Below are 72,089 nucleotides of genomic sequence, written 5' to 3' on the forward strand. Positions count from 1 at the left end.
GTATGTGGTTTGGCATTGTCATGCTGGAAAATGCAAGGTCTTCCCTGAAAGAGACGTCATCTGGATGGGAGCATATGTTGCTCTAGAACCTGGATATACCTTTCAGCATTGATGGTGTCTTTCCAGATGTGTAAGCTGTCCATGCCACATGCACTAATGCAACCCCATACCATCAGAGATGCAGGCTTCTGAACTGAGCGCTGATAACAACTTGGGTCGTCCTTCTCCTCTTTAGTCCGAATGACACGGCGTCCCTGATTTCCATAAAGAACTTCAAATTTTGATTCATCTGACCACAGAACAGTTTTCCACTTTGTCACAGTCCATTTTAAATGAGCCTTGGCCCAGAGAAGATGTCTGCGCTTCTGGATCATGTTTAGATACGGCTTCTTCTTTGAACTATAGAGTTTTAGCTGGCAACGACGGATGGCACGGTGAATTGTGTTCACAGATAATGTTCTCTGGAAATATTCCTGAGCCCATTTTGTGATTTCCAATACAGAAGCATGCCTGTATGTGATGCAGTGCCGTCTAAGGGCCCGAAGATCACAGGCACCCAGTATGGTTTTCCGACCTTGACCCTTACGCACAGAGATTCTTCCAGATTTTCTGAATCTTTTGATGATATTATGCACTGTAGATGATGATATGTTCAAACTCTTTGCAATTTTACACTGTCGAACTCCTTTCTGATATTGCTCCACTATTTGTCGGCGCAGAATTAGGGGGATTGGTGATCCTCTTCCCATCTTTACTTCTGAGAGCTGCTGCCACTCCAAGATGCTCTTTTTATACCCAGTCATGTTAATGACCTATTGCCAATTGACCTAATGAGTTGCAATTTGGTCCTCCAGCTGTTCCTTTTTTGTACCTTTTAACTTTTCCAGCCTCTTATTGCCCCTGTCCCAACTTTTTGGGGATGTGTTGGTGTCATGAAATTTCAAATGAGCCAATATTTGGCATGAAATTTCAAAATGTCTCACTTTCGACATTTGATATGTTGTCTATGTTCTATTGTGAATACAATATCAGTTTTTGAGATTTGTAAATTATTGCATTCCATTTTTATTTACAATTTGTACTTTGTCCCAACTTTTTTGGAATCAGAGTTGTAACACTACAGCATACGAAGACATCTTATACAATTGCTTCCAAATTTGTGGCAATAGTTTGGAGAAGGCCCAGATATGGGTGTGATGATCAAGTGTCCACAGTTTATTTGGTCATATAGAGTACATGTGTACATGCCATGGAATATAAACATATTTGTTTCGAGAGGACTACAGATACTTAATTGATTACCAAGTTGCAGGAAGCAAACTGTCTTTTTTTATTGCAGAATAATCCAGGGGCTTATGTAGAGAGACTTTTTGGTATTTGCAGCAGAATATTAAATATGCAGAAATTGTAACCCTAGGCTGTGATGATCTGGCGACTTGTCCAGGGTGTACCCTGCCTTTCGCCCGTAGTCAGCTGGGATAGGCTCCAGCTTGCCTGCAACCCTGTAGAACAGGATAAAGCGGCTAGAGATAATGAGATGAGATGTAACCCTAGGGGAACAACAACAAAAACACCAACAATAAAACAATCAGTGCAAAACTGGATAGAACACTTGATTAACAAATATAAGGACAGGGCAATACCATGTGAATACACTTAGAGATGCAGAACATAATAGATGGGTACAATACATCCACCAACAGAAGAAAACCTGAAGAGCAAGACAGAATTTCAGGCAAAATAAGAAACCTAGACAGTCAGAGAAAATTGCCAAGTCAAGTTTGTTTGTATAGCGCTTTTAACAATAGAGATTGTCCCAAAGCAGCTTTACAGAATTTGAATGACTTAAGACATGAGCTAATTTTATCCCTAAACTATCCCCAATGAGCAAGCCTGTGGCGACGGTGGCAAGGAAAACTCCCTCAGACGACATGAGGAAGAAACCTCAAGAGGAACCAGACTCAAAAGGGAACCCACCCTCATTTGGGCAACAACAGACAACATGACTATAACATTAACAGTTTTAACATGAAGTCAGTTTTGTTGATGTTATAAACTCTTCATTAATGGAAACTTGAGTGCAAAACTGTTCATGACAACTGCAGTCCTAAAGTTAGCAAGTCAACTGTAGTCCTCAGCCATAAAAGCATTACTGTAAGTGTCCAGAGCGTCTTCCAAGTGTGACTTTCAACTGTCCATATGGGGCCGTCCTTCACAGGAGCGATGTGATGAGACTCCAACCAGACATAGGGCATCAGGATGGATCAGGCAGGTCCGAGGAGCAGAAGAGGTCAGCATCTCAATCTCAGAATTGGCATGTAACTCAGAGGGACAGATCTGGGGGGAGGGGGGAAGAGAGAGAGAAACCACAGGTTGTTAGGTATGCCCAATGTCACCTGAATAAGTAGGAACAGTATACATTTTGCGCTGAGTACAACCAGGGACTCCGGCAACTAACTATGACAGCATAACTAAAAGGGGAGAGCCAGAAGGTAACACAGACATGAGGGAGCCCCAGGACATAAAGCAGCAGCTGCTACACCGTCAACAAACTCGAGTGAGCAAGCGAGTGGGGACTGACAGCATCCATACATCCCAGTTTACCAAAACACGTATGTCTGAGGACCCTCCAGATCTACACCTTTACCTCATAAACACTATTAACAAAAGGCTTGACTAAACAGATATGTTTTCAGCCTAGACTTAAACGCTGAGACTGTGTCTGATTCCCGAACACTACTTGGAAGGCTGTTCCATAACTGTGGGGCTTTGTAAGAAAAGGCTCTGCCCCCTGATGTAGCCTTCACTATACGAGGTACCAGCAGATAGCCTGCACCTTTTGATCTAAGTAGGCGTGGTGGGTCATAAAGGACCAGAAGTTCGTTCAGGTACTGTGGTGTGAGACCATTCAGTGCTTTAAAGGTGAATAATTGTATTTTATAATCAGTATGAAATTTGATTGGGAGCCAATACAGTGTGGATAAGACAGGGGTGATGTGGTCATATTTTCTAGTTCTAGTAATTGTGCATGGATGTGGTAGCAGCGATTGTAGAGATGGCTGTTCACCACTCCTACGCTGGAGATGGAAGAAGAGAAGGCTACTCCCTACCCTAGAGTCTCTATAATGTCTTGCAAAAGTATTCATCCCCCTTGGTGTTTGTCCTGTTTTGTCGCATTACAAGCTGGAATTAAAATGGATTTTTTGGGGGGTGAGCACCATTTGATTTACACAACATGCCTACAGCGTTCAAGGTGCAAATTGTTGTTTTATTGTGACAAACAATAATTAAGATTAAAAAAAACAGAAATCTGGAGTGTGCATAGGTATTCACTCCCCCAAGTCAAAATTTTGTAGAGTCATCTTTTGCTGCAATTACAGCTGCAAGTCTCTTGGGCCAAGTTTACATTAGACCGTATCTGTCTCGTTTTCTTCGCGGATGCACTGTCCGTTTACATTAAAACGCCTGGAAACACCGGGAAACGGGAATCCGCCAGGGTCCACGTATTCAATCCAGATCGTGTCTGGTCCGGTGCTGTGTAAACATTGAGAATACGCGGATACGCTGTGCTGAGTCTAGCTGGTGTCATCATTGGACAACGTCACTGTGACATCCACCTTCCTGATTCGCTGGCGTTGGTCATGTGACGCGACTGCTGAAAAACGGCGCGGACTTCCGCCTTGTATCACCTTTCATTAAAGAGTATAAAAGTATGAAAATACTGCAAATACTGATGCAAATACTGCCCATTGTGTAGTTATGATTGTCTTTAGGCTTGCCATCCTTCCACTTGCAAGTGGTAAGTGACGCGCATGCCCGACATGCACTGAGATCACACACACAGTGGCTCAGTCCCAAATCACTGCTCGTGCACTCCACTCGCGCGCTCTGTGAGCTGCGCAGGGCCGGAGTGCGCACCCTCCAGAGGGCACTCGCTGTTCAGGGCGGAGTGATTTGGAGCGCAGGATGCCTGCGGAGCCGAGCGTATCCGTGTATTGGCGTTGCTGTGTGCACGCAAATCGTGTATTGGCGTTGCTGTGTGCACACTAATCGTTTTAAAAATGTTAATCTGATGATCCGCTGATACGGTCTAATGTAAACCCCACCTTGGAGTATGTCTCTATTAGCTTAGCACATCTAGCCACTGAGATTTTTGCCCATTACTCAAGTCAAAACTGTTCCAACTCCTTCAGGTTAGATGGGTTACATTGATGTACAGCAATCTTCCAGTCTTGCCACACATTCTCAAATGGATTGAGGTCTGGGCTTTGATTAGGCCATTCCAAGACATTTAAATGTTTCCCTTTAAACCACTCCAGTGTAGCTTTAGCAGTATGTTTTAGGGTCATTATTGTCCTGCTAGAACATGAACCTTCGTCCCAGTCTCAAACCTCTGGCTGACTCAAACAGGTTTTCCTCCAGAATTGCCCTGTATTTAGTGCCATCCATCTTTCCTTCAGTCTTGACCAGCTTTCCTGTCCCTGCAGATGAAAAACATCCCCACAGCATGATGCTGCCACCACCATGCTTCACTGTAGGAATGGTGTTCTCAGGGTGTTGGGTTTGTGCCACACATGGCATTTCCCATGAAGGCCAAAAAGATCGATTTTACTTTCATTTGACCAGAGAATCTTCTTCCTTACGGAGTCTGCCACATGCTGTTGGACAAATAACAAACGTGTTTTCTTAAGCAATTACTTTTTGCGGCCACTCTTCCATAAAGCCCCACTCTGTCGAGTGTACGGCTTAAAGTGGTCCTATGGACAGACACTCCCATCTCCGCTGTGGATCTTTGCAGCTCCTTCAGTGTTATCTTTGGTGTCTTTGTTGCATCTCTGATTAATGCTCTCCTTGCCTGGCCTGTAAGTTTTGATGGGTGGCCTTCTCTTGTCAGGTTTGTAGTGGTGCCATATTCTTTCCATGTTGCTATAATGGATTTAATGGTGCTCCCTGGGATATTCAAAGTTTGGGATTTTTTTTAACCCTACCCTGATCCATACTTCTTCACAACTTTTTCTCTGATCTGTTTGGAGTGCTCCTTGGTTTTCATGTTGCTTGCTTAATAGTGTTGCAGAGTCCAGGTCCTTCCAGAACAGGTTGATTTATACAGACATCATGTGACAGATCATGTAACACTTTGATTGCACACAGGTGGATCTTAATCAACTCATTCTGTGACTTATGATATTAACTGGTTGGACCAACTCTTATTTACAGGTTTCATACGAAAGGGAGTGAATACCTATGCACACTGCAGATTTCTGGGTTGTTTGTTTTTTTCATTTTAATTATTGTTTTAGTACAATAAAACAACAATTTGCATCTTTAAAGTTGTAGGCATGTTGTGTAAATCAAATGGCACTAACCCCCAAAGATCCATTTTAATTCCAGCTTGTAATGCGACAAAACAGGACAAACACCAAGGGGGATGAATACTTTTGCAAGATACTGTAGCCTACCCTTCTCCACCCTACTGCATACCACACATTGGATGCAATGGAAGACTAAAGAACTTGTCATTTTTGTCAATTTAATCAAGATTATAGATAGGGATATCTTTGAGGCCAAAAGTGATACCCTTCAAATCATCGTGTGGTGCTGTAGGTTTGATAAAAGCTCAGCAGCAATATCTGACAAAGAACAGCAGAGTCTGTAGCTTTTTCCTGGAAACACTGGTGATGCTCTCACTTTTTCCATGACCATTATACAAGGGGCAGGATCAGCAAAGGCCATAGATGAAATACTAAATGCCCAAGAACATCATCAACAAAGTCAACAGTATAGTGAAGCCTGAGATCAATGGATCAAATAGAGAAAAAAAAAAGAAAAAGAAAGAAAAGAGAGCTAAAAGACAACTCTGAACCATCATTTGCCAGGCACAGTCTGGAAAGGATTGCTATTGAAAACTAAATCCAGTGGAGTTAAAAACAATTACAACCAGAGGGCCTGATGGGGCTATTGCCAAGGCTGCACAGACACCTTAAGAAGGGCACATGCTTAAATTAATGCCACAAGCCATACTAAGCCATTGGCCTTGCTGATCACACTGAGGCTACATCCACACGACAACGGCAACGAGATGTTATTTAAAAATATATCGCGTCCAAATGGGCAACAATCAGTAAAATATCAGGTCCATATGGCAACGCAACGCTTGCTGAAAACGATGCAATACACATGCCACACCTCTAGGGGTGCTGTAAGACGGTCCCTTCGGAGACACCAGAACAACCCATACGAAAAAGAACAGTAAAGAACTTATAAGAGTTTACCACTGTCTTAGTAGTAAATCCTTATAAATATAAGGATAAATCCTTATAAGGATTTATAAATAAATATATATGCCATGTATGATTTACTCCTGAAAGTGGCCCATTTTGCATTTTCCTCATACAATTTTTTTATGAAAATCTAGTATGTATGAAGTGAACATTGTGCATGGTTTTTACAGATAATGTGTATGATGAATTACACCGTCTTTGTATGCTTCACGTAATGTTTGTAGTTTTAAATTATATTTTACAGTTTAAAATGTATATGCCTTTTATATGTAAATCCACATATGTTTGTGTTGTGTTGATAAATCCTTATAAGAATTTATCCTTATATTTATAAGGATTTACTACTAAGACAGTGGTAAACTCTTATAAGTTCTTTACTGTTCTTTTTCGTATGGGAATAGAAGAAGTAAGGACGCATGCGCATAAACTATTATGCGTGAGACTTCATATTAGCCACAAAATCAGGAAAATCTGTTCGTAAAATTACATTATAATGACCAAATACAATGAAAAGTATTTTTCCAGTCTCACCTGTGAAAGGTAATCCCATGTGATCTCGTTTGGACGGTAAACCTGTTGGTACAGTTAAATGCAGCTAATCTTTATTCTCCGCTTTGACCTTTCCAATATGGCGGCGAGGATGACGTATGATTCTACGCGGAAGGCGGCGTCTTTAATGGTCCGGAATAAATTGAATACTACACGTTGATGGATTAATTTGTTGTTTCTCACCTGTGAAAGGTAATCCCATGTGATCTCGTTTGGATGGTAAACCTGTTGGTACAGTTAAACGCAGCTAATCTTTATTCTCCGCTTTGACCTTTCCAATATGGCGGCGAGGATGACGTACGCGGAAGGCGGCATCTTTAATGGTCCGGAATAAATTGAATGATACACGTTGATGGATTAATTTGCTTTTCTACGCCCTTTTTTGAGGAATGTATTGTAGGACTTAAACCATCATCTGAAGAGGTGAGATCGCTCCTTTTTTTCCCTTATTTTTGCTGGTGGGATTGACTCTGCCCTAAGGGCAGAGTCTCTCTCTCTCTCTCTCTCTCTCTCTCTCTCTCACTTTGCACCATTACACAATAAATATTCACAGTGAAAATATTTTGTAAGTGCGTTTCATGAACCAAGTTATAGGATTTGTTGACAACTCGCATCGCATCGCAATGAGATCATTGGCACTACTGGTGTTAAGAATCAGACCATTTCATAAATGAATATTTTGCTGTAGAGCTGCAGTGTTTGTACAATTGCATGTTTTTGCTTCACTATTACTGTCACTATTCTGCTTCTTGCATTACTACTGTGAACTAACACTGAACATAATAATAATAATATCCAAGCTCGTGTTTCACTCTCACTAGTGCTCTGTAAGGCTTTTTCTTGGTGATATTCGTTACACTTCTACCCGGCGTGAAGCACTCACAGTCATGTGGTTGTGACATCATCATAAACAAATCCGTTCTACTCATCCAGACGACTTCACAACGGCAACATTGCCAGATCTTTCCACTCTGGAAGCTGTTCTCAAAAAGATTGCGTTTTGGGCACCCAAAACGCCGGTGCCGTGTGGACGCCAGGCCTAAACGATAAGCAATTGTATCGGAGTCACCTGAATCCGTTGCCGTGTGGACAGGGCCTGAGTACCATGCTAGACTGTGCTAACATTGCAAAGTCTTTCAACTTCAGTCACATGTGATAGTGTAAACATTAGGTTTAAATGTTACTGAATCTTTGTTATAGTTGCCGATGTTTGACACTACATTTTAATTGTGAGCTTTTAATAAAAATGCTTAACCAATATACTCTCGCAATTCATGAAAGGGACAGGTTCAAAGCTGTAGGATGTAGGAATTGGTGGTTAGTATTTTCATGTCATAATATAATTTGTGCCACTCCTTTCTCCTTTATGCAAATTAATCAGATGAGCATACATGAAAAGGCACTAAGAATTCAAGGCTGCATCCCAAACTGCACTCTATAATCAGCTTCACAGTGGACCTGAATTGTTTTATTCCCCTTATACCACAGTAATTTGCCAACACTAACAATTCAATATTGATTATTTTCCTATAACAGCATGCCCCATCATGTTTTATTTCCTACTTATTGCATTCTACCGACTACTACAAGGAATAACATAGTATTTCATGCACATTCACTGGATATGAGCAATCGCGCACTCTGACTGGCTGCCCTACTACTACACTATCAGCTCATACTATGAGTAGAGAAAAGCAAAATGGCAGCGTGTATTGTTGAACCAACCAAGGATGAAATAAAAACTCTACTCAAAAACAAAACTCCAAAAAATACCAAAAAAAGCAACAAAATATGGAATGAAAGTATTTGATGCTAAGAACTTATCCTTTTTAGTTTTCAAGAATTATAGCATTTTTCACAAATTGCTATTGTCATTTCACTGGTTTGTTTACATTCTAAGCAGAAATGATTTTGTCAGATGTTTTGTATAAAGTTTTTATTTATCGAATTTGCAAAAAATAAAAACTGCTCAGTTTCTCAAAATCCAGTGAATGTGGATAAAATAAAACAGATATTCCACTCAATCTCGTCATACATGGCTTATAGCCAACTCGGCACGATGTGCCTCATTGGCTATCAGCTCATGTACGACTTGATTTCGTGGCATAACTATTAATTATGCAATATATACAGGTGCATTTCACAGTCTACAGTTGTCAGGGACCAAACAGTGAGGCAAGAGGACACAGGAGTTTTGGGTTCAAAAGGCAGGGTTTTATTTACCCAAAAATGTTGACAAAGACCAACATTAATCATAACTAGGCCTATAAAAGAGGTCAACAAAATATAACTTGACTTGAGCCACAGACATCTGATATGACATTAAAGAAAACTGACCTCCTTCAATGAGACAAAAGGGAACGTATATCGTGGCTTAGCCAAACCAAATAACACAGAAGGGATAAACAAAAATAAACACTGTCTATGAACAGATACAAAGCAAAACTAACTGAAGTCAAAATCCCACTCAGGCATAAGGTGAGATGTGGTACAGCCTAATGAGCAGGCTCCAAGATTTAGGTCTCCTCAACCCTCAGCCATATCTTTTGTCCAACCAGGAATGGACCGCCCCAATACTCAAGGTAACTCAAAGAAAACTCAAGCAAAAAAAAAAAAAACCCACATGATTAATGATGCGCAAACATAGCTTTCACAATCCTAGTGTTAAAATGTGTGCACTTCATATAAAACAATGTAAGGTTAAAGCAAATAAACTGCAAATCAAAAAAACTGTGTTGTCAATTATTTGAATATGATCGTTCAGATGACTGTAAATAATAAACTGTGAAACAAATTAATAAGGTGCAAAGGTAGAATGTGGGATGATATTACCCTGTGTGGCTGTGGCCATCACAACAGTATACAAGTGCACAGTAATACTATTGTAAAGGCTCAGTAATGCATCCATTACTGGAGTTTTTGTGCAATTGACAATGACTATGATATGCCAAGAGACAGGGTTGGAAGGGAGGACGTTTCTTGGCCCTTCTGTTCCTTGTTGTTTAAGTTGTTGTTTTTGTTTGCTTGGTGGGGCGGCACAGTGGTGTAGTGGTTAGCACTGTCACCTCACAGCAAGAAGGTTTTGGGTTCGAGCCCAGTGGCCAGTGGGGGCCTTTCTATGTGGAGTTTGCATGTTCTCCCCGTGTCTGCGTGGGTTTCCTCCAGGTGCTCCGGTTTCCCACACAGTCCAAAAACATGCAGGTTAGGCTAATTGGTGGCTCTAAATTGACCGTAGGTGTGAGTGTGAATGGCTGTTTGTCTCTATGTGTCAGCCCTGCAATGATCTGGCGACTTGTCCAGGGTGTACCCTGCCTCTCACCCATAGTCAGCTAGGATAGGCTCCAGCTTGCCCATGACCCTGTACAGAATAAGTGGTTACAGATGATGGATGGGTGGATGTTTGCTTGGTTCATTGCTTTTGCTATCAAAGCTTTATTATTAACTGATTTAACATATTGGAGATAGAACAAAATTGCATACCATCTGGCTGACTGAGTGCTGTTAACAGCATAGGTTTGGCATGAATGGCTTTTTAAAGTATAAACACATTTTGTGGAGTAAGTCGAATCTTTCCATCTAGCGCTTGTGAAGTCAAATTAGCTATCCTAGGAGTAATAGCCATGGCAAGGCTTGGTCAAGGGCTAATGTGAGGGAACAAGTAATTAATCTCTCTGTGCTTGTCATGTACTAAAAGTCAGCTCATAGAAACTTCATTTTAAGTGCCTGTAACTTACAGATTATTTAACTGCAAATAATAATTCCTTGTCTCTCAGAGATACTGTATATCAGTCACAGGAGAAGTGTGCCTTATTCTGTGGCCTGATAAAGTAGGACTTGTATTGGAAAAATGGAGACTAGAAGTAACCCTTAATCAAAAACGGGACAAGAGGAGGATGGAGCACTGCAGAGAAATAAATTACATGTAATAATCAAATCAGCTGTGAGGTGTCACAAAATTACACTCCCCATACAGCAGCATTGCCTCTGGCTGCCACTTTAACAATTACATCAAAGGTTGTTCAACTGTGTTAAACTTTGGATCATACAATAAATGCTTGTTGGAGTCTTGTTATGTCAATAATGTAACCATTTTTAAAATGATAACAGGATTGATTTCATCAGTGTGAAGTATGATCAATAGGAACAGAAAGCTGTTATCATGGGAACTGGCTGTGTTGTGCAAATGGAATGAAATACAGCTCGAAGTTATGAATTTTTTTTTATGCATGTTGGAAGCACTTCAATCTTCTTTTGTCTATAATTCATAGCATTTTCTGAGATTTGTCATTGATTATGTCTGCACCATTGTCATTTTTTTTAAAGTTAAAGAAGTCCAGTGGACACACCAGAGTCATGCCCTCCAAACTTTGCAAGTCTTTACTCTGTTCAGCTATTGCACCTTGATTGCTGACTCTTCTTGATGATAGCTAATGATCAAACACACAGGAAACTCATTAGTGTAATATTACCATCGCTAATGACACCTTAACACTAGGGGAATGCACAGAGCACTCATTTATTTAGTTTAAGCAAGTTTGGATACTTTTCTGATCTATTTGTAAGGTCAAATTACTGTAGCTTGATCACATGTGATACACGGATAATGTCAGTCAAGTAAAAAAAATGAATGGGGTGCTTAATAAACCCTGATTACAGCCTAACTACACTTAAATGTGTTATGCCTTTAAATTAAGGGGAAAAAAATTACACACACATACACAAAATAAATAAATAAAACACAGGAGATTAACCAGTCTCTATAGCAGCTCTACAGACAGATACAAGTTCTTTACTCATATCTTTGTACATCATGTTCGTTAGTAATTGTGGCAGCAGGAGTATGATCAAGCATCAGCTGTGGGCGGTGAGGAGTCGGGTAGAACCGGCAGGTAACACATGATGAGTTTCACCTGCGTTGGTTACTATTTTTGTGTGTCACTTGTTATTGCAGTGAGAAGCAAGTGACTAGAGAGAAAGAGCTGAGCAACCCAGTGCCATGTGTGTGTATGCATGTGTCTAAAGTGCAGAGAATGAAAATAGTCACCGAAAAGTAGAATAAAATAAAATGCACCTTGAGCTGTCACGCCTGTCTCCCATTACCGCTTTCCCTGAGCTGCAAGAATGTTACAGTAATATAACACAAAAATATTGTCAACAAGCTGTTTCAGTCCTATAGTGCTGTTAATTTCAGCTCAGTGGACTTCCAGCACAGGTACAACACGATCATGACCCATCTAAATACCTACCATTTGCATAAGTATTTGAATGTCATGCTCAGGTTTCAAATCCAGAGCATTTTTTAACATAGTTACTGGGAGACCAAATGCTCTCCCAGTGGCCAGATTTGGTCTCCTAGTCAATGCCAAACCAGCTTCACTGGGAGACCAAATTTTAAACCAAGTTATGTTAGATTGATGCTGAAAGGTAAAACTGAAATGGGATTATGGGAGATGCTTGAATTGCTGGTCCAAATTCATAAGACTGTTTTCTTTGGATTGGAATGTTTAAGAAATATTGAAGTTGGGTTGTCAAGACTGTTCCAATTTCCAAATTATAGACTAAATATACAGTTATTTGATACTATGAGCATTCACATTCACATTCACATTGAGCAATAAAATTGAAGATTTTCTTATTTTTCACTGTTTCTTAAAATACATATTATGAAAGTTGATAAAACAATAACTTAAACTCATAGTGTAATTTTAGTATTTTACCATACTTATGATGAAGTTATGGTAACTTGGCACTGCATTAACTATGTTGATATTATGCTGGCTGAAACAAGGATTCGTAATGCGGCAATTTGCATCACAGAATATGCCGCAGCGGTGCAGCCGCATGGACTCTGGGGCCTGTGATTGTATTGCCCAGACCAGTTGGTCTCCTAGTGGAAAATCCTTAAAAAATGCTCTGTTCAAATCTGAAAACTCTCTTTGTTTCCCCACAAAATGAAACAAAGGAAATTAATGCAGAAAACCATACTATAAAAATCACAAAACCATTTACTTCTGTAAGCTGCTATGAATAAGGCCATTTTCCAAATGCTGTAAATGTAAATGTATTTCCAGTGAAGAATGAACTAGCCATCAAGCCATACCACGGATTGCACTAACTGATGAATATTTCATGAGAACCTGTTTTAGAAAGCAGCTGCAGGTTAATATGCAATTGCAAAATTTTTGCTGTTTTACATGTTGTTTAATCTAACCAAAATCATTTTTCTCAGGCTTGATCATGATGGAGTATCATTGCCCAAGCTGAAATCTAGTCTCTTCTGGCTGTCTCAGATAAGAGCTACAGCTTTGGACATGTTGATACAAAAGTATAGTATCAGCTGCAGAGTAGTCTGAATATTGGAAGCAAGATTTCCAATGAAATCAAACATTGCTCAAATCAGTTTCTCTCAGTGCCTTATGCAGTTTTTCCATCTGCATTGCGACTACACAGTGTGTGTGCATCCGTGCATGCATATATACTGTGTGTGTGTGTGTGTGTGTGTGTGTGTGTGTGTGTGTGTGTGTGCAGTATATACATGTGCAGTAACTTGGCTCCCTAAACTGCAACCCTTGAGGAAAGCATGCTGGGCCTTGATGGAAGTTTCTTAGAATAGGTTTAATACTGATGGCAAAGCAATGTCCCATGTGACGTACTTTGTCACTATTCATTCCCCTTATGCTGGAAGATTCTGTTGAAACATTATGAAAACAAGTGCATATCAGAAATGAAGGAGGAGTGGGTCTGGCAAGTGTGGTACACTTATATTGTTTTTATGGCATATTCTGTGAATAAAATTCAGGTATAACAGCAGTGGAAAACTTGTTCCTGTTCTCTGGGATGAACAGTTAATTATGAAGCATTTAGAAATGCTATCAATGATTAAAATGAAATTAGGTATAAAATGCAATAGGCCTAATAGGCTCATAACATAGCATATAGTGTACCGTACTTACACTACCGTTCAAAAGTTTGGGGTCACCCAGACAATTTTGTGTTTTCCATGAAAAGTCACACTTTTATTTACCACCATAAGTTGTAAAATGAATAGAAAATATAGTCAAGACATTTTTCTGGCCATTTTGAGCATTTAATCGACCCCACAAATGTGATGCTCCAGAAACTCAATCTGCTCAAAGGAAGGTCAGTTTTATAGCTTCTCTAAAGAGCTAAACTGTTTTCAGCTGTGCTAACATGATTGTACAAGGGTTTTCTAATCATCCATTAGCCTTCTGAGGCAATGAGCAAACACATTGTACCATTAGAACACTGGAGTGATAGTTGCTGGAAATGGGCCTCTATACACCTATGGAGATATTGCACCAAAAACCAGACATTTGCAGCTAGAATAGTCATTTACCACATTAGCAATGGATAGAGTGTATTTCTGATTAGTTTAAAGTGATCTTCATTGAAAAGAACAGTGCTTTTCTTTCAAAAATAAGGACATTTCAAAGTGACCCCAAACTTTTGAACGGTAGTGTAGGTCAATCAATACCAGAACTGAAGACTGTAAACTCAGATTATCTGGAAATGCTGGTTGCGATCAGTGATGGAAAGCATATGAAAGAAACTCACTTGAGTAAAAGTAAACTGAGCCACCAAAAAACATTCCTCAAATAAGAGAAAATAAGGTGAAAAGTCTACAATACCAAATCAGTAAAGGTTGGGATAGTATGGAAAATGGAAATAAAAAAAAAAAAAGAAAGCAGTGATCCCTAAATTTACTTTGACTTGTATTTCACTGCAGACAGTATGAACCCAAGATATTTCATGGTTTATCTGGTCAACTTCATGTCATTTGTTAATATACATCCATTCCAGCATTTCATTCATTGTGTTTTTTTTAAACATGTTGCAATAATCAAAACTGAAATGTTTTTATTTGGGGGGAAAAAAACACAATAAAATTCATGAGGTAAAACATCAAATATTGTGTTGTATTGTTTGAGTAGCCCTGTGATGACCTGGCGACTTGTCCAGGGTGTACCCTGCCTTTCACCCGTAGTCAGCTGGGATAGGCTCCAGCTTGCTTGCGACCCTGTAGAACAGGATAAAGCGGCTAGAGATAATGAGATGAGACAAGATTGTTTTTGAGTGCAATACAGGTCAAAGATTATTTACAAATTGTTTTCAGTTTTAATTTCAACATACTGTTCCAACTTTTTTTTCTGATTTGGAGTTTTACTTGAGCAATTACTTTCCAAATTTAAATTTTTTACATGACTACAGTCAATACAACTATCCTGAACATGTTGTATACGTGAGGAATGCATGAAACAAACCAAATGAGCTATGTGGAAATGAGCTTGCTAGGTTCATTAGCTAGCTAGCTAATGTTAATTCATATATTTTTATGGCTAGATGGCAACCTAGCAAAGATACCACTTACATATTATCCCAAGCATTACCTATAGGCTGTAGCAGCAGTTAGCTATTGTCAACACAACAGACAACAGCTACCAAAAATCAGCCTAAATTGACATTACTTTCAAAGTAAGTTTTCATCCTAAAAATCAAACTGTTGCTTTAAAAAACTGTGATCCATCCCGTGCATCTTGGTGTAAATCTCAAACATACAGTAGATGGAATAAAAAATAGTGATAATGTCACATAAATCAAGGGGTTGGAGTTTTATAAGGGGGTTACTATCATCGACCCACGGGACTAAACATTTCCACAAACCCCATCTAAGTGTCAGTGCACACACAGCCTGAGTATAAGCACGGTTTTGCTGTGGAATATCAGTATCTTCTGCATTATGCAGCAGATTCATTCTGCCTTTTTTGCACCTGAGGTAATCGTTAATCTCCCAAGTGTCCTGGACTTCAGCACATAGGAACATGCTGCTGCTGTTGGGTAAGTACATTCACACAAGTGCTGGGAAGGAGTAGACTTCAATTAGCTCTATTCATTTGCAAAGTGCAGCAGAGAAATTTAGATTTAGAGACCAGAACTTATTCTTACATCTTCTAATTCTTTTTGAGTGATCCTGGTAAGTAAGAGGAATCTAGACTGACAAAGAGAGATTAAATACTGGAGAGAAGCTGTGGAGGGTGTGTGTGTGTGTGAGAGAGAGAGAGGAGGGTGGATTAGAACAAGTCAGAGGGCTATTATGAAAATGCCATGCCTCAGGTGAAAGAGTAAGGTAAAAAAGGAGGTGGAGGAAGGGGGAGGTCCAGAAGTAGTAGAGAAGAAAGGAATTCAGAGTGCACTGAAAGCACTGTGGAGCCAAAGGGTGGCGCAAAGAACAGAGCAAGATTGTAAATCAAAATATGATCCTGCAGGTAGATGTGGTAGAAGAGAGAAACAAAAAAGAACAAGAGGGAAAAGGAGAACAGGGGAGATAAGGAGAAGGTGAAAGGGGTTAAGTTACAGTCGTATGATGTTAAAGTAGTGTCTGCTGAATGTGCTGCACAGAAGAAGGAAGTACAGAACTGTTAGGTGACCGAGGGACTGAGAAGATTAATGTGAGAAACTGGATAAAGTGACAAAGTGAAACAAAGAGAGAAGTGAGTTGAACAGAAAGCTGTATTACACACGGAGGTGTTTGAGATGAAGGTGCAAGCAAAAGCTTACAGATAGAACAGACTACGGAGACACAGCACAGTACAAGACTGGGATAAACAGCAGCAAAAGCTATCATAACGCTACCATGTTGATGAAAGAGTACAGAATATGCATGCCTCTTACTGTGGAGGAGGTAAGAGTGTGTGTCTGTGAATGTGTGTGTGTGAGAGAGAGAGAGAGAGAGAGAGAGAGAGAGTGAGTGAGTGAGTGCTGTGGTTCTCTCTTTGTTTACATGGTAAACTCATGGAAATGTACAAGGTCATGATATTTTTGTGCTCAGGGTGAACTCAGTGCCACTAACTTGACCTGAGTGAATAGTTTTAGCCTTTGACTATATACGTGTAATGTCATGTAAAACTTTAAATCAGGAAAGTTGTATGTGGAAGAAAAGCCTCAGTTTACTTTCTCTGTGTGTGTGTGGGGGGGTGTTGATTGAGCGTTTTTTCCTTTCATTAAACAAGTTAGACAGGTAAAATGTTTAACACAGTAGTCTATAAACAGAAATCAGAATCACACACTTTTTATAGGAACATCTACCCGGATAAACAAGTCTGCCAACTTTGTGTTTACACATAAACGTACCTCTGTAATCTAGAACAGATAGCACATTTCTTTGGTTGGGTTTCCAAGAAGTCAGGGGAATGCTAAGATAATTAACGTCATCAACATAGTTGAAGTTAAATGATGAAGGAAGGATAAGTGTTTAAGAGCAGCATTCAGAACAAAGAGTGACGTCATAAATCAGAGGGTATGTCCTGTTTCTTTTGGATAAATATGAGCTGAAATAGGTTGATATAAAAGTGAACGTATAAAAAAATGTACAACTTACTTCAACTATATCAATAAAGCATTGTGTACAAATGAAAAGAAAAAGAAAAAGTGTCACCACGCCAGGCCGGCTGGTTTTAATGATGTACGCGTAGGTGTATGATAACTAGGAGAGTTAACCCCAGTGATGCAGAAATGTGAGGACATTGCATGTAACCACATCATTTAAGCATAAAAATATCTCAGATTAAAAAAAAAAAAAACCCAGACCATGAAAATGACCAAAGTTGAAATTATTTGTCTGGGAACAAAGGAGTGTATTAATTCTCTCTCTGTCTCTTAATTGAGTTCGGTTCTATTCAAACTGCTTGATTAGCATAACAAATAAAGGCAGATTTATGTGTCAAAGACTTGTGTTATGTCTAAGAAGAAACAGGGAGACAAAAAAAGGGATCTGACACAAAAATGAAACTGTATTTTCTCTCTGTAATTCAGTATAGAATTGGTCAGCTGTATATGATCAATAAGCACAGTCATGAGCAGAGTGAGGGAGGAGATGGTGTGGAGGTCATCCAGAATGAGCCCAACACACACCCTAAATATGGATCTGGTCACGTCACTGAGAAGCGTATTTACCTCAGCAGGTAAAACAACACACTGTCCTCAGTCACACTATCACTATCATCTCTTTCTGTCCTATCATTTTGTTAGTTCCTCCAGTAAAAAGGTGGCATTCACTCTGTGTTGAAGAACAATAAGGCTACATCCACACGACAACGGCAACGAGATGTTATTAAAAAAAATATCGCGTCCACATGGGCAACAGATCAGTAAAATATCAGGTACATATGGCAACGCAACGCTTGCTGAAAACGATGCAATACACATGCCACACCTCTAGGGGCGCTGTAAGACAGTCCCTTCGGAGACACCAGAACAATAGAAGAAGTAAGGACGCATGCGCATAAACTATTATGCGCGAGACTTCATATTAGCCACAAAGTCAGAAAAATCTGTTCGTAAAATTACATTATAATGACCAAATACAATGAAAAGTATTTTTCCAGTCTCACCTGTAAAAGGTAATACCATGTGATCTCGTTTGGATGGCAAACCTGTTGGTACATTTAAACGCAGCACATGAATGAGGCATCTTTATTCTCCGCTTTGACCCATCCAATATGGCGGCGAGGATGACGTATGATTCTACGCGGAAGGCGGCGTCTTTAATGGTCCGGAATAAATTGAATGCTACACGTTGATGGATTAATTTGTTCTTCTATGCCCTTTTTGAGGAATGTATTGTAGGACTTAAACCAACATCTGAAGAGGTGAGATCGCTCCTTTTTTTCCCTATTTTTGCTGGCGGGATTGACTCTGCCCTAAGGGCTATTCTCTCTCTCTGTCTCTCTCTCTCTCACTTTGCACCATTACACAATAAATATTCACAGTGAAAATATTTTGTAAGCGCGTTTCATGAACCAAGTTATAGGATTTGTTGACAACTCGCATCGAGTTTGTTACACTTCTACCCGGCGTGAAGCACATGTGGTTGTGACGTCATCGTAAACAAATCCGTTCTACTCATCTAGACGACTTCGCAATGGCGCCGTCGCCAGATCTTTCCACTCTGGAACCCGTTCTCAAAAGATTTCGTTTTGGGGCACCCAAAACGCCGGTGCCGTGTGGACACCAGGCCGAAACGATAAACAATTTTATCGGATTCACCTGAATCCGTTGTCGTGTGGACAGGGCCTCTGTCTCTAAAGTTTTGAATGAGGAGGTATTGGTCTAACAGCACTCAGGTTAAAGCTAATTCTTCTATCCCTCCATCACTTCAATCAGGTCTGTCAGGTAGCATAAAGGCTGAACATGGCATCTGTTCTTAACATATTCACAACCCTAATTATTCACTTTTAAATCAGGGCTTTGAACCAGAATTTTTTTCCTATTGGTTCGTTCCGAACAGAAATGGAATTTTAACGTTTCCGGTTTGGGGTTCCACTATTAAATAGACGTTCCCGAACCGGTTAGAACAAAAAAATTTCGTTCCCAGAACGGTTAATTACGTTCCCTGTCAGCTGTTTAACAAATGGCTATAAAATTATGTCTCGGTCTCATCCAGCTTAAACCAAATGTAGGCTAATTCTATTACAACCTTCATTAAATAAGACAAGAAATAATTCAAAACAATTATTATTTCAAATGTTGGCGATTTGGATTCTCAGTATGTCCTCCCATCTACACAAACAGAAAAAGTGCCAAAAATGAAAGATAATTCGTTTAGTGTGTTACCAAAGGCTAGTCAGGCCCTATAGAGGGCTACCACATGACGTCACCGCGCCGCGAGATTTTGTTAGGCGCCATATTGGAAGACCAAGTACACATCTATGCAAGTACATACATACATAAAACAAACTACACCTGAAATGTAGCCAGGGCCGGTTCTGCCCTAATCTGGACCCGGGTGCAACATCGCGCAACCCCCCCCCAAAAAAAAAACAGTCTAAATCAGGACAACCATCACATAACTATAACTATAAACATTTTATATCAACTATTTTAACTAAATGGGCTATAATAAATAAGCCTGCAGGCAGCCACGGCGGGCTGCCTCAGAAAAGTAACCATTCAATGACACAACTGAAGGCCTGCAGCCACGGCGGGCTGCCTTAAAAACTAACCATTTGTCCTACCTTAAAACTCGTTTTGCATTTTCTGCCTCCTTTTTTGTATTTTCGACCCTCCGTTTATTTTCTTTCCTTTTCTGAAAACCCGATTTGTGTCCAGACATTTTGTTCTGCTACCAACGAACTAACTCGTCAGGTCTCGTCTCTCGAGTCCGCGATGATTCCCGTGGGAAGGGCAACAATTGATACATTTTTACAAACAGCCAATAGGGAGGCTGCAACGTTCAGGCTCTTCTTTGCTCAGACACTCAGTAATTCACTTATTATCACATGGAGACGTGATAGTAGTCCACCTTCCCGCTCTCTCCATTCAGTCAGCGACTGTCACACAGGAAGTGAACCCCAGCGGGTCATAGAAACTTGCGCAGGAGAAGAATGACTTTTTTATTTGTAGGCTACGGAAACTTTGAGGAACGAAATAAAAACCGGTATTAACCGGTTACCATTATTTTTAATAAGCGTTTCTGTTCCGGAACATAAAAAATAATAAAGTTTCTGGTTTCGTTTCTGTTCCATGTGAAATAGAAAAAGTTCCTGGTTTTCATTTTCGTTCCTTGAACCGGTTCAAAGCCCTGCTTTTAATACATTTAATTGGTATGTGATTTGCAGCTGTCTTAAATACAAACCTCTGCTCACACTTTCATTTTCTCTTATGATTAAAGACGGAGGAAGCTGCAGCAGTAGGGTTTGTACTTCTTGTATTAATATCATTCATCAGTGATGCTTGAGTACAAGTTGAATGAAATTCTGTTTTTAAATACAACTCTAAACTGTGTTCAGTCTCGTAATGAACATCGCTCCAAATTCCGGCAGTTTTTAAAGTTGTACATACTGTATGATGATTTTTTTTTTCCAGGCTTCAAATCTAATTGAATCGGTGTTGCATTCTTGAAGGCATTAGCATTTAGATTATGCATGCTGAATCAGGAGTTAGTGAAGAATGAGTGAATAATTGCAGTGCCACATATTTGTGTAGCAAAGTACTTTAGCTCGAATAGTTTGAGAATTTTTCTACTCTGCTCTTATCTGGACTGCTGAATGTAACAGTAATTCTATGCTGAGTGTAACTTACTACTAATACACATCAACCACACACACTGCATACACACAGTCCGGAGGGGCTGAGAGTATAAAATGTATATCAGTTGTGGTCAGAAGTTTACATACAGTGACATGAATATCATCTTGGAAATTAATGTCATGGCAATATTTGGGCTTTCAGTAATTTCTTTGAACTGATCTTTTTCTGTGGCAAAATGATTGTACAGCATACGTCTTTTATTAAAAACAAAACACTAGATTTGGTGCACAAGTTTTCATTTTCTTTGGGTTTCTGAAATCAACATAGGGTCAAAATTATACATAAAGGGTCAAAAATTTATATACACTCAGATTATTAATTCAGAGGTGCTGAAACTTCCAAAATGTCTCTTATCTTGCCAAGGCCGAGGTCTCTTAACTTCCTGTTAGTGATCATGATTGACTACAGCTGGTAGCTTCTCTGTGCCTTCATAAAAAGGGTTTGTTTACAGCACTCATTGGATTGACCAACGCACAGTAAAATGGGAAAGTCCAAGGAGCTCAGTGCAGATCTGAGAAAGAGGATCGCAGATGTACACAACTCAGGAATGTCTCTTGGAGCCATTTCTAAACAACTGCAAATTCCAAGATCAGTTCAAACAATTGTATCCAAGTTATTGTGAGGTGTAGTCACTTTGCCAAGCCACTTTGCTTCAAGAAAACCCAAACTGTCACCCTCAGCTGAAAGGAAATTGGTTTGGATGGTCAAGAATGACCTGGGAACCACCATGGCACAGCCCTGCCATGAACTGGAAGCTGATGGATCACTGTCTACAGTTCAGGTCACCATGGACTAAGAGGCTGCTATCCAAGAAATAACCCCCTGCTCCAAAACTGACACCTTCAAGCTTAACTAAAGTTTGAAGCTGACCACACAGGCAAAGAAAAAAGCCTTCTGGAGGATAGCTGTATGGTCAGATGAGACAAAGATTGAGTTATTTGGCCACAATAACCACCATGTGCAGAGGGACACTGTACCAGCTGGTGGCGGTGGTAGGATCATCATGCTCTGGGGATGTTTTACTGCCAGTGGAACTTGTTCATTGCACAAAGTGGATAGAATAATGAAGAACAAGGACTACCTCAGAATTCTTCAGCATAAACCATCAGAAACTTGAACACGACTTGGGACTTACAACAGGGCAATGAACCCAAACACGCATCAGAGATGGTTGTGGAGGATAAAGCAGGCTAACATTAAGCTTAAAACAAGTCCTGACTTCAACTCTATTGAAAATATATGGACTGTGCTTATAAGTCGAGTCCATGCCAAGAAAAAAACAACAAATTTAATTGAACTCCACCAATTCTACCATGAAGACTTGTGAAATATCCAACCAGAATTCCACCAGAAGCTTGTTCATAGTAAGCAAAAATGTTTGGTCAAAGTGAATCTTGCGAAGAGACATTTTACCCAAATATTAGGTGTGCTGTATGTATATTTTTGATCATGCATGTATAATTTTGAACCTGTGATGATTTCAGAAAACCCAAAGAAAATTAAAACTTTTGCACCAAATTCTAGTGGTTTTTTTTTTTTAAATTAAAGGTTTATCCTGTATATTTTGCCACATAAAAAGAACAGTCAAAGAAATTATGTACTGGAAGCCCAAATAAAATATATAAACTTTTCTGGCAGAAATAGAGTACATTTTCCAAACCATCAGTGTGTTAGAAGAGACAGAAGCATTATGTTCTTAATGACCGAATAAATGTTCTTATGTTTATTTCAGTTTTAATGCTGAAATAATTATGATACAGGAATGGTTCAGGCTATAGAAAATGATGTGGTGATGTGTTTCTTGAGAATATGAGAGAGAGAGAGAGAGAGAGAACACCACTTTGGACATGGCAGTCCACATGTATAAGGTTTTCCTCAAATCTCTTTTTTGCGCCACTCACCTGTATGTCCCTACATCTATCACTCTGTTCCTGCAGTTACAAATCTGTACTACTATCATTTATTATAGTACAGAGGTCATTATCTCTCTCTCTCTCGGTGGGGTTGTGTCTTTGTGAGAGAGTTCATTTTATAGCCTACAAAGTTTTATTTGTGAGAGGTCTGTCAACAGTTAACAGCCTTAATTTACTTTCATTAACTCCACACCACAATGACAACTTGAACAATACAATAATACTGAAGTGTCCGATAATAATGACATCCAAGTAACCTTTTTACCACTAAACCTTAGTAAATTGCCTTCCTGGATGAAGAAGTTTGTCCCTATGATCTTCTATGTCACAGAAAAGGCCTGGAATTTCTACCCATATACTGTCACAGGTTAGTAACAATTACCCAATACATACAGTACCAGTCAAAAGTTTGTACACCTAATTCAATGGTTTTTCTTTATTTTTATTAATTAAAAGATGCTTAATTTCTTAAAGTAATGATGAATGTCATTTCTCTTTACTCAGTTGAGTGGTTTTTGATATAATATGGATTACTACAGTTGTGGAATAGGGCTATTTACTGTATGTTTATTGTTTGATCTCAAATGCATTAAGAAGGCAAGACACTGCACTAATTAACTTTTGACGAGGCATAGCTGTTAATTGAAAAGCATTCCAGGCGAGTACCTCATGAAGCTGGTTAAGATAATACCAATAGTGCGCAAAGTGTCATCAAGGAAAACGGTGACTAAAGAATCTAAAATGTGAAACATATTTAACACTTTTTTTGTTTACCACATAATTCCATATATGTTCCAGATGTTATTTTATAGTTCTGATGGCTTCACTATTTTTCTCCAATTTAGAAAATTAGTCTAAATGCAGAAAAACCTCATGAATGAGTAGGAGTGTCCAAACTTTTAACTGGTACTATACATATACAGTAAATAGCCCTTTATATACATATATGAGCTAACAGGGTTAAGTTCTCCTTCTCTTTTAAGAAAAAATAAATAATAAGTCTCAGTGTTTGCCATTTACATTATTGTATTTGATATTAACAAATGGTTGTATTAATGTGGATTATTTTAGTACTTTTGTAAAACCACAGCAGCACCAACAGTGGTGAAAGGGGAAAAAAATTACACACTATTAGGAAGTAGATAATCAGCTGCAGCTCATAACTTACTGGCTCAGACTGTAGATTCATGCAGCCTATCACTCAGTGCCGAGTTTCCTCAAAGCATCGTAGCACAAAGATCGTTAAATGGTAGCGCGAGCAGCACAATGAACACTCTCTCTCCTAGTTAAGATGCTCTTAGGCCCTGTCCACACGGCAACGGATTCAGGTGACTCCGATACAATTGCTTATCGTTTAGGCCTGGCGTCCACACGGCGCCGGCGTTTTGGGTGCCCAAAACGCAATCTTTTTGAGAACGGGTTCCAGAGTGGAAAGATCTGGCAACGTTGCCGTTGTGAAGTCGTCTGGATGAGTAAAACGGATTTGTTTACGATGACGTCACAACCACATGACTGTGAATGCTTCACGCCGGGTAGAAGTGTAACGAATATCACCAGGAAAAAGCCTTACAGAGCACTAGTGAGAGTGAAACACGAGCTTGGATATTATTATTATTATTATTATTATGTTCAGTGTTAGTTCACAGTAGTAATGCAAGAAGCAGAATAGTGACAGTAATAGTGAAGCAAAAACATGCAATTGTACAAACACTGCAGCTCTACAGCAAAATATTCATTTATGAAATGGTCTGATTCTTAACACCAGTAGTGCCAATGATCTCACTGCGATGCGATGCGAGTTGTCAAGAAATCCTATAAATTGGTTCATGAAACGCGCTTACAAAATATTTTCACTGTGAATATTTATTGTGTAATGCCTGGTGCAAAGTGAGAGAGAGAGAGAGAATAGCCCTTAGGGCAGAGTCAATCCCGCCAGCAAAAATAAGGGGAAAAAAGGAGCGATCTCACCTCTTCAGATGATGGTTTAAGTCCTACAATACATTCCTCAAAAAAGGGCGTAGAAAAGCAAATTAATCCATCAACGTGTATCATTCAAATTATTCCGGACAATTAAAGACGCCGCCTTCCGCGTACGTCATCCTCGTCGCCATTTTGGAAAGGTCAAAGCGGAGAATAAAGATTAGCTGCGTTTAACTGTACCAACAGGTTTACCGTCCAAAGGAGATCACATGGGATTACCTTTCACAGGTGAGAAACAGCAAATTAATCCATCAACCTGTAGTATTCAATTTATTCCGGACCATTAAAGACGCCGCCTTCCGCGTACGTCATCCTCGCCGCCATATTGGAAAGGTCAAAGCGGAGAATAAAGATTAGCTGCGTTTAACTGTACCAACAGGTTTACCGTCCAAACGAGATCACATGGGATTACCTTTCACAGGTGAGACTGGAAAAATACTTTTCATTGTATTTGGTCATTATAATGTAATTTTACGAACAGATTTTCCTGACTTTGTGGCTAATATGAAGTCTCGCGCATAATAGTTTATGCGCATGCGTCCTTACTTCTATTCCCATACGAAAAAGAACAGTAAAGAACTTATGAGTTTACCACTGTCTTAGTAGTAAATCCTTATAAATATAAGGATAAATCCTTATAAGGATTTATAAATAAATATATATGCCATGTATGATTTACTCCTGAAAGTGGCCCCTTTTGCATTTTCCTCATACTAATTTTTTATGAAAATCTAGTATGTATGAAGTGAACGTTGTGCATGGTTTTTACAGATAATGTGTATGATGAATTACACCGTCTTTGTATGCTTCATGTAATGTTTGTAGTTTTAAATTATATTTTACAGTTTAAAATGTATATGCCTTTTATATGTAAATCCACATATGTTTGTGTTGGATTTACATATAAAAGGCATGTACATTTTAAACTGTAAAATATAATTTAAAACTACAAACATTACATGAAGCATACAAAGACAGTGTAATTCATCATACACATTATCTGTAAAAACCATGCACAACGTTCACTTCATACATACTAGATTTTCATAAAAAATTTGTATGAGGAAAATGCAAAATGGGCCACTTTCAGGAGTAAATCATACATGGCATATATATTTATTTATATTTATAAGGATTTACTACTAAGACAGTGGTAAACTCTTATAAGTTCTTTACTGTTCTTTTTCGTATGGGTTGTTCTGGTGTGTCCGAAGGGACCGTCTTACAGCGCCCCTAGAGGTGTGGCATGTGTATTGCATCGTTTTCAGCAAGCGTTGCGTTGCCATATGGACCTGATTTCTACTGATCGTTGCCCATTTGGAGGCGATATTTTTTTTAAATAACATCACGTTGCCGTTGTCGTGTGGATGTGGCCTTAGTGTTAAGAGCCTTTTGGGAAACCCACCACAGTCCATTTACATGCACACTAATATTCCACTATGATTCCAAATATGACAATATTCAGAATTTGTTACAGGTCATGTAAACAGCGTATTCCATTTGGATATTCAGTTAATGGCCTTATTCCAAATTTAGCATTTTCCAATTAAGACGTGGAATATGCTGATATTTTTCAGGTTTTAGGAGCATTTTTTGCATGTGTATACAGCACATTCGGAATGTGTGTCTTGATTAGGATTTTATGGCAGTTTGTGACATAGTTTCTTACCTGTTTGCAGTCAGATTTATGCATTGTAAACAAACCAACTAGACAATAAGAGTATGCATGGCTGCATGGAAATGGAAATGTTAGTGGAATATCCATCCATCCATCCATTCTCCGTAAACGCTTATCCTGTGCTGGGATAGGCAAGTTGGAGCCTATCCCAGTTGACTATGAGCAAGAGGCGGGGTACACCCTGGACAAATCGTCAGGTTATTGGTGGAATATCCATTTTTATTTGCTATGTAAACAGATTAGTTGGAATCTTTGTCTTTTTCAGAATAAGGCCAAAAACCAGAATATTTTGTGCATGGTAAGCGTAGTGAGTGAGAACCATGTCAAGTGATTACACAGGTTGAAACTTTGTGTTATCTGGGGCTCATTTGTTTAATCCCGCTTCTCCAAATCCATAACACATCATCAGTAAATATTATGTAATCAATATTCAAATTAAATGAAGGACAGAACCAGTTTTTGTGGTTTGAATGAAAGAGCTAGTTAATGGCAAACACAGCCTTTCTGTGTATCATGCTTGCTATTTGGAAGAGACAGAACTTGATTTGAAATATTTGCCAAAAGCAATCATGAATGGTGGTGTGTGTAGCTTCCTATGTGTGTATATGTAATAGTGTTATGTCTGATGAGACTCAGTGCTATTAAGTCTAATGATTTCAGAATCGTCTTTTATATGTATTTTATGTGTTTTTTTTTATTATATTGTATATTAGCTGCAAGAAATGCATGAGTCGGTGAAACAGTGTGTGCAGTGTTTTCATTATCTTGCACCAGAAAAATCCTTGACCATAATGTTGTCTCTTTTTCCCCCCTCATTCGTTCCTCTTCCACCCGTATCTGTTGGTGTTTTTGGTGCAGAGTACACAGTAAGTAGTCTCATACACTGACTTTAACACTGATGCAGTCCAGATGCACTCACTGGCTTATATACACTTATAAGCAGTACCCTCTGTCTCTTCCTCTCTCTCTGCCTATATATCTCTCTGCTTTTCTTATCTCTCTGCCCAGTGCTCCTTCCTTCCCAAGTTGAGCATCAAAATCGAGACACACTTCGAGAACAACAATGGGAGCAATGAGAATGTGAGTACAGCCACACACACACACACACACACACACACACATACACACAAAGTGTGTATTGGTGTGTGCGCATGTGCCACTCATTTTTGTGAAGTACAGCTACCTATTCATCCGCCTGCTGCGCCCTCGCTGTCCTTTTAAGAGCCTTTCTGCTTCTGGCCTTCATCAAGAAGATATTAGAACAAATAGAATTGGAAAATATTGAGTTGTTTCAGTTAGAGAGACATTTCCTGTTAAAAGAGCAAGGTTGTTAAGGCAGTCCATGTGCATGGCAGGTGAGTAAAGCAAGATTTGGTAGTGTTGATGTCTGTTTGGATGCAGTCCATGACTGACAACAAGTTGGCTCAGCCTCAAAGTTCCTTCTCTTATTAAGCCATGCAAATTAGAGCTGTGCAAGTCCCAGCCTGCCGCCATGCCATCACTCCAGATCTTCCCATAAATAGACACACCCAGACATTCCTTCAGCATACTCACAAAAAAACATTCCAGCACACAATCGCACAAGTTCACAAAAGCCTGTGACAGGATAATGGGAAAGAATACCCATGAAGAGTGTCAACACAGCCGACAAGAGCAAACACTGAAAACACACTCCAGAGAGAATGTGTATGTCCAGGCAGAATAAAAATAAATAAAAAGAGGAGGAAACAGGTCAGAGACTCCTCCACAGGGACTGATGCTGTAGTAGTCACTGATGACAGAATCCCACACTGCTTGTTTTTATACTGTCCAGCTCTCTTTGCTTTCAACCTGGCTGCTGTAAAAGGCACCTGCTGCGCTGCAGAGCCAAGACCGCTCTGCCTCTGCCCCCTCTGTGGCTTACTCTCAACTGCGAGGTGAGCGGACTTGGCCAAAGACCCCGTCGCCTGCAGTTGTTTGCATAAATCACTGGCTTTGACTGCAGAAGGCTGTCTTTCATCATCATATGTTTTTCACACAGTGTCATGCCATGGGTGTGTTAAAGAATGCTGCTACAGTTACAATTATCGGCTCAGGTGTTTGGCATTATAGATCATTCGATTTAAAATGATCTTGCTGCAATCGTGCATGTTACATTATTTGTTTCATCAAAACTTGCAATGTGTCCATGTTTGCTTTTCGCATTGCAATTTTGGAACGACTCAGTAAAAACAAATGCTTTCCAGGCTTCACATTTGGCTGGCGGGTTTCACTTCACAGACCCTTTGTGAGGATGTTAAATGACTGTGACTTTCATTCTCACTCCTGCCATGCTGTGTTGCCACTTGGGCCATTTCAAAGATCATGTGACCACTTTCTCCATTTTCTCTGATGTCACCTACACAGGTGTTTGAAGATGAACCCACACCCCAAGACAGTGTCTGCTTCTTGGATATACTGAGTGACCCGATTCCTGACAAGTATTACAAAAATGATGAGGTGCACACACACACACACACACACACACACACACACACACACACACACACACACGCATATCAGACTTACTAACATAATGACTTACTGGCATAATTATTAATGCAGCACACCTAACCTTAACATCAGTAACCAGCAGTGGCGTGCACAGACATTTTGGGGGGCAAGTGCTCTGGGGGGAAAAAGGGCACTTTTTTGCACATGTGGAACACCTTATTATAAAAGTCTGAGATTTAACCCTCCTCTTGTGTTCGGGTCGCCACTGACCCGTTTTAGTTTTTAAAGGTGTAAAACAACCACTTAATGTTAATTTATTACATCAAGGCTTTTTGACTTTGCCAGGAATCTCTAGTTGAACAAAATAGAAAAAGAAATTTTTGTTTTCCTAAATCTGAAAATGGTCTAGCAAAAAATATAATACTTATGTGCAGTTGTTTCTGTATGTGACGGGCTACTTCACGACAAAATAATTACAGCTTGGGCTTAGAGGGCAAAAAATACATTTTCACTCGATTCATGTGTTACCTGGCTGGTGGGGCAGGGGAAGAGCTGACTGACTGCCCGATGTGTTGTCTGTGCTACGACAAGGCCGTGGCTTCCAGGACGCTATGCTGCTGCAACCTCACATTGAATGCACTGCACGCTTGTTCACGTGACCGAGCAAGAGAGACAGAGGTCCGGTGTGTGTGGAGGGGGCACACATTGGGACGTTATTTTCACACACGCTTTTAATGCTGCGGCTTTTCTAAAAGATCACGTCGACATTGGCCTCAGTAAACTGTAAAAAAAAAAAATTCAAAAGGGCACTTTTTTGGACAGAGGGCAGAGGGGCAGGTGCTTGAGCACCACCTCGTGTCTATCTGTGCACGCCACTGGTAACCAGATGGAAACATTTTGGCTTTTTATATTTTTAAATAAAAGCTGCATTTTATTTAAAAAAAAAGCTTTCTTTGTAGGGACCAACCAAAAGTCCCCACATGGTCAAAACGGTCACATACATATTCCTATCCTTGTGGAGACATTAGACTCCAACCTTGATTTAAAATATGCCCCTTCTCTCTCTCTCAACCTGCTGTAATCTGTTCAGCTGTGAAACAGATCTAGAAGCCAGACACGAAAGTCAATATTAGCTAACACATATACACACACACAAATTATTATTTGTGATTTATTTCAATTGAATTTCACAGTAGTGTAGCTAAAAAATCTATGCCTACTCCTAACCCAAACTTGTATAAAAACCCATTTTTCTTCATGCTGATCAGCTGAATGTCTACCCAAGGTCAAATTTGTCGTGTAATCCTATTATTACAGGGACATTCAGTCTCTATAAAGAGATAAATACGTGCTCACCCATGTATACACTAGCACTTAAGAAGAAATTCTTTTCTGGAGTAGTAAATCAATAAACTATGTTGTTTCTACTGGAATTTGTGGTTTATTATTGTTGTGCTTAACTGTCATAAATCTAACGGTCAAAATCATTTGTCAGTTAGAGGTTAGTTAGGACACTGCAACAAACCCCATGCTAGGAGTGCTCATTCTGTTAATTATTACAGGGCGGCAAGACATCATGGGTGGTCTGTGTAATTACAATGAGGCCATACATACTTATTACGACACATAAGATTAGAAAATAACTATCTTACTATCTGAATCTGACAAAGATGCACTAATGGCAGTGTGTGTGTGTGTGTGTGTGTGTGTGTGTATATGAAACATGTCCAGTACCAGTCAAAAGTTTGGACACACCTGTGCAGTCATAGGTTTTTCTGTATCTTGACTATTTTCTACATTGTAGAGCAATACTGAAGACATCAAAACTATGAAATGACATATGGAACAGATATCGAATTATGTGGTGAATTAAAAAAAAAGTTAAACTAAATAAGTTTCATATTTTAGATTCTTCAAAGTAGGGTGGCACGGTGGTGTAGTGGTTAGCGCTGTCGCCTCACAGCAAGAAGGTCCGGATTCAAGCCCCGTGGCCGGCGAGGGCCTTTCTGTGCGGAGTTTGCATGTTCTCCCCATGGGTTTCCTCCGGGTGCTCCGGTTTCCCCCACAGTCCAAAGACATGCAGGTTAGGTTAACTGGTGACTCTAAATTGACCGTAGGTGTGAATGTGAGTGTGAATGGTTGTCTGTGTCTATGTGTCAGCCCTGTGATGACCTGGCGACTTGTCCAGGGTGTACCCCGCCTTTCTCTCGTAGTCAGCTGGGATAGGCTCCAGCTTGCCTGCGACCCTGTAGAACAGCATAAAGTGGCTAGAGATAATGAGATGAGATGAGATTCTTCAAAGTAGCCAGCGTTTACCTTGACACTTTGCACACTATTGGCATTATCTTAACCAGCTTCATGACCTAGTCACCTGGAATGCTTTTCAATTAACAGGTATGACTTGTGAAAAGTTAATTAGTACAATTTTGTGCCTTCTTAATGTGCTTGAGATCAAACAGTAAGTAATAAAAATGCAGTAAATAGCCCTATTCTACAACTGTCATAATCCATATGTCAAGAAGCGCTCAACTAAGTAAAGAGAAACGGCATCCATTACTTTAATATATTAAGTGTCTTTTAATTAATAAAGAAAACAATTGAATTCGAAGGTGTGTCCAAACTTTTGACTGGCACTGTATGTGTATCACATGATTAACCCATGCAGGACCTGAGCAGCTGGGTGTCAAACAGGACAGGGCGTGGCCCCCTGGTGGATGGCTGGAGAAATAACACCAAGCCCATCATGTGCTCCTACAAGAGAGTTAAGTGCAGCTTCGAGGTCTACGGGTTCCAGGGGCGGACAGAAGAGTTCATCCACAGGGTGGGAACCTGAGCTACTCTTCCCAGGAGTCACTTGTGTGGCTAATGACGGTTATATCAGTGATTAGTGTGTAACAATGTCTCCTGGTTCCCCACAGAATATCCGTGACATCCTGCTGGTAGGACACAGACAGGCAGTGGCATGGCTAGATGAGTGGCATGGTGAGTGTAAAGCTTTTTAATGTGCTCTTTTATTAACCCTTATGTTCAAGATATGCCATTCACACAGGTTGTCTCTTTCAATTTCTAAAACATATTACCAAATGGGCGGCACGGTGGTGTAGTGGTTAGCGCTGTCGCCTCACAGCAAGAAGGTCCTGGGTTCGAGCCCCGTGGCCGGCGAGGGCCTTTCTGTGCGGAGTTTGCATGTTCTCCCTGTGTCCGCGTGGGTTTCCTCCGGGTGCTCCGGTTTCCCCCACAGTCCAAAAGACATGCAGGTTAGGTTAACTGGTGACTCTAAATTGACCGTAGGTGTGAATGTGAATGGTTGTCTGTGTCTATGTGTCAGCCCTGTGATGACCTGGCGACTTGTCCAGGGTGTACCCCGCCTTTCACCCGTAGTCAGCTGGGATAGGCTCCAGCTCGCCTGCGACCCTGTAGAACAGGATAAAGCGGCTAGAGATAATGAGATGAGATGAGATATTACCAAATATCTCCTTTCACTTCTCCTTGTTACTCTCAGGTCAAAATAACCCAAGCATTACCTGTATCTCAGTAATATAATTATCATTTATTTAAATTGTTTTTTAATTTTTTTAATGCTTTTAAATGCTTTTACTGTACTTTAAGTTATTTTTTTAACCCTTGGGTTAATCACACTGTTTTTCTTGGCAAGCCCTCTTGAATATGAGCATTCCAAGACATTTCAGTGCAGCTTATTCAGGCATTATACACACGCTACATATAAAGTCCGAGTGTGAACTGGTGTGGGCGTGGCTAACGTGGCTCTGACATGTTTTGTGTTGTGGCAGGGATGAGCCTGGAGGAAGTGAGAGAGTTCGAGAAGCAGCTGCAGCAGGAGACAAACAAGAAGATAAAGGATGACATGAGCAACTCAGGTAGCATCTCAAAGCCAGAGAAGAAGGATCCGGGGGGGAGGGGGGGTGACAGTGATGGAGAAATGAGAGCGCCTGAGGATAAGGGAGAAGATTTGGAGAAAATAGGTGGAGAGAGGAGAATGCGTGCAAGATGAAGGGAAGGGCAGACACAGGAGGATGGAGAGCAAGTGATATCAGAGTGGGGTTTGTGTAGCAGTGATTATCCTAAAGAATGCTATGCTCCTAAACTCACCCTTTCTTTACACAAGCAACATAAATCATCCTCCCATGCAATGCTACGCTAGTGACACAACTGAGATGTGCAGGAGGGGCATTTAGAGCCTCTCACTACCTTCTGTTGGAAAAAGTACAACAGCACGCAATGCTAATGATAATCCTGACAGTCATTACAGTCCAGTGGGTTATATCCCCTGACTTTGAGCTCATGATTAAAAATCACCATGCTCTCATCCAACAGCACACAGCACCTTTAGGCAGTATGTGCCTCTACTGCCTCTTTAGGTAAAGCAGTGCCATTGTGACTTTCTCAAAGCACACTACTGAGAAATCCCCTTCACTCCGCATTCACTCACACATTTTACTGTGTGTAACACACCAGAACCTTTTGCATCTTAAAAAAAAAGCAGACTTGCCAAAGCAGAATGGTTTTAAAAGGTTAAAGAGAATGTTATGCTTTCATTTTGACAGTGAATGTTTAAGTATCTTTATTAAAAAAAATTAAACCTCTGTCAATTTTCCTCCACACCCTTGTTCCTCCTCCTCCACTTCCTTCGCAGCCTCAGTCGCTCCTGTGCGTCCCTCCTTCTCCCGCTCTGTCTCAGTCACGGATGCGTTGTCACTGAAAAAGATGGGGTTGAACACTGTGGATATTACAGACTCTTCATCATCATGTTCCTCCACAGTCAAGAGCCATGGGAGATTTAATTCGTCATCAGACTAACTCCACACTCCTGCCTGTTAAATGAAACAACCAGCCAAATACTGTTACTTTCCAAAGCTGTTGAAGATTCCATCAGGATATTTATGATCAGCAATATCTTTTAGAAATATAAGCTGTGCACAGATGTGGGGTCTTTGTGTGTGTGTGCGCGCACGCATGTGCGTGCTTGGGGGAGATTTTTTTTCTTCTTTAACTGTTGCTAATGCACACCCACTATCTAATATGAATCTGTAATCTAATATAAGCTATCTAATATCTATATACTGTATGATACCCAAACGTCTTCCTCTAAACCACTGCTGCTACATTAAACATAGGGTGCCAAAATGTGCTAGGATGGTGCTTCCTAGCTACATTAGCTATTCAGTATCCATGCCTTGGAGTAGCTGGGGTTCTTCTGATCACAGGTGAGAAAAAAAAAATCACCATCCTTCCTGCCCAGCGTGCAGGACCAATTACACTCTTTAAGGCTCCCAGTTATGAATAGCTATGATAATGTCAAGTCAAAACCTTAGACAAACAAATGTTCTACGCACTAAATCCTGCTAGCCTTCTATCCTATTTACACACCCTAACACCTTCCCATTTGCTTCTCCATTGACCTAGATGGACAGTTTGTGTCACACACTTTATGGCATGCTTCAGTAAAACTGCATGTATGTGCACAAAGCTGACTTATCTTATTGCATTGCAGAGGCTCACCAATATATGCTTTAGATCTGTTTGAAGGTGGGAAGTCAGTCAACTTCCTGCACACTTTGCGATAAGATCAGCTAACCCATGTAAGACTTTTACAAAGATCAACAACACAGAATGTTATTCCCCCCCAAAAAAAAAAAAAAAAAAAAACCTACAATTGGGTGTTGCTCAGTTTTTGACAACACCTCCCTTTTGTACAAATACACAATGTAAGGTGTCTGTTCTACATGAGAAAAAACAAAACACAGCAACACCTAAACCAAACGCTACTTAAAGAACGCACAATAATGTGTCAGATAGGTGAGTCATATTAAGCATTTTGCAGTGTGAACTGCTATCTGTTATGTCCCCCTGAACTGCTGTGTAAGCATATTGCACCATTATTTTATATATTGATGATAGCCCGGTCTTAGATTGAGTGGAATATGCTAAGGTAACCTTGTCTGCACATCAGCATATTGGTTCTTTAAAATACACCCTAGATTTTGACTTATGTATGAGTTTCAATATTACAGTGATAGATTAAATGTATGCAAGTAAGCTCTGGCCAGGTGTCTCTGCCTGGTGGAATTACACTGTTGGGCCCTGTATTCTGGCCCTGAGTTTTGAAACCAAACTGCAAGATATATGAGCTTTGGCCAAAAATCACAGCGCTTCTTGCATTAGACCATCTGCTGTCCTATTAATCTTGGTGAATGACTTACAACTAAAACAAATATTAAAGAACCTGAATACTCTATGTAGATAAGGCAGTCCTATATGTAACTAAATGGAAATTACATGAGAATTGTTTTGTGACCTAAAAAAAAATAAACTCAGGGATAACACTTGTGTTCATCTTTTTCATTTCTCTTCATGTTCAGCTGATTATTTTAAACAGAAGTGAAAAAGTATGAGTGGAAATGAGATTATGTAAGTGAAAATATAGTTAAGGTATTAAAATCTTATTCAAATAAAAGTGGAAGAATCTAGCCAAACTGCCAGGAATGATAATCCCATCCAGGGTAAATTCTCCCACCTTGAATCCAGTGTTACTGACGGTACATGACTATCTCCACGATTGGTGGCTTCCATCTTTGTTCCACTAGCCTTGATTAGGATTTCCTCTTGCAGTTCGGGCCGGGGTGTTCCCAGAAAAGTCAGAATTACTGCCTTGTTTTGTGGAATTCTGAGGATTCTGATTGATGACCCCATCAGAAAAGCCATAACCACCAAAACAATTTCAAATTATTTAGTTCCATTTTCAACTGCTGTGATTATGAGCTCGTTGGTTTTGGGGGTCTTAAAATTATCATTGTTTTTGCTGAAGGTGACTAAAAACAGTCTTTAAACTATAATAGACTTTTAGTTTATACATTTAACTACACATGAATGAAATTTCAGTGAATTTGAATGAAGACCACTTCACTTTTATTGCCCAAAATACTATGGTTCCATGGTCCAAGAATGTAAATAATCATAGAGATTACAAGAAAACATGATTCCTGACTGTTTCACATCAAACCTTCTAAAGAAACTTTCTTTCCTTATATAAAAGACATTTTATTAAGTTAGTCAGTATCTCAAAAAAGAGGACAAAATAAAGTCTTTTTATACTTCAGGTCAGCTTTTGTTTTAATTTCAATGTAAAGCAAAGGACAAAAAAAATTGATAATGCAACTTTCAAATAACAGGTGGGATATTTTTTTTTATTACTCAACCTATAAACTTGACCTTGGTATAATTTTAAAAGGTTTTTCAAGCTCTTTCTATGTGTACTATTTGTTTACACCGCTAATCATATTGGAAATTTTGCTCAAATACCTATTTTTAGGCTAATTAACATAACTCATGGTTAAGTAATTACTTTAGGATGTATTTTAGTTTTTCAAATCAGAATATGTAGATGAATAACTTATCCTAAACATTAAGTAAGTATCTCAAAAATGTAAAAAAAAAAAAAAAGTTAACACAAAAATATGTTCTTATTTTTATGTTTCAGGTCACAGCTTTTGTTTTATTTTCAATGGAAAACAAGGACAAAATCATGCTAATTAAGGCAAATTTCAAATTCCCAGTGTTTTGTTATTAATCAACCTAAAAATTTGAGCTTTATAGCATTGTAAAGTTTTTTTCCCTAGGCTCTTTGTTTTAGCATTTAACCTTGTTGAAAATTTTGCTCATATACCTAGTTACCAGGATAGGCTTCAGGTCCACAGTGATCCTGGATAGGATGAAGTACCTGAAGATAAATGAATGGGTATCCAGCCAAAGAATTACTCAAGTGAAAGTAAAACTGTTGCGACATTTATATGACTGTAATGAATCCTGATGTGGGTAGAGGACAGAAGCATGGCAGGAGAGAGTTGGTGTTCATACAGACACTTTATTTTACTTATTTTCTTTAGCTTTTCAGCTTCTCACAGCCACCCACGCCAATCACACACGTTCTGGTCGGGAGAGACTCTTCTCTGCTCTCCCCCTCCTTTTATGCTCCATCCCTGCAACAAACACACACACACACACACTGAGTGACAGGTGTAATGACTTAGCCACTTACCTTCCCCGACCCTGCCCTCCATTCACAAACTGCTGCTTGGCCACGCCCCTGTTGCCACAATGACCTTATGTAATAAAAAGTTAAAACTAAATGTTTTGAACTGAGGAAATTAAATACATCATCTTTTCAAGTGACTGTTAGACAGAACTACACTGTTTTGCCTAAAATCATAATTCAATCTCTCTATTTCCTTGCCGTATAACTAATGCTACGTACATCCGTCCATTATCTATAGCCTCTCGCCCTGTTCTACAGGGTCGCAGGCAAGCTGGAGTCTGCAACCCTGCAGAGCGGGGCGAGAGGTGGGGTACACCCTGGACAAGTTGCCAGGTCATTGCAGGGCTGACACAGAGACAAACAACCATTCACACTCATTCACACCTACGGTCAATTTAGAGCTACCAATTAACCTAACCTGCATGTCTGTGGACTGTGGGGGGAAACCAGAGCACCCGGAGGAAACCCACACAGACACAGGGAGAACATGCAAACTCCACACAGAATGGCCCTTGCCGGCCACTGGGCTCAAACCCAGGACCTTCTTGCTGTGAGGCAACAGTGCTAACCACTACACCACCGTGCCGCCCACTAATGCTACACTGTTTGTTAATAATATATTAATCATAAGTGAAAATATCCTGTAAATAACCAATATTTACCATTATTTATAATTTGACTTGCTGCATAGCTAATTATTTTAACTACTGGAATTGATGCTAGTCTAAACCCTGGCAGTTGAAAAGTAAGAACTAAGATTGCTGAACATAGCCAGTTAATGTTAGCAACGTAATATACTTGAACACACTTTTTCAAATTAGATGGAGGAGTTCAAGGACTCCAGTGAGGCAAAGATATTTTATATGAGGCTTTCTTTACTTTTCAGCATACTGAAACATTTTCCTGTGACAGGACCAGGGACACTCATCCTCAATTTTAGAAGAAAAGCGCAACGTTAGCCTGGAGGATTTGGCCATCAATTACTTTCACTTGGTCAAAAGCATGTCTCAGAGACTCGTCACACTCCTGCTCCAATGGGAAATCCCCTAAGGGGTTCCCCAGAATGGGAGAAGGGCTCTCCCCACTCTGTGTCATCGTGATGTGGAGCTGACATGGACGGCCCGGGACCACCTCCCCAGATAACATTGCGGCACAATTCTCCTGTGACGTGTTACTGCAGGACCCACCCACTATTATCTGTTTCATTAAGGTTTTAAACCCCAGCCAATCTGTTCCGAAGATCAGTGGATGGGAGAGGCTCAGACTAACTGCTGCCTCCACACTACGCTTTACTCCCTGGAAATGAAAAGTGATGGGCATTAGCAGATATTTATGTACATCACCGTGCACACACTTAACCTTCACCAAATGTGCATTCCCCAGTGCCCTGCACTGAATCAGGCTTTGATGTATGGACGTCTGATTACAACCCGAATCCACCAAAGCCTGATATGTATCCCCTTGAATACTCACCGGTACTGTATGTGGTACTTTCCAGCTCAATCAGGGGCAGCTTCTGGCACATCGGGGATCCAGACCACTGCCCCCACCTCCATCACCTAGCACTGGTCCTGGAAGTGCCCAGGCTCCCCACAGCACCAGCACACCAGCCCAGGCCTCAGCTCTGCACTGCTGGGGTGAGGAACACACAGAAACATAAGGGGAAGAGGGGGAAGGGGAACCATGGGCTCAGAGAGCTGGCTGTGGGGGACTCAGCCCCTGCTTCTGTGGTGCAGGGAGGGGAGGAACAAGGGGGGCACAAATGAGAGACAGAGGAAGAAGACGATGATGCTGGATGTCCACCTGCCACTGGAATTGCTGCCAGATGGTCCTCTGCCAGCTCAACGGCCCAATCCAATGATGTCGAGTGGTAGCACTGGACCCATTCCTATGTCTCCCTCGGCAGCCGAGTGATGAATTGCTCTTGCACTACCACGTCGATGACTTCTCTCGACATCATGGTCCTCTGCTCTCAGCCACCACCAGCAGGCATCCCACAGCTGCTGGCCTTAGGCAAAGAGCCAGCTGGCCTCCTGCAGCATCAGTGCATGGAAGCGCTGCCAATGTTGGTCTGGGGAGTGGCCGATTCACCGGAAGATTGCATAGTTCAGGTCCACATACACCAGCCAGTTCTCCGCGGGCAGTTGCTGAGCCACGAGCTGTGCTTCGCTGGTCAGGAGCAGTAACAGGCGGGCTGCTTGCTGCTCATCTGGCCACCCCCACACCTCCAGGGTTTGCTCAAATAGCTCCATGAATGCCTCCGGGTCATTGTGCGGCCCCATTTTTGTGAGGGTGACATGGGGGAATCCGGCGAACTCTGGAGCTGGTGCACCTGCAGGGATGATGAGATCCAGGAGCACCTGGCAGTCTTCTTGTTGGGTCTGCAGCAGAATCTTGAAGCACCACTCCTGCTCCATCCTCATCATGACTAGCGCCTGGTGGTGGTTCCGTTGGGCAGCAGTGAGGGCATGGACCAGCTCTCGGAATGGGGAGGACAACATGGTGACAGTTCTTTTTCAGCATTCCAGGTTTTGGCACCAGTGTAATGTTTCCCTGATTACAGTGAATGCTGAATAACAAGCAGGCGGGATCAGGTTCACTTTTTGGGTTTTATTCAAAACCACAACTCAAAAGAAACCACAATTTTCAGCTGTCTTAAATAAATGCTTGTGGAATAATGCACTGGTGTGACTTCAGCCCAGGGAAGACAAAGACTTTCTGCTCCTCTTCCCCCTTTTATCTGCTCCCTGTCACTGCACACAAACACAAAGGCAGCACATTAATTCACAACAGCTGCTTCCACTTTGCCACTCACCTTCCCCGGCTTCGCTCTCCATTCACAAATCAGCCCTTGACCACACCTCCACTGCCACACTCATCTCATCTCATTATCTCTAGCCACTTTATCCTGTTCTACAGGGTCGCAGGCAAGCTGGAGCCTATCCCAGCTGACTACGGGTGAAAGGCAGGGTACACCCTGGACAAGTCGCTAGGTCATCACAGGGCTGACACATAGACAACCATTCACACTCACACCTACGGTCAATTTAGAGTCACCGGTTAACCTAACCTGCATGTCTTTGGACTGTGGGAGAACCCACGCGGACACAGGGAGAACATGCAAACTCCGCACAGAAAGGCCCTCGCTGGCCACGGAGCTCGAACCCAGACCTTCTTGCTGTGAGGTAACAGCGCTAACCACTACACCACCGTGCTGCCCATCAGTGCCACACTGTATTTAACAAAGTACAGGTACACATTGCACTCAGAAAATGCAATACCACCAGGGTGAGGAGGACACTGAAAGCTTCCCCTCAGCCCCAGGTCCTGATAAAGAGTGGCTACCACCCTCAACAGTTGCTTCTTGGTTTCCCATTTCATATGGAATCTGGAAACTCAAGGACCGAAAAGAGAAAGGTACCAGACCTCTCCTAAATCCAAGTCCCTATGAGCAAACCTCTACAGATGTGCAGAACTTTAGGGATTTAAAAGCTCACGATGGAAAAAACGTAAGCATGCTCTCAGTAGGAGCAGCCTCCCAAGCCCTAGATCCTGACTACCCAATGGTCAGAGTAAATCAAGAGTTTAGAATGATCCATCACCTGCGTAAATATGAGGACCATAAGGCTAGAGACATATGGGACTGAGAATGCATCCCCAGCTTAACAGTGGAGAGCTATGACCACTATAATAGATAGCCCATTTGTGTGAGATATCTGTTTACATGAAAAAATGACAGTTCCTGCTAAGATTAGCTGCCTAACAGGAGGATATATCTTCTTTAAAGAAGTAGCACTGAAACTCCATCAGGAACTAGAAAGTATTCTGAGGGAGAGATAGAGTCAGATAATCCCATATGCAAATGTAATATATGTACATATGTTGAATTTCCATATATGAAATATATGTACATATACATATAAAATATATATAAAACCTATTAGAAATTGGAAAAATTTCATATATTGGCATGTATGTCTAGCCCATACAAATATGGTTTTATATGGTTGCAACATATAACACCATATAAAAAAAATCCTCATATAGATTTAATACATGTACATATACAAATTTTACTATGGGTATTTCATATATGTTATAAACTTATATCTTCATATATCCAGAGGATGTATGTATGTGATAATAATATATCACCCTATAGGTAACATATATAGCAATATCATTCCTGATACAGGGCCATATGTGTCATATTACATTTCCATATGGGATGCAATTGAAAGAGTCTGGAAATGACTCAGAAGAAGAAGAGAATAGGAGTAGTGAGGAAGAGGAAGAGAGGAAGCTTCCTTACCAGGAGGAAATAGATCCCCCACTCTGAAAAATCCTGAACCTGAGCCAGAAAGACTTACCTTAGGTGCAAGACCAAAAAAAATCCTTCATTTAGAAAAGAAAGGAGCCCCTTAAGGAAACCCTTTCCTAGCCCAATGCAAATTCCAAAGTTTAGGAGGAAAAAGACATGTGCTAGGGATAGAAAGGTTTCCTTTAGCGACTATGACTCCAAAAGAGATTAGGATGAAGAAGCAGGAGTGTTTGTCACCCTGTCCAAAACTATGCTCTCCACTCAACATCACACCCTGCTTCATATTACCATGGGTCAAAAAAAGCCTCATGGGAGCTTATGCCCACAGGATCTATAAAATAAGCAAGAATCTAAAAATACTCATTCCAACCATTGAACCATTCCTTAATGGAGCGCTGGGCCGTTCCTTTTCTGTCAAAGACCTTAAATACTCCTTAACTGCTAATGTCCTCATGGCAAAAAGGAGAAGGCAGTAAAAATTCAAAGAAGATTTTTTGAATAAATAAATAAATAACAGGTGCAGTCACAGTCCTTAAAAAGGAATTGACTCTGGCTGAACTAATTGATTTCCTAGTTGAGAATGCGGCTGAAATCTCCAGAGGACAAGATTTTGCCATCCTAGGGGAAGAAACTACCCTAGAAGATATCAGATTGAAGTGCCTGATATACAATAGAAAAACCCAACTAATGAAGAACAGAAAGGAAAAGGGGCCCAATAAGCCCAAAAATGAAAATAGCCCTGAAAAAAACAAGAAAGGAAAAGGATCTCCCTATAAAGACCCTAGTAGAAGAGCAAAAGATAACCATAAGTTCTTCCTGCCACCAAACAGGAACTTGTTTAACAAAATCCCTGATGATAAATGGAATGCTCTGACCCTGAAACAGAAAAAGAAAGTCATAGAGAGTAGAAAGAAAAAAGGGTCTAGACCAAACAATGGACTGAAAAGCTTAACTACAATAAAAGAACAGAGAACATGCTTAAAAAGCTCGAACAAACAAAAAGAGAAAACAAGATGAGAATAAAGAGGAAAACAAGACTCCTAAAGGAGATAAAAAGAAGTTTGATTACGGATCCAATGATGAATAGGTTGCTTCAGCCCCCTTAAAAAAGGCCATAGACTTGGAGAAGGTCAGAGAGGTCAATGGTCAATTGCTAGCAGACTTTGAGAAAGAAACCTTCATGGTAGACACAGGCACTGAAGTAACTGTGATGAGAGGGGGTTGGGAAATAAAATCTGGACTGTGCCAGCCAATAATGAGGTTTTTTGGTACAATAACTACAGAACCTAAAGTCCATTTGGGAGACATAGAAGGTGTCAGTGAAAAAGAGAATCTCCTGTGTCCCAATGACTTAATAAAAGTAGTTGGATTTACAACCCCGATTCCAAAAAAGTTGGGACAAAGTACAAATTGTAAATAAAAATGGAATGCAATGATGTGGAAGTTTCAAAATTCCATATTTTATTCAGAATAGAACATAGATGATATATCAAATGTTTAAACTGAGAAAATGTATCATTTAAAGAGAAAAATTAGATAGTGATTTTAAATTTCATGACAACAACACATCTCAAAAAAGTTGGGACAAGGCCATGTTTACCACTGTGAAACATCCCCTTTTCTCTTTACAACAGTCTGTAAACGTCTGGGGACTGAGGAGACAAGTTGCTCAAGTTTAGGGATAGGAATGTTAACCCATTCTTGTCTAATGTAGGATTCAGTGGCGGCTGGTAGTCTTTCAAACAGGGGAGGCTGGTCGGTTACGATATTTCCAGATTTTAAAAGAAAAAACATATCAATTTTGCCCATACTCTTGCCTCTGATCTGGCTGATTGTTGGCAGCGTCACAAACTGTGAAATAACAGGTTCTTTTGGCCCATTAGCCTACTGTCCAATATACATGATGGTGGTGTTGGGGGGAGGGGGGTATATTTTCACATTTTATATTTTAAAATTGTGGCATGTTGTTTAAAAATTGATCATTATTGAAAGCAGCTCTTTATCAGGAACCTCAGCAGTAGAGCTGGGTGCCACACATTTCATTCAATGACACTTTCCCTATATTTTACTTATTTTGACTGAGAAATGTTTTATTGACAATTTTGATAACCCTTCACTTTTAATCCAGGTCTGTAGTGTGAAATGTTCTCGGCTGTGTTTTTGTTTAAAAATGTTTTCCAAATTGTAGCTGTGTTTAATTCATATCCAGAAAAATATATATTCCAATATAATATACTCAGCATAAACATTTTAAATAGATTCTATATTTTTGGTCCATCCATGACATATTACTAAAGTAGCCTATTTACTGTTGTTGATGTGGGTCACTTGCTGTTAGCCAATTCACTTTCTCGTACCAGGAGAGCTGAAAGGAACGAGTATTATTCCCTACCTTTTTCACCAAGTCAGTTTGAGGCATTGGTCTATCCTGCTCTTTAATTTTAATTTTTTCCTCGAAAGGAAGACTGGCAAATGGCTTCGCCAAAATTAAATCAGCAATGCTTGGCATCCGTGCGTAGCTTTCTTGCTAGCTGACTAGCCCCCTCAAGTTCAAGTTCAGTCACTCAAATAAACGACATTTCTGGAACTAAGACAGCAAACTTGACACTATATTTACACTTTATTTACAATGAAAGTATATACAAACTAAAAAAGCTGGTAGAAACCATATGTAATGAATGAAATCGAAATGTAAGCTGACCTCTTACAATACAGCACTTGCGAATCCGCATGGGACTGAACTGATGTTGCCAGATACTGCTGACGTTATCCAGCCCAAAATATGTTCAAAACCCGCCAATATGCACTTAAAACCGCTCAATTGAGCGGGAAACCCCCAATCTGGCAACACTGTACCGCTGCCTGTCTATAGTTGAAACGAGCTGTCAATCAAAGAAAATATCCGGCCGCTTTCACCAATCACCAGTCTCCTCGCGGAAACTGCCATGTCCCTCCCATGTGAGGCTCGGAGTCCGTGGGCGGGCGTTTTCGCAGTATTTGTCCAATAACCGTCTTGCATTTTGAGATTGAAAAGCGCAGAGCTCCCAAATGCCACTGAAGTCCACTGAGGCTGGGAGTCCGTGGGAGTCCGTAGGCGGGCATTTTCGCAGTATTTGTCCAATAATCGTCTTGCATTTTGAGATTGAAAGCGCAGAGCTCCCAATGCCATTGAAGCCCACTGAGGCTGCGCTGCATCGCGCTGTCACGAGGGGGAGAAACTCACGCACACATTAAAGTTATAAGGGCATTTTTAGAGGAGGCTGAGCCTCCCTCGTTGTCTTAGAGCAGGGGTTCTCAACCTTTTGCAACCTGGGCCCCACCAAAGCTGGTTCATTGCAGTTGGGGGCCCCTCTTCTCACCCCGCCCCCATCCCCCCCCCAAACCCGCAGTGACGCCACCCGACCTACAGCACCTTATATCGACCGATAGATAGATAGATAGATAGATAGATAGATAGATAGCCCTGGGCTAGATTATTATTATTATTATTATTATTATTATTATCATTATTATTATTAGTAGTAGTAGTAGTAGCAGTAGCAGCAGTAGTAGCATTATCCATTCCATAGAAATACATAGGCCTATTATCATTATTAGGCTATTGTTATAATTGGCAGTAGCACCACATTTCTAATCTGCTTTCGGGCATTATTATAATAATAATAATAATTATTATTATTATTATTATTATGGCCTATTATCATTACTAAGCTGTTGGCAGTAGTACAAGACTTATGTTTTTTCAGGCATTATTATTATTATTAGGCCTATTATTATTATTATTATTATTATTATTGCTGTTGTTGGTTGTTGATATTATTATTATTATTATTATTATTATGCTATTATTATTAATAGGCATCATTATTATTATTATTATTAGTGTTTTTATTAGGTATTTTATTAGGCTTATCATTAGCTGGCTATTGATATCATTGGGAATTGGGACCAGGCGTGAATTTAGGTTTTACTTTTTACTGTGCCTTTGTGATCTGCATTTGCGTTAATGCGAGACCTGAGCCTGCTTTGCCTTACAAAGATCCTCGATTCTTGGCGAAATGTTTGACAAGCACAGTCTCAAGTCATCCTCAATTTGCGCACGATTGCGATATTTCGTTTTGAGCGCAGTCATTTTTGAAAATCCTGCCTCACACAAGTAGGTCGATGCGAATGGGATGAGCAGTTTCAAGGCTACGTCACACAGTTGCGGGTACTCCTGCATCAATGCTGCCCAGAATGTCGAAAGAGGGCATGAGGTGAAGACTGCCTTAAGTCTACTGTCACTCTTCAGCTCAATAAGCTGTTCCTGCATGTCAACTGGAAGTTCGTCAGCAGTACACACAAATGGATCTCGAACCCACGCAAAAGAGCGATAATCCTCTGTGAAGTATGCCGCAAACTGTTTTCTCATTACCGACAGGTGCTCTGACGCTGCTTGAAAGACAGATGAGAAATCGTGGGAAGTGCCTGCATTACTGATAAAGTCTGCAAGGCTTGGGAACATATCACAGTTCCCCCGACTGATGCGGCCACACCAGAGGTCAAGTTTTTGCTTGAAGGCATCCACTTTCTCTGCGAGAAGCAAAATGTGAGTTTCTCGGCCTTGCAAAGACAGGTTCAAGCCATTCAAGCGGTCAAATATATCGACCAAATAGGAGAGACACGCCAGCCACAAAGGGTCATCCAGATTTTTCGCCAGGTCTGAATTGATTTGTGTCAAAAACTGCTTCACCTCATCTCGCAGCTCATACAAACGTTGTAACACCCGCCCCCTGGACAGCCAGCGAACCTCAGTGTGCAGAAGCAGCTGTTCGTGCTCTGACCCCATCTCCTGACAGAGGACCTCAAACAAGCGAGAGTTTAGCGGCCGTGACTTGATGAGGTTGATCATTTTTACTGATTGGTTCAGCACGGATTCCAACAGAGACGGCATTTTTTTTGCAGCGAGTGCTTCGCGATGAACCATGCAATGGGTCCATTTTACAAGTGGAGCTACCTGCTTAACGCGAGCAGCTAGACCTTGCTCACGGCCCGTCATTGCTCGTGCGCCATCCGTGCACAAGCCAACGCATCGGTCCCACGCCAACCCATTCTCGCGAATAAATGAATCAAGGACATTGAAGATGGCCTCTCCAGTTGTGTGTGACTGAAGAGGGCGGCAAAAAAGGACATCCTCCTCAATTAATTTATCCCTGACATACCTGACATATGTAAGAAGCTGTGCCTGTCCAGCAATATCGGTAGACTCATCCAACTGCAAGGCATAGTATGGACTATTTTTAATAAACTGTATTAATTGCTCTCTGATATCATTGGACATATCAGCAATTCTCCGAGCAACTGTGTCATTTGAAAGTGGCACGGTGCCTAATTTGGCTGCTGCACTATCCCCGAAGAATATTCTGCACATGTCCTGCGCAGCTGGCAAAACGAATTTCTCGGCATCAGTGTGCGGTTTGCCTAGCTTACCTATTCTTTTTGCCACCACATATGATGCCTCCAGGCACTGCTTAGATACAGTGCTGTGCACGGAAATTGTTGCCTGTTGCTGATGCAGGCCATCACGCTTTCTTTGAAAGTATTCAAGCGGTTTGTCCTTCAGGCCAGCATGCTTCGTTTCGAGGTGCCTTTTAAGTTTGCATGGCTTCATGCTTTCGTCTGCCAGCACCTCGGCACACACGACACACTGAGGACGAAGATCAGAGGTGACAGTAAAACCAAACTGCAGGTATGATTCATCGTACCTCCGAAGCTTTCTCGCAGCTGGTGGTAGACCTACGTCAGTTGTCTTGTTTTTTTTTTACAAGAAATCTATCCATTTTGTTAAAGTATTTGTGAATAAATGTGTGTAATAAAGTTGTAACGATAAGTCTGTAGTAGGCTAAGTCTGTAGTAGGCTAAGGGGGCTAACCAGAGGGAACGTATGGGGCTTATCAGTGAGAAACACGATCGATATCTTTATTCTGGGATTTTATAGTTGCAAATTTTAACGAGGTGTGAATGGTGTACTTACTCGTGTGAGTGTGTGTGTGTGTTAGTGTGTGTGTGTGTGTGTGTGTGTGTGTGTGTGTGTGTGTGTGTGTGTGTGGGACAGTTGGATTTTTCACACTCAGGGTGAAAAAGGCAAAGGGGTAGTAGATTAGCAGTAAGAAAACAACAAAAACAACAAATTATTTGGGTAGAGCTGAAATGGGGAAAGCAAAAATACAGTGTGGGGTAGTAGTCTTTAAAAAGACTGTTTGGGTTTTGCGCTGTATCGATGGATTGATGATAGTAGACAAGCGAGAGTCGGCACGAGTTAACTTGGCAAGAAACCAGACTAGTGTGTGTGTGGCAAGCACTCACACGGTGGCCACGGTATGCAGACTCACTCACGTGACGTTGCGTCATGTTCGCGTCACGGGCTTAAAATAACCTACACACAAGATTTTATGATAGATTGATGATAGATTTTATAATAGTATTGATTTGTATGTAATAGTCCAATGTCCTGCATTTTGACATGGGTAAATGTGTTGCATCTGCTTAGCTACTATAGCCTGTTAGCCCCAGATTTTTTTTTTCCTCCATACATGAAGCCTACTCGCGACCCCCCTGGAGTACCTCCGCGCCCCACCAGGGGGGCGCGCCCCCCCGGTTGAGAACCACTGTCTTAGAGCAATTGCCTGTGGTAGGATTCTAGTTGCTCAACTGTCTTAGGTCTTTTTGTCGTATCTTCCATTTTATGATGCGCCAAATGTTTTCTATGGGTGAAAGATCTGGACTGCAGGCTGGCCAGTTCAGTACCCGGACCCTTCTTCTATGCAGCCGTGATGCTGTAATTGATGCAGTATGTGGTTTGGCATTGTCATGTTGGAAAATGCAAGGTCTTCCCTGAAAGAGACGTCGTCTGGATGGGAGCATATGTTGCTCTAGAACCTGGATATACCTTTCAGCATTGATGGTGTCTTTCCAGATGTGTAAGCTGCCCATGCCACACACACTAATGCAACCCCATACCATCAGAGATGCAGGCTTCTGAACTGAGCGCTGATAACAACTTGGGTCGTCCTTCTCCTCTTTAGTCTGAATGACACAGCGTCCTTGATTTCCATAAAGAACTTCAAATTTTGATTCGTCTGACCACAGAACAGTTTTCCACTTTGCCACAGTCCATTTTAAATGAGCTTTGGCCCAGAGAAGATGTCTGTGCTTCTGGATCATGTTTAGACACAGCTTCTTCTTTGAACTATAGAGTTTTAGCTGGCAACGGCAGATGGCACGGTGAATTGTGTTCACAGATAACATTCTCTGGAAATATTCCTGAGCCCATTTTGTGATTTCCAATACAGAAGCATGCCTGTATGTGATGCAGTGCCATCTAAGGGCCCGAAGATCACGGGCACCCAGTATGGTTTTCCGGCCTTGACCCTTACGCACAGGGATTCTTCAAGATTCTCTGAATCTTTTGATGATATTATGCACTGTAGATGATGATATGTTCAAACTCTTTGCAATTTTACACTGTCGAACTCCTTTCTGATATTGCTCCACTATTTGTCGGCGCAGAATTAGGGGGATTGGTGATCCTCTTCCCGTCTTTACTTCTGAGAGCCGCTGCCACTCGAAGATGCTCTTTTTATACCCAGTCATGTTAATGACCTATTGCCAATTGACCTAATGAGTTGCAGTTTGGTCCTCCAGCTGTTCCTTTTTTGTACCTTTAACTTTTCCAGCCTCTTATTGCCCCTGTCCCAACTTTTTTGAGATGTGTTGCTGTCATGAAATTTCAAATGAGCCAATATTTGGCATGAAATTTCAAAATGTCTCACTTTCAACATTTGATATGTTGTCTATGTTCTATTGTGAATACAATATCATTTTTTGAGATTTGTAAATTATTGCATCCCATTTTTATTTACAATTTGTTCTTTGTCCCAACTTTTTTGGAATCGGGGGTTGTATTAAAAGGGTCAATAAAAATCAAGAAATAGATAGAATACTGAAAGAATCAACTATCAAAAAGGAAGACTTAAGAGAGATATTGAACAAATACCACGACAGCTATGCCCAATTTAAAAATGACTGTGGTGTTGTATCAGATAAATATAAACACAAGCTTGTTATAGGCGTACACAAACCTCAGAGACAATACCCTATAAACAAGGCAGCCCAGAAAGAAATAGATTTTACTGTACATTGTAGTGGAAGTCTGAATCTCAAAAGTAGCCAAAAACACCTACATGAAAGGAGTTGCCTTAAAGTACTTTTATTGCACAAAGCAATGTCAACACTGAGTGTTTCTGGAAGCACACTGAATTCTCCACAGACAATTATGGTCATTATAAACAATTTGTCCCAATACAAGGTACCGCCCCAGAACTGTCCCAAAACAAAATGGTGGCTCCTATTAAAATAATTGAAAAAGGACCTTTTTTTGTTTGAACACAGACTTCTGATTGGCTGCCCACTATTGGCTTCCCATTGGCTAAGGCACACACTCTGCTAAGTTTGAAATAGAGCAGGCCTACTTGTAATTTACACCAAATGACACCTCAGGCTTTTAGCTAGACAACAGGAGTTTGTGTTCAGTGCTTTATGTTTCCACAATGATTACAATCAGTAGTAAAGAAAACAATCATAGTTACACACTAGATCCTCTAAATATTCAAACTCATAAATTGTTCCTAGGCTCTGCTAATGGCACCTAGTGACAGAAAAAAATACTCTACTTAGGGTATCATAAGTTTGGGCTAAGTAATATAAGATGATTTCTCAGTTACTTTAGGAAAATATTCATAGCAGGCTAATGCACTTTAGTGTCTAAGGCCTCTAATATATTAGCTTGAGAAAGGTTTAACTTTCTAAACTGGCTAACAAAAATACATTCCAACAGTTTGAATTGTTGACCGATGTTACACAAAAAGCCTGGTTCAAAGATAATTGTGGCCTCAGATACAGAAATCTAAATACATTTTGAACCTCTACATCATACTAAACAATAATCTTGAAGTACAAAATAATCCTTCAAAATGAGCTAGAAAAATTAGGGATAATTACCCAGATACATTCTGACATTAGTAACTCGCTAATCCAAGCAGTCCCTAAGTCAGATATGATTTGGAGAATGGTAACAAAATACAAGGTCTTGAATAAACCAACCATCTCTGATACTCATTATTTAATCAATCTCCAAGGTACATTAAATGAACCAAATAGGGGAGAGACACTATTTACAGTAGATCTTGCCAATGGTTTCTGGTCAGTACCACTAGATGAGGAAAATAAGGGAAAAACTGTTTTCACCCATGGAACCAAACAATATGTGTACAACAGACTTCCACAAGGATACTGGAATGCACTTAACATGTTCCAGGCTGTAATGATGGATATCCTACATGGATTACCTATGACAGTGTACATAGGTGGGCAGCACGGTGGTGTAGTGGTTAGCACTGTCGCCTCACAGCAAGAAGGTCCGGGTTCGAGCCCCGTGGCCGGTGAGGGCCTTTCTGTGCGGAGTTTGCATGTTCTCCCCATGTCCGCGTGGGTTTCCTCCGGGTGCTCCGGTTTCCCCTACAGTCCAAAGACATGCAGGTTAGGTTAACGGGTGACTCTAAATTGACCGTAGGTGTGAATGGTTTGTGTCTATGTGTCAGCCCTGTGATGACCTGGCGACTTGTCCAGGGTGTACCCCGCCTTTCGTCCGTAGTCAGCTGGGATAGGCTCCAGCTTGCCTGCGACCCTGTAGAACAGGATAAAGCGGCTAGAGATAATGAGATGAGATGAGTGTACATAGGTGATGTCCTCATAGTTACAGGATACAATGTGGAAGAATATCTAAAAATCCTAGATGGAGTTCTGAAAAGGATAACTGACACAGGACTCAAACCATCCTCAAAAAAGATGGAATTAATTAGGACAGAGGTAGACTGCCTTGGATTTTCCCTTACAGGAGAAGTCCGAGGAGTCAGTAATACAATGCAGGAAAAGATTGAGGAAATTTCAAATATAGTCCCTAAGACAGTACAAGATGTTCAATCCATAATGGGAACCCTCAATTATGTATGCACACTAGTCTCTAATTTTGCCAAAATAGCCAAAACCCTTCATGAGACTATTAAAGAAGGAAAGCTAACTTGGAGGGACAAGTACACTACCCTCCTTAAACAACCATGTGAATATTATTTAACCTCAGTTAGACTAATAAGGAGAGAAGAGAACATACCTATATATAAACATAGAGCTGGATGATTAAGGGATGATATAGGCTACAATGAAAAAGGAAAAATACCAGTACATATCTGGTCTAACACTTGGACCCCAACTGAAAAGAAATGCCCTTTATTTAGTGCAGAAAGACTCCTATGGGCTTTAACTAAAAGATTAGTCTGGACTGATAAAGGCCAGAAGATGGTCTCAATGTGCTGAAGGAACAGCTCTAAGCAAAGCATTGCAATGGGCTAGAGAAAGGAAATTAGAGGAAATAACTTGGGTGACAGACAATGAATATTGCTACAATGCTATGACAGAAGAATTGGATGTTTAGGAGCAATATGGGTTTGTAAATGCTAAGAAAAATCCTTTAAAACAGCAAACCATTTGGCAACAAATAAACAAACTGAGGAAATAAATACATGTTAACAGCTTTCACCAAGGTAGTCATACTGTACCAGAGTACAGAAGCAGCTACAGGAAACTGCAAAGTAGAACAGCTGCTCAAACCAAACTGAGTAATTATAGCAACCATGGAGGATGTTTTGCAGAAATTGCATGACAGTTGTTCACACCTGAGTATGGCATATGTTGGAAAACAATTATAGCTGTCTGGTATAAATGTCCCTTGCTGGTCTTACAAATACCACGAGATGAAACTAAACTGCCAACTTTGCAGAAAAGTAATGTCAGTAGCATCTGTGATAGGTTGATTTTATTAAGAAGCTGTAAAACAATAGTTTAAAAATAGTCATTGTGAGAAAATGGAGTTCATTTATAAATAGTTGATAGATTCATAATTATAAATGTAAAATGTCTCATAAAAGCAAAGTCTTATTAAATAGGTTAAAATGCGTAAGTTCTGTAAAGAGGTTAAAATGTTAAAAATTGGTTAATAGGGTTAAAAATCTTTTAAAAAATGATACCTGTCAGCAGGCCTGGAATTTCGTCATTTTAGGGGCAAGGCCACTTGGCCTTCTGTGCTGTCAATTTTTTGAGGGCACGAAGGCCAAAAGCCAGGGCACCAAGGCCATAAAATAAAACAATGATTTTAAGTTCACGTCTATAATGAATTTAATTTAAGGACTAATGACTCTTCTGAGGAAGACTGGTGTCTCAGTTGAAACTATCAAGCAGGTAAAGAAACATCTACACTATTATGTCTGAAGATAAGAAAATATTGAAAACATCTAAACTTATCAATCCATCACTCACTTCAAAAATTATAAAACTTATTAAACCTTTATCCTCCCATAATTTTTGTTCAATTGGCACCGAATGTGCAAGAGCATCTTCAGACTGTACTACTACGCAGATTTTTGATTAATCAAAATTGAGCCTGGAGTACATCAAAATGTTTGACTGTAAATGGAACATATACTAGCATGCAGGCTACTGATTAACCCATAAGAGCCCAGACCGATTTCTCAATCAAGGAAAATTATTGAGGAAATAAAATGAACTAAGTAGACGACAAAGAAAAAATTTCTGACCTTTTATTTTTTTAAAATAGCACTTTCATGTCTCAGGATCTCATCTCATTATCTGTAGCTGCTTTATCCTGTTCTACAGGGTCACAGCCAAGCTGGAGCCTATCCCAGCTGACTACGGGCAAAAGGCGGGGTACACCCTGGACAAGTCGCCAGGTCATCACAGGGCTGACACATAGACACAGACAACCATTCACACCTACGGTCAATTTAGAGTCACCAGTTAACCTAACCTGCATGTCTTTGGACTGTGGGGGAAACCGGAGCACCCGGAGGAAACCCACACAGACACGGGGAGAACATGCAAACTCCACACAGAAAGGCCCTCGCCAGCCACGGGGCTCAAACCCAGACCTTCTTGCTGTGAGGTGACAGCGCTAACCACTACACCACCATGCCGCCCTGTCTCAAGATCTGAAATATTAAATTGCAAATTTGCAGAACACTGCAACACTATTATACTGTTAACCCGAAAGTTCATTCTATGCAAACAGTTTGAGTAAATACCACTTTTAAAGATTAGTTTTATTGCATTACTTAAACAGTATGATTATATGAAGAGTATATGAGACAGTCATTGGGTGTACTCATTTTTGTAATTTAAACAAACTTCATGTTTTACCTCAGGCCACAGTGCTGCCCTGTTGTGATTGGCTCAAAACTCAAGACAAGTCTGTGCTTGTCCATTGACGGCTACAGAGGAAGTTGCGCCATTTTCTAATTTACACAGAGCAATTTAAGGTCTTTGCACTTTTGACAGCAAGCTAATTAGCATTTGTTACCAGCTACAGTCTGTACTCGCCACATTAAAAGTGGGTCAACGTTGTAATGACATAACGTTACTGTACAAGCAATGCTTATTTAACGGTAACAAACTTAAGCCCTATATGTTGAAATTCCTATCTTATTCATTCGTTAATTTATCACACAGTCTTACCTCAGTCAACTTCTTCCCTCCTTCTGTGAAAATTCAACGTCTCAGACGCGGACACAAGTGGGCGGGGGATGCATTTGATTAAGTCTCCTGGTTGGCTGGTGATAGATTGGTGTCATTATAGCACGTCGGAGTGGTTCATGCCAGGCTCGAGTCCAATCCACCACTGATGAGTTGCCCAATAAGAATCCAGAATGTCATCAAAAGATGCATTTTTTTCTCAATAGGCGCAGGTGATGTTAAAGCCTATTGGCAGTCACGAGGCAGACTGCAAAACCACAAGGCATCAAGGCCACTGTGGCCTTATGGCAGATATTTTTTTCCAAGGGCACAAGGCCAAATTGAGAGGGCACGAGGGCCATGGCTCTCGTGGCCCTTGTGAAATTCCTGCCCTGCCTGTCAGGGTTGTTTACTTACCTGTAGTCTGTGATCTACCTGTTGAGCCTTTTGCTCGTGACTAATTAGTTATGTCTGCAGAGTCCAGAAGGGGGTGCTCTCAGCCCCGATGCCTTATTTTCAGGTAAGACATGAACATTTTAGCCCTTGAACTTTGAATGTATTTGCTATGTTGTTTAATTTGTGTTTTATTAACATACTGAATGGATGTTGAGTGTGTTTTGAAGCAGCATTTTTGCTTGTAATTTGTTAATTGGTATATTGTTAAGCAGCTAACTAAAACACCTCCCTCAGTCGCTTGCACAGAATGAGCTGAAGTCAGCGTGAGTGCAACACACATTGTGTGTGTCTTTAGATCATGTTAAGCCCAGCAAGACACACACATGAAGTATTAGGTTTTTGCTATGTTTGTGTGTGTTCATTTCTTAAAGGTTCTGACTGCAAAGTTGAATTCTGGGCAAAATGTTCTGTTTCTATTGCTGCTGGAGTTTCGAGATGTTTTGCTGTTGCTCACACCATGTATCCTATGTGTCACTGTTTCGTTGAGATAAAAAGCGTCCCGCGTTTTACGATTCTGGAGATTGCCGAAGCGAAGTGAGCAACAATATCACATGACCACCGTGGGACATGTTTGACCTACTTTTAACTTAAGTCAGCATGGGCAAGCATGGTGGACTCCACTGTCCCACCAGCTAAAAGCCAGTGGAAAAGAAAAGGAAAGCCTGCTGAGTGAGTGCAAATGCAAGATAGAGCAAGGTTAGATGACAATTTTTCTGGACAGATAACTAAATCATTCTAGCTAGTACTTAGCTATCTTAGTCTTAGAATGCATGGGCTCAACTCCATGATAGTGAGTATGGAGTTATACACCTAATGTTTTGATCTTACAGAGAAAGAAATGATAACACAAAAGCAGTAACAGATAAATGATATATTCATCTTTTGTTTCATGGATCTACAGTTATAGCTTGACTAGGCCATTTAACTGGACTACTGTCCTTGGCCCAGTAGACAAGCATGGGAGGGGAATCAATTCATTGACTGAAGTATGTCTGACGCCGCTATGATAGGTGGTAATATGGCCCCCTTTAGCTTGTTAGTATTGGGCTTTTTCTGGTTGACCTATTATGTCACTGTAGTAATCCCTGATGTGGGTGGAGCACAGAAGCACAGCAGGCGAGAGTTGGGGTTCACACAGACACTTTATTTTACTTATTTTCATTAGCTTTTCAGCTTCTCTCACTCACATAGTCACACACACAACACACACACACACACATGTTCTGGTCAGGGGCGACTCTTCTCTGCTCTCCCCCTCCTTTTATACTCCATCCCTGCAACAAACAAACACACACACACACACACACACACACACACACACACACACACACATTGACACCAGGTGTAATGACTTGGCCACTTACCTTCCCCGACCCTGCCCTCCATTCACAGACTGCTGCTTGGCCACGCCCCCGCTGCCACATACCCCCACCGCCCGACTCAGGCCAGGGAGCTGTCCAGCGTGAAGCCGACTCCCCCCCCCCAACGGGACAGGAAGTCCGCCAGCACCATCTGTGCCCCCAGCCTGTGGATCACCTTAAACTTAAATGGCTGGAGAGTGAGATACCAATGGGTGATCCGTGTATTGGCATCCTTCATGCGGTGGAGCCACTGGAGGGGTGCGTGGTCCGAACAGAGAGCGAAAGGGCGCCCCAGCAGGTAGTATCGAGGGCAAGGACCGCCCACTTGCATGCATATTTTGCATCAGTCTGCAAAATAAAGGGGAGAGAGAAGTCAGGGGAGTGTAAAAGTGGCCCCCCACACAGTGCAGCTTTTACCTCAGAGAAGGCCTGTTGGCACTGCTCCGTCCACTGGACCGGATCTGGAGCCCCCTTTTTAGTGAGGTCGGTTAGCAGGCTAGTGACGTCCAAATAATTAGGTAGAAACCTACGATAATAGCCAGCCAGCCCCAAGAACCACCTCACCTCCTTTTTGGTCTTGGGTCTCAGGCAGGCCGCAATCACTGCAGTTTTGTTAATTTGGGGATGCACCTGCCCATGACCCAAGTGGAACCCCAGATACCGTACTTCCACCAGCCCAATCGCACACTTTTTTGGGTTAGCTGTGAGGCCCGCCCACCTCAGCGACTTTAGAACGGCCCTCAAGTGTTCCAAGTGCCGCGGCCAATCATGACTGTAGATTATTACAGTATGTCACCTAGATAGGCGGCCGCATAGGCAGCATGAGGGCAGAGGACCCTGTCCATAAGCCGCTGGAATGTAGCAGGCGCCCCAAACAACCCAAAAGGGAGTGTGACAAATTGGTGTAAACCAAACGGTGTGGAAAAGGCCATTTTCTCTCAGGATAGAGGAGTCAAGGGGATCTGCCAATATCCCTTTGTTAGATACAGTGTCGAATAAAAGTGAGCAGCGCCTAACCGATCAAGCAACTCATCAATGCGAGGCATTGGGTACGCGTCAAATTTAGACACTGCGTTGACCTTTCTATAGTCCACACAGAACCGGACCAACCCATCGGTCTTGGGAACCAGGACCACTGGGCTGCTCCAGTCACTGTGGGACTCCTTGATTATGCCCATTTCAAGCATGGCCTTGAGTTTGTCCCGAACCACCTCTTTCTTGTGTTCGGACATGCGGTAAGGGCAGCTACGCACTACCACCCCCGGGGGCGTTTCGATGTGGTGTTCTATGAGGTGGGTAAGACCCGGAAGGGGCGAGAACACGTCGGAAAATTCCTTCTGCAACTTGGCTACCTTCGTGAGTTTGGTCGGTGAGAGGTGGTCTCCACAAGGGACAGGAGTGGTCCGAGATGTTATCCTTTTTACCTCCGGCCCCAGCTCCGCCTTCTCTGGGACTACCAACGCCAATGCCATGGGGACCCCCTCATTCCAGCATTTTAAAAGGTTGAGGTGGTAGACTTGCAGTGCCCCACCCCTATCCATTCGCTGCACCTCATAGTCAACGTCCCTGACTTGCCATGTGATCTCGAAGGGCCCTTGCCACTTGGCGACTAATTTAGAACTCAACGTAGGCAATAATACGAGTAATTTGTCTCCCGGCGTGAACTCTCTAAGGTGCGTGCCCCTGTCATACAGCCGGCTTTGACGTTCTTGTGCCTGCCGCAAATTCTCCTGGGTTAGGTGCGTGAGGGTGTGGAGTTTTGCGCGCAGGTCAAGAACGTACTGGATTTCATTTTTACTCGGTGAAGGTCCCTCCTCCCAATTTTCCCGCAGCACATCCAGAATGCTATGTGGCTTATGCCCATATAATAATTCAAAGGGAGAAAACCTTGTGGAGGCTTGCGGGACCTCTTGTACTGCGAATAACAGGGGTTCGAGCCACTTATCCCAATTACACGCATCTTCACTAATGAATTTCCGGATTATGTTTTTGAGTGTCTGGTTAAATCGCTCTACTAATCCATCCGTTTGTGGGTGATAAACACTGGTGCAGATAGACTTAATCCCCAATAACCCATACAACTCGCGCAGTGTGCATGACATAAACGAGGTGCCTTGGTCTGTCAGGATTTCTTTCGGAATCCTGACCCAGGAGATAAAGCGGAAAAGCGCTTCCGCAATACTGCGTGCTGAGATATTGCTTAGAGGCACTGCTTCCGGATATCGCGTTGCATAGTCCACTAGAACTAAAATAAAGCGATATCCCCGTGCTGACCAATCTAATGGCCCGACAAGATCCATCCCAATTCGCTCAAATGGGGTCTCAATTAGAGGAAGAGGGCGCAACGGCGCTTTTGGAGTGGCCACAGGATTTACTAATTGGCATTCACCGCACGCCGCACACCACCGACGGACATCCCCACGAATCCCTGGCCAATAGAACCGGGCCATTATTCAGGCTAGTGTTTTGTCTTGCCCCAAGTGTCCAGCCATGGGATTAAAGCGAGCCGCATGAAACACGAGTTCCCTGTGGCTCTTTGGGATTAACAACTGGGTTACTCATTCCTTAAGGCCCGGTCACACAGCACTCCGCGTCTATATCACGTACAAAAAGATACAAAAATCTGGTGGACGTGGTCGTAAGTGGTAATTTTTGGTCAATTTTTGGCTTTGCCGTGCTTTGTACGGGGTATGGCCGTCGGCGGCTGTTTCACTGCTGCAGCACTGTCAAATCACGGGTAACCGCGGCTCAGCATCGTTGGAAGAGCGGCTTGCTGCGCATATAAAAGCGGTAGGATATGTTGAGCCTGTATCAGTTGGTTCTGTTGGTGCTGGAGCATTAAGATGAGGACATCACAGCGTTGAGGGTTCATGTTCACCCCTTGACATCTAGACTGCAAGTGCCGAGGTCTCAGAAAATTACGGTATTTACATGCCGCAAATCAGAAGTGATGCAGAAGTGATTAGACAGTGATCAATCGAATTTAGAACTTGTTTGAGACGTCGTTTAACGGGCTTAGACAGTGGTATGTACGCGGAAAAATCCATTTCTCAGTGATAAGCCGCTAAACACACGCTATATCCCGTGATACCAACGCGTAACACCCGTCCGATGACCGTGCTCTGCCCGTGATAGACCGCCAAACTTTCGCGTCTTACCACGTCTCCCCAAGTTTTAATAACGGCCGGGACACTGATTATCACGTGTTTTTCACGTGTGTTGCACGTCTTTACCACGTGTGCCGGCCGTGGTTGTCCGCGGTCTAAAGTTTTGAGCAGTCCAAAACTTTTTGCCGCGTCCGACGCCGTTCCGATTTTCCCCTGCGTCCTGTCACGTCTGTATATCGACTGTAACACGTCTTAAGTTCGACATCAACACGAACAACATCGTCTGCTTCACGGGAGAGCACTTTTTGACGGGTTTTGGCCGTGATAAAGCCGTAAAGCGCTGTGTGACCGGGCCTTTAGTTTGAGTGTCCTGCGTCACTTGGTACAATCTATCTTTAATAATGGCAAAATAGGGGAAGGTCGGTGCCATGCTTGGCTGAAGAGTTTGACCATCGATTACTCTAACTTGGTCAAATGCATGCCGCAGAGTCTCGTCTCGCGACTGCTCTAACAGGAAATCCCCAAGAGAGGGAGGAGGAGCGGGCTGCTCCTCACTCTGACATGGTGTTGATGTAGATGGCTCTGTGACAGCTTCTCCAGCCAATGCCACACCGGGATCTTCCCGTGACCTACTAGGGCAGGACCCACTATGTGTTAAATACTCCATTAGTTCTTTAAATCCTGGCCAATCAGTACCCAAAATCAACGAGTGGGTAAGACGAGGACTAACCTCCGCAGAAAGTAATGGTGAACATCCCCATGCACACACAACACCTTCACTGCTTGTGCTCCCCCCAGTGCCTCACCTTGCACCAGGCATTGGTGAATTGAGGTCTGATTACAACCGGAATCCACCAAAGCGTGATATGTATCCCCTTGAATACTCACTGGTATGCGATACATTCCGGCCCAATCGGGGGCGGTTTCTGGCATGTCGGGGATCCGGATGACAGCACCCACCTCCCTTGCGGAGCTCTGACTCTGGAGATGCTCCAATTCCCTGCCGCGCCAGCACACCGGCCCAGGCTTTCCCTCTGCACTGGTGTTATGGGTGTCACTCACCTGAGGGGGAGACAACACAGACACAGAAGAGGGAGATGGGAGGACACCACGGGTGCGACAGGCCAGCTGGGGAGGAGCCAGCCACCACCTTCGTGGCAGGGGAATGGGGTGGAGAGGGGGACAAGAGACAGGAGAGAGAGAGGGAAAAGAAAAGTGAGGGGAGATGCCTTGTCTGCCTGCCGTCGGAGCCGCCTCCAGATGGTCCTCCGCCAGCTCGATGGCTCGTTCCAGTGACGCCAGGCAGTGACACTGGACCCATTCCGCCATTCTTTCCGGAAGTTGAGAGATAAACTGCTCCAGTGCCACCAGATCGATGATCTCGTCAGCGTCGCGGTCTTCTGCCCTCAGCCACCACCTGTAGGCGTCCCAGAGTTGCTGGCCAAATGCAAATGGCCGGCCAACCTCCTCCAGTGCCAGTGTCCAGAAGCACTGACGATGTTGCTCCAGGGAGCGGCCGAGCCGCTGCAGAATGGCTTTCTTTAGGTCAGCATAGACCAGTTGGCTGTCAGCAGGGAGCTGCTGCGCTGCGAGCTGTGCCTCACCAGTCAGGAGCGGGAGGAGGCATGCCACGTGCTGCTCCTGCGGCCACCCCCATGCCTCGGCTGCTTGCTCAAAGACAGCGAGGAACGCTTCCGGATCATCCTGCGGTCCCATCTTCACGAGGTGGTGGCAGTGGTGGCCGACAGCCCTGCTGACGTGAGCAGGTGCTGGAAAGCCTGGCGATCTTCCTGCTGGGCCAGCATCAAAGCTTCAAAGCGCTGCTCCTTCTGGAGGGTGATCAGCGCTTGATGCTGGTTCTGCTGGGCGGTAGCAAGGGCAAGGATGAGCTCTTCAAATGGGGAGGACTCCATGGGGTGGTTCCCTTCTGTGCTCCCGGGTTTCAGCACAACTGTAGTAATCCCTGATGTGGGTGGAGCACAGAAGCACAGCAGGCAAGAGTTGGGGTTCACACAGACACTTTATTTTACTTATTTTCATTAGGTTTTCAGCTTCTCTCACTCACACAGCCACACACGCAACACACACACACGTTCTGGTCGAGGGCAACTCTTCTCTGCTCTCCCCCTCCTTTTATACTCCATCCCTGCAACAAACAAACAAACAAACACACACATACACACACACACACACATTGACACTAGGTCAGAGGTGGGCGAAGTACTCAACTTCAGTACTTAAGTGAAAGTACAGATACTACTGGTCAAATGTTACTCCGCTACAAGTGAAAGTTGCATGTTCAAAACTCTACTTAAGTGAAAGTACTGAAGTACTTGCTTTAAAAAATACTTAAGTATTAAAGTACAATTTGAAATTGCATTTGTTTCTTATACTTAAGAGGTATGCCTGACTAGCTTGTAGAAGCTGCAGAATAAGGAACAATAGAATGTTACAGAATGAAGCAATCCAAATGAAATAGAAAATGTTTATTTTCCATCAATACTGCTCATTTAAAATGAAAATGGTGATAACATTGCCCATTAGGCACAGAATCATGGGTCATATTTGAATTTGTTATGCATATACCTATTGTGTACACAAAGGCTGAAATGCATCCCTATGGAGAACACCACTTTCAGCCTGAAAACTGACACTATTATCCCAGCGGTCACCGACTATAAAACTTGAAATTTCACCAACTTAACCAACATAAAAAATTAAAAAGGCATATTGTTTGTTTATTGGCAAGGTCTAAGAGTAAGATCTGTTTTTGATTTTTTTTGGGGATTAAACGGGTTAAGTAAAACAAAAAAACAAGTGCCAACTAATGACAAACAAAAAAAATCCTGCCATCTCCATCAACTCTGCTTGAAGACAGGAAAAATGTGACCTTTTCAAGGGTCTCTAGCAGATATACATTTGTGTACTGGCTGTATAAATCAATGTACATTTAAACTGGTTTGACATTTAAACTAAACAGACAGCTGTTAATGCAACAAACAATTTATCACATGTCCAACAGTGACAATCTACTCAACAGGTAGCCATTTAAGTAAACAGAACACACATGGCTAGTGTTTACATTATAGAGTCAGACGCATCAAATCTCAATTGTCAAGTCAGTCGGAGTTGTAAAAGTCCTTATTCAACTTAAGCAGAAGCTGATTCTCAAAGTTGCGGGAGCTGATGGCTGCCCGCTTTGGCCTGAAGATACACATATATCACATATATCAGACAAACATGATGACAGCCCGCTGGGATTATGGCATGAGAACAATGACTTAAAATAAATACCATATTACTAAAAATGCTGTGTCCACCATGGAATAATGTAGAAATATACTACCTTATTAAACACAAACGGCCACTCCACGTTGCCATTTCATCACTCAGGATTTTAGGCTAGATAGCTGTTCAATAAATAGCATCGTCGAGAGCACACACACCACGAGGTTATATTAGACCACTTTTTAACATATTCTGCAGATTGGTATTGCAACACTAAAATTAGATGTCATCTAGACACGGCAACAAACAGTTAACCTGTGCAGACCTTGTGGTTTTGAAATTCTAAAGAATGGTGTGGAAAGCTGCCAGAGCTAACACGAGCTCTGCTAACTTGCTGGATCATTGGCTGTAGGCAACCAGAGTTCCACAGTGGCCAAGTAAATTCATGAGAATTAGATTTTACGATAGAAACGACAGAAGAGAAATGTCACGATAGACACTTCGTCCAGCACTACTATTCAAGTAATTCTGCCTGACTCCTGCAGCATCACATTAAATTACAAAGTTGATATTAGCAGACACAAATGCGAGTGCATAAAATTAACTCTGCAGTGCGTCGACTTGGTAGCTAGTCCAACCTGCAGTATGGCTAACGAAATGACTGCCCTGTCACGTTAAGCCTTATTGCCTTATTTAAGTTTGTAGACAAGTTTCGTGGAGTTAACAAGTTGTCATTTCACTGGCAACTCGAACCACTATATTGCAAACGTTCACAAACAAAAGATTTAGACTTGTTACATACCTGAATATGCTTCCGCAGGTTCGACGGCGAATTTTTGTATAAAGTGATGTAGTTCACTTTCGGCAAACATAGGAGGCATTTAAAATGATAAGAATCGTTTATAGGCTCTGTAAAGTGGAACATTCCCTTCAGGTATGGCCATGGATGTGCTTGCTCATCTGAGCATCCGCCATCATCTCTATCTTCGTCCATCTCGCAGTAGGAAAAGAGATGGAAACGACTTTGAACTTGTTTCTATGGCCCACGCATAGACGTGATGCAGCCCTGATTAGTGATAGGCTCTCACCGGGGGGCAGACAGAGAAAGTAACGAGTAACGAGAGCCTTAACAGAAATGTAGTGAAGTTAAAAGTATGGTATTTGTCATTCAGATGTAGTGAAGTGAAAGTCAAAGTATTTTAAAAAAAATAAACTCAAGTGAAGTACAAATACTCAAAAACTGTACTTAAGTACAGTACTTAAGTAAATGTACTTCGTTACTGCCCGCCTCTGCACTAGGTGTAATGACTTAGCCACTTACCTTCCCCGACCCCGCCCTCCATTCACAGACTGCTGCTTGGCCACGCCCCTGCTGCCACAGTCACAGACCAAAACAATTGACAAACAGTTTAGCTGGTGGCATATTGGTACCATATCGAGTAGTGAATTGGACAGCTTTACAGCTTTGTACATTTCATGCGTCCTTTACACTTTTATTTATTTATTTGTTTGTTTGTTTAACAAATGAGATGCATGCCATCCCTTGTGGTTATGGTGTTATCCATAGGCAGACGACACTGCTGTATGGTCCTGGAGTACACCAACAATGCAACCTCTGCTCCACTTTGTGCCGTCTCTACTACCCAGGGTTTCCCATACATGTTGGATGCGGGTCAGGAGCAAAGATTAGCGGGAGAGAGTAGTTTTGAAAGAATTTTCCGATGGCGAGTGGAGAGAGAATTTTCAGATGATGTGTAGGTCATTCGATAAATAATGCAGATGAATGGAACAAGTTTTGAACCCCCAGGACGTAACTGTTCGAGCACCAATGCCATTGCAGAAGAGGGTTGTTATTGTTCGGTCTAAACTTGCTAGTTATGCAAATTACAGAATTGTTGCCAATCAGTTTGGTGTTTACAAGTCCACCATGAATAAATTTGTGTACTCCTTCTCCAAGGGAATGGTGTCCTCTGTTCTACACAGCCTCATCAAGGTGCCTACAGCAAAGGAAGCTTGCACTATTGCATGCTGACTTGAACAGAAGTTTAACATTCCTCAGGTCGATGGATGCACCAACAGGACTCATATTCCAGTTTTGCCACCAGGGCTTTGTGAATCTCAAATGATGGTCTTCCAAAGGATGGACGATATGTATTGGTGAGTTGGCAAAATACATTTTTGTGAGTGTGTATTTGTGATGTGGTTTACTCTGTACAGCCTCATGAATGTTTACACTGTGGTAATATGATTACTTTTAGGTTTAGGAACTTCAACTGCAAGATGCCAGAATGGGCTCATGATGCAAATGTCCTCATAGTCACCATTATTTGGCCAGACACATCTGTTACCAAAGGTTAGTCCACCCTCCCCACAAACCTTAAGAAAATTACATTTCAACTGCAATATGTTTTCTTTCTTTCTTTCTTATTCAACAGAAACAAAGTGGTGCCACAGTGTACATATACACACAGTGTCCAAGACATTTACTGTACAAGCAAACTAAAGTTAGTATTCAGTAGTATACACACCCACACAGGTCTCTCTCTGTCACATACACAGGTATAACTCATTCTCAGCCAAAACATAATGTTAAAACATTGCAAGTTCTCAAACCAAAACCATAATATTGTATCACACGGATGTCACACAAACACACACACGCTTTATTTATACTTTGAGTAGTTTGGGTGAAAGCACACTATGCTAATGTCTTCTTCCTGTCTCTTTACTCTTCGGAACCCAGAGAAATCAAGTGAATCTCGTCAACCTTTTCCTACTAGGAGATCCAGCTTACCCACTTGTGAACTGGCTTATCAAAGGCTACACCCATTCCCCCATGTAACTCATGAGCAGGAATCATTTAATGTCTATTTAAGTTCAACAAGAACTACAGTGGAGATAGCTTTTGGTAGGCTTAAGTCACACTGGAGATTGTTACTCATGAGAAGTCATTTCTACTACACATTCACAGCCCTTGTAATATCCACCTACTGTGCATTGCACAATTTCTGTGAAAGTGGGAATGAGAATGTCAATCCTGTCTGGACAAAGGAAGCAGCAGTTCTGGAATGAGCCTCTCCTGGCTTTGCTGGATCTGCTCCATCTACGGTAGGTGTTCTGTATCTGCTGCATCCTTTTGAAGAGCAGTTCCACATTGGATGCATAGCGTCTCCTCCTCCCTGATGGTGTCAATCTAGGCCCTACAGAAAGAATTGGAAAAAAAAAACTTAACTGTATTTATTCACCAAAGGAAAATAATCTGATGCATGGCATTAGCTTATTATCTGGGCAGAGGCAGAGTATATTGAAACAGAAACCAGCATACACTACTTGTTGTATTGAAGAACTCCCCAGGTAAATCCAAGGTAGGAGTGCTGGTAGCCCTCTGCAATTGAGGAGTGCTACTCCTCTGCATTTGTGGAGTGGGAGTCCTCTCTGACAACTCAGATGAGTCCTCATCCTCATTGGGGTCCTGTGTTGTCTTGGACAACTCTGCCTCTGCTGTCTCCTCGAGGTCCCCAATCCCCAGCACACTCTCTAGAGAGGGCACGAAAATGAACACTTAACATGAAAGTGTACTTGGATTTTAAGCATTTGTGTTCACTGTAGGCTTAATTCTCTTCTAGGTAAGATTAACTACACATTTATCTTCTATGTAACATTATAACATTAATCACTAACTATCAAATGGTGTATGGATATGGCAAATGTTTGTCAGTTTCTCCACATTCATGCACCAACTTGCTATGTATCAAGTTAGCTTTAAGGTAACATTATAGCCTCTCACCTGAGACCATAGGACTGAACCCAATGTCCATGCCATGCTCTACGGCTTGAGACAATGGTCGGCGTCCAAGCAACTCCTCCAATATTTCGGAGTATGGGCAAGAAACTGGATTGTGGCCACTTGTTTGGTTGTTTTTCCTGGTGTTATAGTAGGCCTGTTTCAGGTGCTTCCACTGAACACAGATTTGCTTGGGCGTTCTTTTAAATCCAGCGTCGTCCAGCTGCTCTGCCACATTTTTAAACAGGCTGCCATTCCGTGTTTTTCAACCATTCATGCATTTCAAAATATTTAATTCTTTCAGCTGACACAGCATAAACTCTGTATCCTTGTCAGTCCAAAAATGAATGGGTTTGGATTTCGCCATGTTGTTGATGGATGGTTGTTCTCTGTTGGCTTCTTCTTCTTCTTCTTCTTCTTCTGTGTACTGGTTTCTTCTGTTACTTCCAGTCAAAGCCCAGGGCATAACTATGGATCATGTACAGAGCACCTAGGCCAGTTTGGGTCCAATTGAACATATACATGCAGGAGTAGTTTGACTCCCAACCACATTATCTGGGTCTGTTAATCTGACTTTGGGAAATTCAATTTAGTATGATTTAAGTTGGACTAACATGTTTACATGTAATTTAAAAGTCTGGTTTTAATCAGACTAACACAATAATGCATATTCCCAATTAGCACAATAATGTATTTCCCTGTTGCCCTATCACAAATGCAATAAATGTGGTAGTGTAGGGTACCACTCATTTTCCCCCTAACCTTAACCCTACACTACCACATTTATTGCATTTGTGATAGGGCAACAGGGAAATACCTGCCAGCCAAATACCATATCAAAAATCAACAGAAAGCAAACCTAAAGGCCATAAAGGAATTAGAGAGAAACAAGAGTGTCCTAGCACACCCCCTTTCTCTCCTTAAAAAGCCACCAGGACTTAACAAAATCATGGCTAATGAATCAAGGATTCTTGAAATAATTAAAAAACAAACTGACCAGGCCTTTAGGATGCATATGACATATAACATGTTGGAGTGGGAAGACCCTAAATTCCAAACGGATGTGAAGTGGAACCTTAATTAAAAGCGGAGTAGGAAAGCCAGTTGAGATAGCAAATACTAGTGAAACCACACAGTGTACCCTCTACCTTTTGCATGGGATAAGGGGGAAAAAAACATTAGAAAATCTGGGGATGGGATAATGACTCCCTACCTAATCCTACTAGTTACATAAGTCTAAAAGAAAGATGGACAATATTTCAACTAAGAAATCTAGAAAAGGGTAAGGATAACGTGATCACAATAACCAAAGGGAAAAACAGTCACTAAAACATGGAATAAAGGCTATAATGGATTCTCAAAATGCAACCTTAGCTGGGATATACTTAAAACAGCCAGATGGAAGAACCAGGGCAATATTATCTTTCAGAACACTGGTTCATGGAATGACCAGATCTCCTGGCCCTGTCTTATCAGTACTAGGACCAATACCATTAATACTACCACTACTAATTACCTGCTTGGGGGAAATATAACCACCAAAGTCTTCTTAAACAAATACTATAAGGACTGTGCCCTACAGTAAGTTTCTTTAACTAAAGATGGACACACCACACACCCATACCAAACAACGGGGTGGTACAGTACAAACATCCATGTAGAATACCTACCCCATGGCTATGGATATACATTCATAACCATGTCTTTATGCATAAATCCTATCAGCCACTGACATAGACAGAAAAAGTTGGAATAAACCTGAGAAATATCTTTTGGGTAGCAAAAGACATAGCTGTCAAAGAGAACAGGTGAACACATCAAAGAAGAGGTTTCATACAGATGGCAAATTTTAGCCTCAATCTAGGACTGGATAGTCCAGTGATGGTGGATAAGCTTTATAATCACCATCATATTTTTGGTACAAATCATGCTGAAACTAATGTTCATGAGTCCACTATCACGAGAACACTGAACAACAATGGTGTGCATGGCAGGATTGCAAGGAGAAATCCACTGCTCTCCAAAAAGAACATTGCTGCTCATCTGCAGTTTGTTAAGGATCATGTGGACAAGCCAGAAGGGTATTGGAAAAATGTTTTGTGGATGGATGAGACCAAAATAGAACTTTTTGCTTTAAATGAGAAGCGTTATGTTTGGAGAAAGGAAAACACTGCTTTCCAGCATAAGAACCTTATCTCATTTGTGAAACGTGGTGGTGGTATCATGGTTTGGGCCTGTTTTGCTGCATCTGGGCTAGGACGGCTTGCCATCATAGATGGAACAATGAATTCTGAATTATACCAGCGAATTCTAAAGGAAAAATGTCAGGACATCTGTCCATGAATTGAATCTCAAGAGAAGGTGGTTCATGCAGCAAGACAACGACCCTAAGCACACAATTCATTCTACCAAAGAATGGTTAAAGAACAATAATGTTTTGGAATGGCCAAGTCAAAGTCCTGACCTTAATCCAATCGAAATGTTGTGGAAGGACCTGAAGCGAGCAGTTCATGTGAGGAAACCCACCAACATCCCAGAGTTGAAGCTGTTCTGTATGGAGGAATGGGCTAAAATTCCTCCAAGCTGGTGTGCAGGAATGATCAACAGTTATCGGAAATGTTTAGTTGCAGTTATTGGTGCACAAGGGGGTCACACCAGATACTGAAAGCAAAGGTTCACATACTTTTGCCACTCACAGATATGTAGTATTGGATCATTTTCCTCAATAAATAAATGACCAAGTATAATATTTTTGTCTCATTTGTTTAACTGGGTTCTCTTTATCTACCTTTAGGACTTGTGTGAAAATTTGATGATGTTTTAGGTCATATTTATGCAGAAATATAGAAAATTCTAAAGGGTTCACAAACTTTCAAGCACCACTGTATTGGCTCACTGGACCAGGGTCACCATAGTGCACCCATGCCTCCAAAGCGCCAAGTCATTCAGCACTTTGCTGATACACCTGTTCCAGGCACTAGAGAAGGAGGAACCCCTAGAAACTTTTTTTTTTTGTTTGTTTTTTGGGGGGCTGGTACCCCAGAGGTCGACATGGCGGCAGACAGCAGACAAGCTCCTTTGAGAGTCAGCCTCCTCTCAAGAGCTCCTTTGAGAGGCTGACAGGGCAGCCACCACTCCAGAACTGCTTCCACAGGAGCAACCTGCACTCTGCCTGGCTTCGAATATGATGTCGTCTCTCTGGTTCCTGAGTGTGAGGATGAGCTCTATGCTCCACCTTCAGGCTTCAGAGAGGATGCCATTGCTCAAACCATGACAGACCACATCCCTGCCAACTTCCCAGCTCACCTCAAGTATGTTCCTCCATGCCTCAAATACCGTGTGATCACAAGGGCTCACACCTCACCAGCCATGGTCCATTCAAGCATTAAGCACACATATCAGCTCCTCAGGGACAAATTCTGATGGCCCTACATGCTTATGGACACCCACAAGTATGTCTAATGTGCCCATTCTACAATGCACACTACAATTCACACCTAAACCTATGCCTGTCTCTGAGCTCATGTCTGAGCAAAAAGCCCTGCCTATGCCAAAGTCCATGCTCATGCTCATGTCTATGCCCAAGTCCATGCCCATGCTGACACCAGGGTTGATGGCCATGTTCAAGCTCATATCCATGCTGACACCAGGGTCCATGCCCATGCTCAAACCCATGTCCATGTCTAAATCCATACCTGAACCTTGGCTTGTATCCAATTCCAGCTCCATGTCTGGGCCCATGCCTGCATCCATGCCACCATATGAAGCCAAGCCTGAACCCAAGTCTCCACCTGAGTTCATGTTTCTGGGCCACATCTTTTCCAAGTCAGAGTGGAGCCCCAAGGGGACCTCTTTCAGCTCCAGGTCCTCTTCCCCAGGGCTGACCAAGGAGCTTTTAGCTTTTTTTTTTATGGGGGGGGGGGGTCCTGTCACATCTACATACATTTGCGCTTGGAGCATGCAGTGGTGCACCTCCAACTGCAAGTCACATTCACGCTGAGCTCATGCTCATTAAGATTATTTAACGCTGAGCACTTGTTCTGGATCACAGCATAATTAAGGTTCACATACTTAAGGACTCACAGGACACACAAGACTTTGCAAAGTATACACTGTGTCACATACCTGTCTATACCAAGCTGTTTGTATGTTGTACTGTTGCTCTGGTTTTGATTTTGTTTCTGTTTTCCTGGATACATTTTTTGCCTTGCCTAGTTTGTACTGTTTGCCTATTGCCTGTCCCTTGCCTGTTCCTCTTTATGTTTTTTGCCTCATGTTTTTTTTTTTTTTGCCAGCTTGCTTTTAATCAGAAATACTTTAATCAGAAATACTTTAATTGCCAGGTATGTGGACACACACGAGGAATTTGACTCTGGTTCACTTAGCTCTCATAGTACAAAACAGATAAAAAAGCATAGACACAAAATCAAACAAACAAGCAAACAACAACAACAAAAACAGGTGCATAGTGCAAAGTAATCTTGGTAAGTCAAGTATGGAATAGTTAAATAAATATAAAGTATACAGTGTGCACAGAATGACGGTATAAGTGTTCAGGTATTTTACAAGTGATATTACTGATATATGAATATGGATTTTAGCTGTTTATCACAGAAAGGATTTCCCTTTTGGTGCAATATGGTGCATAGTGCAAAGATGAATAGTAAATTTAAATAAGTATAAATATAAGTAACAGTGAGCACAGAATGACAGTATGAGTGTGCAGATATTTTGCAAGTGATATTACTGATATAGGGCGGCACGGTGGTGTAGTGGTTAGCGCTGTCGCCTCACAGCAAGAAGGTCCGGGTTCGAGCCCCGTGGCCGGCAAGGGCCTTTCTGTGCGGAGTTTGCATGTTCTCCCCGTGTCCGCGTGGGTTTCCTCCGGGTGCTCCGGTTTCCCCCACAGTCCAAAGACATGCAGGTTAGGTTAACTGGTGACTCCAAATTGACCGTAGGTGTGAATGTGAGTGTGAATGGTTGTCTGTGTCTATGTGTCAGCCCTGTGATGACCTGGCGACTTGTCCAGGGTGTACCCCGCCTTTTGCCCGTAGTCAGCTGGGATAGGCTCCAGCTTGCCTGCAACCCTGTAGAACAGGATAAAGCGGCTAGAGATAATGAGATGAGATATTACTGATATATGAATCTGTATTTTAGCAGTTCATCACAGAGACAGCCTGAGGGAAGAAACTGTTCTTGTGTCTGGTTGTTTTTACATACAGAGATCTATATCGCTTCCCTGAGGAGAGAAGATTAAACAGATTGTGACCAGGGTGTGATAGGTCCGCAGAGATGTTACCTGCCCGTTTCCTGACTCTGGACAAGTATAAGTCTTGAATGGAGGGCAGGTTGACACCAATAATTTTCTCTGCAGACCTTATTGTCTGTTGCAGTCTGTTCTTCTCCTGTTTGGTGACCGATCCAAACCAAACAGTGATGGAAGAGCAAAGAACAGACTGAATGATGGCAGAGTAGAATTGTGTCAGCAGCACCTTAGGCAGGTTGAGCTTCCTGAGCTGGCGTAGAAAGTGCAACCTCTGCTGAGCCTTTTTGATAACAGTGACTGTGTTGGTCTCCCACTTCAAGTCCTGAGAGATTGTGGAACCCAGAAACCTGAAGCTTTCAACGGCAGTCACAGTGTTGTTGTTGATGGTGATGGGCAGCAGAGTGGGGGGGCTCCTCCTAAAGTCCACTGTCATCTCCACAGTTTTGAGCGTGTTCAGCTCCAGATTGTTCTGACCGCACCACCAGACCAGCCGTTCAACCTCCCGTCTGTATGCAGACTCGTCACCGTCCCGGATGAGGCCGATGACCGTTGTATCGTCTGCAAATTTCAGGAGTTTAATGGACGGGTCTCTTGAGGTGCAGTCATTGGTATAATGGGAGAAGAGCAGTGGGGAGAGCACACACCCTTGTGGGGCGCCAGTGCTGACAGTCCGAGTGCTGGATGTGAAGCTCCCCATCCTCACCTGCTGCTTCCTGTCAGTCAGGAAGTTTGTAATCCACTGACAGGTGGAGGGGGGCACAGTGAGCTGGGTGAGCTTGGTGTGGAGGATGTCTGGAACAATGGTGTTGAATGCCGAACTGAAGTCCACGAACAGAATCCTGGCGTACATCCCTGCAGAGTCAAGGTGTTGCAGGATGTAGTGCAGTCCCATATTGATTGCATCATCCGCTGACCT

The 72,089-nt window shown here is 41.8% G+C and overlaps 1 protein-coding gene across 1 annotated transcript; it reads left to right on the top strand.

Annotated features, from left to right (window-relative positions):
- Positions 1-16,011: 16,011 nt before the first annotated feature.
- On the top strand, positions 16,012-35,323 carry pitpnc1b (phosphatidylinositol transfer protein cytoplasmic 1b). Its single transcript, XM_060921666.1, has 10 exons — positions 16,012-16,530; positions 17,661-17,809; positions 23,128-23,216; positions 27,366-27,373; positions 27,516-27,587; positions 28,893-28,985; positions 31,645-31,800; positions 31,898-31,961; positions 32,771-32,857; positions 33,634-35,323. The coding sequence occupies exons 1-10, from the start codon at positions 16,483-16,485 to the stop codon at positions 33,795-33,797; spliced, it is 930 nt and encodes a 309-aa protein (XP_060777649.1). The 5' UTR covers positions 16,012-16,482; the 3' UTR covers positions 33,798-35,323.
- Positions 35,324-72,089: the final 36,766 nt, after the last annotated feature.

This window comes from Neoarius graeffei, chromosome 5, assembly GCF_027579695.1.
Source record: "Neoarius graeffei isolate fNeoGra1 chromosome 5, fNeoGra1.pri, whole genome shotgun sequence".
NCBI classification, from domain to species: domain Eukaryota; kingdom Metazoa; phylum Chordata; class Actinopteri; order Siluriformes; family Ariidae; genus Neoarius; species Neoarius graeffei.

Excerpts from the sequence above, each read along its gene's own strand:
- pitpnc1b (XM_060921666.1), top strand. The coding sequence starts at position 16,483 with ATGTTGATGAAAGAGTACAGAATATGCATGCCTCTTACTGTGGAGGAG. Across the intron at positions 27,588-28,892 it reads ACAATGGGAGCAATGAGAAT|GTGTTTGAAGATGAACCCAC; the intron begins GTGAGTACAGCC and ends TCACCTACACAG. Across the intron at positions 31,801-31,897 it reads CAGAAGAGTTCATCCACAGG|AATATCCGTGACATCCTGCT; the intron begins GTGGGAACCTGA and ends GGTTCCCCACAG.